Consider the following 56,233-nt stretch of genomic DNA (forward strand, 5'->3'; position numbering starts at 1 on the left):
TGGAGTGATATTGCTAATAATATATGATCCTATAGGGTCACACCTTTATCATGTTGGCATATTTTGTATATTTATTATTAATATAATTATTAATAAATAATAGAGTAAATTACACGTTTGGTCCCTGTCTTACATAATGTTTGTTTTTGTTACGCGTTTGGTCTCTGTCTTACCTAAAAAGACTATTTTCCCCTTGAGTTTTTTAATTTATTTAAATAAATACACCCCAACCTCACCCTTCACCTTACCTTACATACCCTACCATTTTTTCATATTTAAATAATAGTATTTTTATGTAAGATAGAGACCAAACTTGTAACAAAAACAAACAGTAGGGACCAAGTGCATAACAAAAACAAACAGTAGGGACCTTACGAGTTAAAAAAATAAGTTAAGGACCAAGCATGCAAATTACCCTAAAGCATAGGGATCATTCGTGTAATTTACTCTAAATAATATCAATTCTTGTATTTAATTAGGGAATAATTATTTTTTGTGAAAATAATAATCATAAAAGAGTATCACTATTTATTATTTCATATGGTATGATTTAATAAGTCATGCACAATCTTTTAAACTAGTTGGATTCATTTGTCTTTTACCTAAACACAAAGTTTATATTTTATAAACTTTGAGTTTATAAAAATTGAAGAATCTTTCTTATAATTAAAGGTATATCCAAAGATATTAAACAATGATGGAGGTTGTTTTTCAACGTCCATGCTTTGTCTCCCATGCTTCTAAATGTTATACATACTTTAGAGTATTTTAATGTAAAGCCCTTACCTTGCATTGAGTATATAAAGAATGCCTTATGCATGAGAAACTAGCACTTCTTCTTCACCTCCTTTTCTCTCCAAAACCATGGGCATGAAAGGTCTTGGAGCTCTCATTCTTTTGAAGATTATTCAAGTCTTTTGGTGGCTTAAAGTGCTTCTCTTATAGTGTTTATTTTAGTTAAGAACTTAAAGGCTTAAGAAGTACTTTATACAAGAAGGAAATAACATTCTAAGTGTCTTACTCTTGATGGTGGATACTTGTATAGAAAATCATACTCTTTGATTTTTCTATCTTCATCAACACCCCAAAACCAAGTGGGTTTAAAGGCTTCAAAGGTTATCATTCTAAAAACTCTTTGGTTGTTTTTATTTCATTCTAACCTCTATAAATGGATCCTTGATGGTTTGGATTTGTTACAAACTAAAAATAAACTAGTTATTTTTTAAGTCTTCCGTTGTCGGTTTCTGTGAAAAACGAACTAATATTTTGTATCAAGACCCAACACCAACAACTTTTGAGCACTTATGATTGTTCTATGGACCATTTAGACTTGGAAAGCTGGTGGTTTATGCATTGAATTTAAGTTATGCAAGTGTTGTTGACTTTTTAGGTCATTTTAGTACATAAAGTCTAGATCTTGATTGTTTGGGGTTGTCTTAATAGATAAAGTTGGAAACATTATTCATAAATAGCTGGATAAAGGTCATATTTGGAAGGAGTTATGACTTAACCGATTAAGTCATTTTACCTTGAAAAGTTGGCCTGAGCATGACATGTCAATCGCATGCGCAACATGCTTTTAGGGTTTTGCGATTCGTGTTCGTTTTAGCCTAAATAGCTCCACTGTTTTGTCCTGTAGTGGGCGTGGGGCACCTGTTTGACCAGATGTTGAATTTTTACTAAGTTTGACTTTGGATCAAACTTTATGGTTTAGTTATTGACTGAGGTCTTCCTTTAATTAATGTTTAGGTGGTTTGTGAGACTAACCTTCACATTTACGTCACACTATAAATATTCTTTGCTCTGTATGTGATGTGAGTTTTCCCACTATACATTACACTACAGTATGTACCTTGTGTGTTAGGATGGTGTTACGCTTTAGCGAGCTGTTAGACAGATAGACTAGTTTAGACAGTTACAGTTACATGTGTTGCTAGATTGTTGTTGAGTGCTTGTTATTATGTGTGTCTGTGTGTTTGTGTGTGTGTGTGTCTCTCTCTCTCCCTCTCTCTCTCTCTCTATATATATATATATATATATATATATAAAGAGAGAGAGAGAGAGAGATACAAACACACAGACACACACAATAACAAGCACTCAACAACAATCTAGCAACACATATAACTGTAACTGTCTTAACTAGTCTATCTGTCTAACAGCTCGCTAAAGCATAACACCATCCTACTATAATGTGGATGGAAAGTATTGTGTGGACGTAGTGATGAGTGTGGACCAAGAGTTTAAAATACAAATTCTAATAGAATACATATTTTGATTGAATACAAATTCTGACAAAATACATATTTTGATTAAATGAACATTTTGAAGACTAACAAATTTTTGAACCATGAGTTGAAAAATAACAACATTCTTGAAGAATAATCATCTATTATTAATATTATTGAAGAATCTAAGGTCTAAAAATAAACAAAAAATAGTTTTTATTGTTACATTCTATAAAAATACAATGTCATTTTTTGAATTTTTGCCACGTTCTATAAGAATACAAGCTTTATAGTAAGTCATTCTTGAAAAAAATCTTCATTCTATAAGAATACAGTCATTCATGAAAGATTCTTCATTCTCATTCTTCCTATAAGGGAATTTATTTCCTTTGACTTTAAATCTTCAACTAACGAGTAAACAAAGTTCTATATTAAAAAAACAGAAATAAGCATGGGAATAAGATTATACAAATAACATGACTATTGTATTATGATGTGCTTAAAACCAAATATGTTCAAGCAAAAGGAATCAAGATATTTAAAAATTAAAGAGACAGAAAAAGACTAAATCACATACATTAAACTTAGGATTAAAAAAAACAGAGAAATGCTTGTAGAGTTTAAGTAGAGAATAAGGGACCGACCTTGTTTGTAGATATTTTGAATTGACTATCACTATTAAATTCTCATTTGTGAATACTAAATCAACCCTTCAGAACTTAGGACTAAAAAAAGAAATATACAAATGCTTGTATCAGTTTTATATCCTACAGACTCATTCCAAATCGATTAGAGGATATCACTTACAAAAGTCGATTTCAAATAATAAACGGATTTCACAGATGTGAAGAAAAGCAAGAAAATCGATTTCAAAAAATCAATTTTTGAGAAGAAAGAAATTGATTTCAGAGATGGAAAAAAAAATCAATTTCTGAAAGTAAATTCATGTTTTGAGAAGAAAGAAATCGATATCATCGACAATCGTGGAGGAACTCACGATTCTGATGGAGGCTGAAGCATTGTTGGAGACACACATCGATTGAACGAGCCTTGGAGGATTGGTTCCCGATTCTGATTTCGATTTTGAAGTTGTTCCCTACGACTTGTAACCTTCGAACACATATCAATTGAACGAGCTCTGGAGGGTTGGTTCCTGATTCTGATTTTCAATTTTGAATCCATTCACTCCTTGACATCTTCGATGGAAGTGGGAGGCGCTTTTGTGGGTGTGGATAAAAGAGACGGTAGGGTTTTAAATAAAGTAATTTCCCTAAATTAAATGGTAGATGATTTAATTAATTATTTATTAAAATTAAAAAATACTTTACCCAAATTAATCCCTACATCCACATAATATTTGTTAATCCACATTTAAACCTACCCCTCTCTCTCTCTCTCTCTCTCTCTCTCTCTCTCTCTCTCTCTCTCTCTCTCTCTCTCTCTCTCTCTCTCTCTCTCGTTATATATATATATATATATATATATATATATATATATATATATATATATATATATATATATATATATATATATATATATATATATCTTGTGGTGAGTTGAGTACGATTTGTGTCGAATGTCAGGATCGGCCCAACTTTAAGCTGAAGGTTGGAGAGGGCGGATCACCCTTCAGCTAAGGGCTAATGTTTGTATGCTTGCATGTATTATGTGTTGTATAGTATTTTAGAGAACTTACTATAAGCAAAATTTTGCTTATAGTTGTAGATTAAATGTTTCGCTATCAACTAGCCTTTTAGTTTGCATCTAGCTTTTCAACTAAAATATCAAACATAACCCAAATAAAAACGTGATTAAAAACATATACAAAAGTCAAAACTGAACCACTTAATTTTTTGTAGTCATAATCAAGAAATGCATGTAATCTATTTAACTTTATACCCAAGCATATTTTGTAACTCTATTTCAATTTCGTTAGATCTAGTGGTAAAAAATATTTGTACCAAATATAAACAATATTTTTTATAAATAAAATTCTATATGGAATTCTGAATCATTTTAAAGGTGTAACAATATAACATATTATTTTAATGTTGTTCGTATGATACGAAAGAATAATAGAGATTGAAAGGAAACAAAACAAAACATTATAATAATATTGATAGCATAAAGGTAGCTTTCCAAAATGGACTCTAGGTGTCCAACTTACAGGGATTCCAATGTGAAAAGGATCTTTAACAAATTCAAAATTATGTGGGATTTTTTTTTCTAAATATTAAATTTCTTGTTTTTCTTGTTTAAAATGGGTACAACTATCACCCACCGGCCACCCCACTCTCTACGAAAATGAGATTAAACTTAATTTAAATAGGGTAATTTACAGGGATGCTAGTTGAGTTTAGTTGATTTTTATACTTTTATTCTAAAAATAATTTTTTGTACTTATAATTAATATATGAGAGTTTTATAACGTTTTAGTATATTTTCAAATAAATGATATATTCTTCAAATATTTATTATTTTATTAAAATACGATTAAATATTATATTATTTGGTCTTCCCAACCCCACTCACTCCCTCTGCTCCCTCTTCCCAGTTCGACGACGTTCCTTATCCTAGCTCTTTCCTACAAATCACCCTCAAAACTTAGACATGAATCCTCTTCACAACCCTCATCCGATTAGGTGGTGTTGCACCTTATAAGGATGTCACCATCAATGCATATTTTACGATGTATCTTATAGTTAGTTTTTTTCAGAATGCTTTCACCTAAAAGATAGGGGTGAGCAAACCCGGATAAAGAAATCGAGAAAACAATCAAAACCGAAGAAATGGAAACCAAAAATACCAAAACTAAAGCAAAACCGATGATTAGGGTTTAAATTTTTTAAAAACCGAAAAATCGGTTTTAGTAGTTTTCGGTTTTTATCCATAAACCGATACATCCAAACCAAGAAACCGACTTACACATGAAACCACCAAACCGACCCATCAAAATTGGCATTTACCTGATTATATATATATATATATATATATATATATATATATATATATATATATATATATATATATATATAAGACCCGTATGTTATACGGGTTTGATAAAACAAAAAATTAAATATGAAAGTTTAAATAAAAATTTATTTAAATTTGAAATTTTAGATTTGAAATTTAACTTTAAAATGAAACATATTAAATATTATATGAGTACTAATATTGTAATTTTTGATTATTTTCAATTAAGACAATTATTAATTGATGTGTAAATATGATGTGTTAATTAAGAAAAAATAATAATAATAAAATGAAAAAAAAAATTATTTATTCAAAAATACCAAAAAATGACATGTATCCAAGTTAATGAGAGAGTAACAAGTGGCAAAAATTATTTTCATTTATTAGGGAGGATATATATATATATATATATATATATATATATATATATATATATATATACACACACACACACTAAAAGATTAAAAAATATAAAATATAAAATAAAACAACCCTAAATGTTGCACACCTCAGGTTCTATTTCAAGCTTTTTCACACTCAAGATAAATCAATGGCGTTCGTTCACAAATACGGTATCTGGAAGGTCAAACATAGATGGGCTTGTGGATCACTTTGATTTTGTGGACATGGATGTGTTTTCAGTCCATGAGTTAGATGATGTGATGGCAGTTTTAGGGTACAATGATGGAGGTGTTGAAACATAAATGTGACCCTCTTAAACTTAAAGAGATCCGAAGCTACCAACCAGATCCGCAGTCAAGCTCAACACCGCAACCAACAACTGCATTCGCAATTGAAGTCATCTATCTTAGATTAGTTTTATTTGTTTTATGTCTTTACATTTCTTTGTCCAGTGTGCCTTGCATGGCAACTCCTAGATAGATTTAACTTGTAATCCTCAAGTCTCTATAAGTAGAGCTCTTTTATTCTAAATGAAATACATCTCAATCGATCATTCTATCTCTATATTGAATTATCGCACCCTCCCTCGTTCTCTCTTCTTAAAAGATCTTCATATTCTAATATTAAGATCGTTATCTATTCAAAGCAAGTCAGCTTGACTTAATCACTAACCTTGATCTCATTTCCTAACTTGGATTGTCTGCAATCCTTGTTAAGAATCAGCTTATAGTGTCTTCTTGATATAATACTTGTTGTCATTTACATTCCCTTATATTTCCGCACCTAACTATCTAACTATCTAACTCTAGCTTATTATTATTCTTGAGCTTTATGATCCACTGAGTTATACTCCTTTCCGCATTATTACTTGTTCTAACGTTTGTTTAAGTGTGTTACTCAAGTTTTTCTCTCAACAATTGGTATCAGAGCCAAAGTGGTTGCTTTTTAAACAAAAACTCTGATTTTAAAAGCCCTTATATACCAATGGAGCTCATTTCTTAAAAAAAAACAAAAAAAATCATTTTTTTTAAAACAAGCAAATATGGCACGAGAATTATCTCTAAATGTTTCCAACAGTGCTGGAGGTTCTAATAGAGCTTCGATACTGGTGGCAAACGAATATCATCACTGGTCTAAAAGAATGGAGAGGTATCTACGAAGACTTAGAGGAGATGTTTGGAGATCTGTAGAAGAAGGACCCCATGCCATATTCTTACTTCAGTTCAGAATGATGGCACTCAAGCTAGACCGGGAGGAGGTCAGCCTGCCATGAATCGTCCTACCAAAGATGATCTTGATAAAATGGAAAATGACGATTGCAACTCCCGTAGATCCAGGCTAGTCAATTTAGAGACGTTAAGTGTCAAAAATGACTTTTTGATAGAAGATTATTTAGAATGAATAATCTTAACTAAGTTGTAGTATTGTTGGATAGGGTGCGTCTAGGGGTGAAATACCTCATGATATTCAGGCCACTGCTAGGAAAAGTTCGATGTTGGGATAGGTAGAGTATGGGGGTATAATACCTCATGATAGTCAGACCACGCCTAGGCATTGTTATCTAGATAACTACTCTTGACTTAACATGTCTTGTGGTTCTTTATTTTATGAACAAAGGTTCATGGTGAAACTTATTATATTCCCCTCATTTGATGTCTTTATTGATCCTCGTTTGCTGCCATGGAATTTTCGAAGCAGCTTCGTCAGTTTGTGGTTCATATCGATTCCTTAGGCTAGATCTTGTAAGATCATTGTATAGGGTCAGTATGTGGAGATCGACGGGATGTGATATATTGTTTTAGAAATATGATTTATATGTGTTTATAATATTAGTGGTTTTGCAGGATTGAGATATACTTTATTATCACGTTGTTTGAACTAAGAGCTTTCGTACTCAGTGTTCCTTAGGTGATTGGGTTCACCACGAATATTCGAACTAAGTGTTCATTAGATATTTGAACTTAGTGTTCATCAGGGATATTTGAACTAAGTCTTCATTAAGTGTTTATGAACTAGGTGTTCATTAGGTAATATTGGAACTAAGTGTTCATTAGGTGTTCTTGAACTAGGTGTTCATTAATTATTGTGAACTGCATGGTCACCAGAGGTAATCTAAGAACCTTGGCAACACTAGACTTTGTGCCGGTACCTTAAGGCAATCCTTAGGAATGCATGGGAGAAGGGTAATCGGTTCTTAGGATAAATCTTTAAGAAATAAATTGAGATAATGGGGGTGGGTATTTGGATTGATTGTTTGATAATTAAATATAATAATTATATTATTGTGGGTTGAAAACCCTATATGCTCACCAGGCTCCCAAGCCTAACCCTCTCAGTTTTCTTTGTATTACAGGTTATGGTACAAGACCATAAATTGGTTGACATAACGAGAGATTTTGGATTATAGACCAGTAGTTATGAATAACTGTTGTAAGGTCTATTTTTGTTCTGTTTATTCTTTTGGTCTGTATTGAACATGACATCCCGAGATTTTGTTATATAACGAAAATACATTTCTTTAAAGAAATGATTTGACAAATTTTTATCATATTTTGTTTTGGGAACAAATTTCGGAACTGTTTTCTGTAAAATATTCCTCTGATTTTAAAAACAAAGCATAAACAAATCGGTATTTTCTGGCCGTGAAATTGGGGATGTCACAGTTGGTATCAGAGTATTAGTTTAAGCGAACTAGGAATTTGTAGAAAATTTTTAGACGTAAACTTTGAATGCTAAGTAATGATCTTGAGAAGTGTGTCTAGAATATGTTAGGTAGTACACCTAAATTAATAGAAGCACTCGTTTATTTTAGGAATGATGCCTAAAATGCTTTTATGTGCTAAATGTTTTGTATGATAGCTATATCAATGTTATTATTTGTTCGGATCCATGGTTTGTTGTCGACCAGATCTGGAAACCTTATGTGTGTAGGATTCTAAGCGTATGACTACGATATTAGAACTAGCATGTAAATGTTTCAGAGTTATAAGGAGATTTATATGTTTATCGTAAATAAAGCTTCCTATCTTAAATTCTCGCCTGGTACACCGAACATCTGCTTGAAGATATGCTGAGAACATGTACACTGGAATTCCAAGGTAACTGGGATGAACATTTACCCTTAGTAGAATTTTCCTACAACAATAGTTTCCACTCGAGCATAAAGATGGCACCTTATCACGCTTTATATGGACAGAAGTGTCGTACGTCGTCTTGTTGGCTTGAAGCTGGAGAAAAGAAGTTTATGGGACCTAAGATAGTCCATCAGACTGCTGAAAAGTTAAAAGTGATTAGGGAAAATATGTTAGCAGCTCAGGATGATCAAAAGAGCTATGCTGACAAAAAAAGAAAACCGATAACATTCGAAGTTGGTGATTCAGTTTTGCTTAAAGTCTCACCGTGGAAGGGACTTATAAGATTTGGTAAAAGACGAAAGTTGATTCCAAGGTTTATTGGACCATTTAAAGTTCTTCAGAGGATTGGGAATCAAGCTTACAAGCTAGAACTACCAGAAGAACTAGATGGTATTCATAACACTTTCCATGTGTGTTATTTAAGGAAGTTCACGGGAGATGTTCCCAACATAATTCCAATATCTGAGTTAAGGCTGGATGAAAGCAAGAGATTAATCGAAGAACCAGAGGCAATCTTTGACCGTAAGACTAAAAAGTTGCGATGTAAGATGGTCGATTTAGTGCTTGTGCAATGGAAACGTACGAATGGGCCAAATCTCACCTGGGAAACGGATAGTGACATGATGAGTTGCTACCCGCATTTGTTTGCTGATGTGTGATTCCGGGGACGGAATCATCCTAAGGGGGAGAGAATTGTAACGCCCGTGTTTCTGGGCTAAAATCATTAATAATGTTGTAGTAGTTTAGGTCAACCTTTGTAACTCATTTTGAAGTAATAAAGATGAATTATGTGAATATCAAGTGAATTATATGCTTAATTGCTTAATTATTATGATTTAATTAATTAATAATGAAAATAAGCATTGAAAATAAATATTAGAAAAAGCCGATATCTTTTAAGAAAGTTGTAGTGGCCGAAACAATGATTACGGAGATATAAAGAACGCCGAGATCCGAGTTATAACGAAGAAGTTATGACCTATCGAAGTTTCGCGACGGAACGAGCACGGCACCGGGAAGCGTAAAAAGTAAATTTATAATAAAGTGCTTTTTAGCCTTAACATTCTAATAAAAAGTCATAGTATTCGTTAAGCCGAGAATTTTGATAAAAAGAACGTCCAAATCTGACTTCGTATGAAGAAGTTATGATTTTTCTAAGTTTTAGCTTAGCAGTTGACAGCAAAAAAAACTTGAATTTAAAATCGAGCGATATTTAGCCGACACAACCTAAATGAGAATCAAAGGTCTCGTCAATAGTAGTACAATGGTAAAAAGACTGACGAAAACGGACGTCAGATGAAGAAGTTATGAATTTTTAACGGATTTTTCTGTCCCTGTCTGTTAAAATTAATAGTATTAAAATTAAAGTCAAAATTAGCCGACGAAGTCTAAACGAAAGTTGTAGAATATATTCCCGCCTACACATGCATATAAAGAATGTCAAAAATGGAGCTTGTATGCGAAAGTTATGAATTTTAGAAGATTTGGGTGCAATTTTCAAAAAATTCGCATGAATAGGAGCCGACCACATCACCCTTCTCGCGAATCTGCCTCGTGGCCGAAGTTGCTGCGTCCCCGAGTTGTGGCCAAGTCCGGATCTGATGCGTGTTCGCCACCTGTCTCGGTCTCGCGTAGCTCGCCTTTGTGTCTCGCCCTCGCAGCGCCACCTGCCCTCGCTGCTGCCACACGCTTCGCCCCCTCGCAGCCACGTCTCCCCTTCGTGTCCGAGCCTTGCAGCCGCTACGTGGAGCCTTCTTAGCCAACAATCTTCGGTCTCGCACCCTATAGATAGGGTGTTGCGAGATCTCCCGGGTACTTTTGGAAAATTGGCATTTTTCATCCCTAAACTTATATTTTGACTATTTTGACTTCCCCCGAAGCCCCGGTAACATTTTTAAAGCTCGAAATACGTCCCGAAGTGCCCGAAGACCCATAAAATTTTATCTTTTCCATTTTGAAACTCCAACCCTCGTAGTGCCCAGTTTCTCAATAAAACTCTCGGTTTTATCAGAAACGATCATTTTAGGAAACGAATTGCTGCCCGATTATCATCAAATCAAGTGAGTGTATAGTCACTTTCATCTTACACATAGATATGAAATATTTTCTATAAAATACGTGCTATGTGTAATTATATTGATTGGTTATTTGAGATAACTATTGAATACAATGTTTTATACAAGTTATAAACTGTATATGTATTTTATCTAAAAATATGTTGGGTAAAACATGGGTAGACGAAATAGTTGATGTGTGTTAAAATGATGAGAGGCCTCGATGTTGTTGTTGTTCCAGTCATCTAGCGGAGTGTGGATGACGACCACAGACTCTTCTAGACAGTCTAGTGCAACGCTAGCAGGCTCGCAACCTGTAGGTGTTTATGGGCTTGATGTTCACCGGTGTACTCCATCCCCCTCATGGTTGCCTTACGGACATATATGGCTAAGGAATCCCCTTATCAGTAAAGTCCATCCCGATGATAAAATACTTAGACTAGGTCCCTTTTATAAGTGTTTAGGGACGTAACGTGAGGATAACGGGAATGGGTAATCAGGGTTATTGTTGGTTTGATAAAATTAATAAATTTATTGTTGATCAATGAAATTAATAAATTTATTATTATTTGTGGGTTGAAAACCCTATATGCTCACCAGGCTCCCAAGCCTGACCCACTTAGCTTTCTGTTTTACAGTTAGTGGACCCAAAGCATAATTTGGATGATGATGAGGGATTTTTAGATTATAGGCCAGTAGTTGTAAATAACTTTTGTAAGGCTTATAATGTACTATTTATGCTTTTGATCTGTATCAAATATGACATCCCAAGTCTTTTTAATGAAATACATTTCTACGGAATTGCTTTAATAAATCTTTATCATATTTTTATTTTGGGAACAAATTCCGCAACACTTTTATGTAAAATATTACTCTGATTTTCAAACAAGCATAAACAAAACCGGTCTTTTCTGGTCGTGAAATTGGGGATGTCATAATAAGGAGTTGTGAAATGAGCATCATTGAAAAGGTTTTCAATTGATCTATTTCACAAAGCTTGGACCATAGGAAACACAGTGTGCATGCCTGGTGCATGGAACAACTATTGTTATAATTCAAGTGTCAAGTTGATTATCCGAAATATTATCCAATCAATAATGAGTAATCAATATGGTGACTAAATAAGAGGTGTTTCTATTTATACTCAGAAGTTTTGAGGCTATATAGGATTAAGTATTATATATTGTATTTCACTTTGTATGTTTTTACTTCCAAAATAACTGGGTTATCTGAACCTCCACATTCGTTCATACGTTGGAAGTAGGTATGAAGGAAGACTATCACGAATCAGTCTGTAGATTGTCAAAAGTGTTTAGACATAGCACAAGTTTGCTGCAGAGTTCATGAGTGCTTTGATAAAATTAGAGTATTGGATTAAACCCATGTTCACTTGAATCACTTCATGAATTTTATCACGAGTGATTGTGACACGATAATATTGTATATTCTTGAAACCGAGATGCGTGAGTTGTAATTACGATTCAGTTGCACATTGATAATAAGTAAATGCACCATTAACTTGGTGTTATTAAACTTGTTGTTGTGTGTGATTTGATGAGTAAATGCAATCAAGCATTTCAGTCGAAGTTTATCTATTCCTTTTACCCAAAGTGGGATAAAAGTGATATTTGTGGGCCCCTCGATGATTTAGTGATGACACCCTAAGCGGTTGGTCAAACCAAGACTGAGTTGATGTGTCCAATTGTAGTCTATTGACTATTGTCAGTCATCATAAATCGAATGTTGGGAAAAAATACATAAACAATAGAGAGAATGATTAAACCCATGTCTCATTCTATACGATATCTTGTAGAATGGAGGAATATATGATCCCTTATCTAAAGGACACGCATATCTGATAAGATCAGAGTTGACAGCGGCTTTTGAAATCTACGATTGCTGATCAGGTTCTGAAGTTATGCAAAATAGTTATTAGACTTATCCAAGTGGGAGACTATTGGATTAGTGTCTAACTCCATAACTATTTTGGTATGTACTTGACCTGATTATGAGCATGGTCCTTTTAGGTTGCCTTCACCATAGCAACTTGTAGGATGAATTAATGAGAGAAAGGTTTAATTATGATTTATTAATATATTATAAGAATAATATATTAAAGGAAAATCATATTATTTAATTAAAATTGGTCAAGAATTAATTAAGAATTAATTTTGTGACTAAAAGAGATTAATTAAATTAAAGGGACTGATATTGTAATTATAAGATAGTTACAAAGTTGGGCTTAGGATCCATTAGATGGCAATGGACGAATTCTATATGGAGGTCCATAAAGAAATCGTCGAAGGGCCTTCTGGAATGGTCCATTGGACTGCTCTAAGCAGTCAGATTAGGGTTTCCTAGTTAAAAACACTAATTACCTACATATATAAATGAACCCTATGGCTCCAAAAAAAACGTGTGGATCTGATCCTTAAGGGTTGTTAGATGTTTTTTTGGTGCCTCTTCTCTCCTCCCTCTTCATCCTTGTTATTCTTAGTGTTTGTGACTCCATTAGAGGTGCAACACTTGAGGCACTAAGCTTTCTGAAGCTAATCAAAGAAAGGAATAGATTGTTATTGCTACATAACAATCAAAGGTATTCTCTAACCCTAATTCAGTTTATAATATGTTAGATCTAGGTTTTATATCTTTGGATAATTCAATTGCATGTTCATTAGACAAACTAGATCCGAAGCATTAGGGTTTGCATGTACACCATAGGAATGATGTAGTGCTAAAAACCCATCAAACCACAACTATGCTTTCTGTCCAAAGCAGTATCCGAAGTCAGCTGGCTATGGCACCGTAAGCTAGCTCATCTTAACTTCAGGTACATCAACAATCTGGTCACCGGAGAACTCGTCTGAGGTCTTCAAATTCTCAAATTCAACAACAACATCCTCTTATCAACCTGTGAATGTGGTAAACAATCAAAAGCAAGTCATCCTTTGGTGATTGATTCCACAATCTCTAAACCATTGGAACTCGTACACATTGATCTCTGCGGTCCATCTACTGTAGCCAGTATGCACCACAAAAAATATATATAGTTATCGTTAATGACTTCACTCATTTCACTTGGCTCTTCTTCCTGAGACTCAAATCCAAAACCCCGTAGGTGCTGATAAATTTTCACAAAGTAGTCGAACTTCAAATCAAGTTACCAGTGCGCCGCATCCGAAGTGATAATGGAACCGAGTTCACTAACCATATTTTGAACAGCTTCTTGGTTTCAAAAGGCATCAGTCACGATTTCTCAGCTCCTTAAACTCCACATCAGAATGGAGTAGTAGAGCGAAGAAAACGAACTCTGGTAGAAGCAGCTAGATCTATGCTCAACTTCGCACATCTTCCTCTCTACTTCTGGGCTGAAGCAGTGGCCACAACATGCTTTTTTTAAAACCGAAGCATTGTCTAAAAGCATCTCAACAAAACTCCATATGAGGGCCTTAACAATCGCAAGCCAAATGTCAGATTCTTTCACATCTTTGGGTGTAGATGCTTTGTGATTAACAACAAGGATCATCTAAACAAATTTGCAACAAAGTCATATGAAGGCATTTCCCTTGGTTACTCAACAAACAAGGTAGCCTATAGGGTTCTCATCAGACGCACGAGACTAATAGTTGAAAGCTTTAGCGTCAAATTTGATGACTACTATTCCCGCAACACCACTCCTTCAAATGAAATGAAAGCAATCCTGGAAGGTGATATCCTACCCTCCTCGGGTCCCCTAAACATAGTTGAAACAAACTATGATGATCTTTTTGACCCCGTAGAGACTGCTCAACTCTCCGAAGTTCTTGTGTCTCCTGAAGCTCAACAATAGCATAGCGAAGTCTCTCGCCCTACTCTATCGAATGATGTGTCACTCAATACTTCCACCTTGCTGGTTGAGGGGGAAAGCTCCACTCCGGATAAAGTGACAACAATCGAGATTCCAGTACCTGAAGACGTAGCTTCGATCCCTATCCGTAGAATTACTCTTCCATCAAATGTATCCTCAAACTCAAACGATGAAGATATAGAAAACATTGACACAGAAGCTGATCAAAGAGTTATCACTCTCTCAACAATCCAGGGGGAATCTACTCATGTTCAAAGAGAACTCCCATCCGAAATCCAAGGGGAACCTCTCTCACTTGCTAAAGATAATTCTAATCCCACTTTCCCAGTCAAAGACAATTTAGTGGGCTTCTCACAAGTCCGGGGGGAACTGCCTTCTTCTGCTGCAGAGTATTTAGATATTGAAGACATTCCATTCACCACAGCTGTTGATTATCTTCAACCTCATCTACAATTAATGTCGAAGGACCACCCACCGGGTCAAATCATTGGCAACCCGTCCGTAGGTATTCGAACACGATCCTAAAGAGACTTATCTGATCATTGTCACTATGCAACATTTATGTCTTCGGTCGAGCCCGGAACCATTAAAAAATTATTAATGGAGCCTGACTGATCACTAAGATGCAAGAGGAATTAGAAGAATTTAAAAGAAGCAAAGTGTGGAAACTCGTTCCGAAGCCAAAAGGTCACACAGTTGTTGGTACCAAATAGGTGTACAAGAATAAATTGGATAAATCCAGTGTTGTCGTCCGAAACAAAGCAAGACTAGTCGCTAATGAGTATATTCAACTTGAAGGTGTTGACTATGATGAAACATATGCCCAAGTAGCCAGGATGGAGGCCATACGCATCTTCTTAGCATATGATGCTGACAAGAATATCAATGTACATCAAATATATGTAAAAAGTGTCGTCCTGAATGGTGAATTAAAAGAGGAGGTTTATCTTCAGTAACCTCCGGGCCTCGAATATCTTGAATTACCAGATCATTGTTACAAACTTGAGAAAGCAATTTATGGTCTAAAGCAAGCACCAAGAGCATGGTACGAGACTCTCTCCGAATTTCTTGTCTCATCCGGGTACAAAAGGGGAATGATTGATCCCACCTTATTTAGAAAGGAAAATGGTAATCACCTTATGCTTGTACAAATATATGTGGATGATATCATCTTCGAATCAACTAATCAGGGAATCGTGGATGAATTTGCAAAGCTCATGGCCAACAAGTTTCAAATGAGCATGAATAGAGAGATTAATTTCTTTCTAGGACTTCAAGTGAAACAAGTCCCTCAAGGGATATTCATCCATCAAGAGAAGGACACCTCTGAACTACTGAAGAAATACTCAAAGGATAACTATTCCTCTGCCAAGGTCCCTATGGCCTTCAGATATAAGATCTCTGCTAATCCTTCTGGTGAATCAGTAGATCACAAAACTTATAGAGGAATAATTGGCTCTTTAATGTACCTCACCGCAAGCAGACTAGACATTGTCTCCGTAATAGGTGTATACGCAAGATACCAAGCCGATCCAAAAGTATCTCACATGACCGCAGTTAAGCAAATTGTTAGATACTTAAAGGGCAACAAGGCTCCAGGTCTCTGGTATCTAGCAGGGAATGACTTCAGCCTTTAAGCTTTCACCGATGCAGATCATGCTGGATGTTAATTAGATAGAAAAAGAACTTTCAGTGGCTGTCACTTGGAGGAAGACTCGTCAGCTGGTCATCAAGAAAACAAAATTGTGTCTCATTGTCTACCACAAAAGTAGAATATGTGGCTGCAGCCAGCTGTTGTTCACAAGTTTTGTGGATGAAAACACAACTTATGGACTACGGATACGGAATGTGGCGGATACCGATTTCATCAAAGACCACATTCTGAAAGGTAACATTGAATTAATTTTTGTTAACACTCATTAAGAGATTGCTAATGTATTCACAAAAGCACTTGACTCTACAAAACTCAGCAGTTTCTTACAAATGTTAGGAATGATGAATCCGGACCTGTAGTTCTTTTTGAACTGATAGGTACCGCAGACCATCTCTGGTCCCCGATGCGGTCCTAACAAAATATATTTATCATACATGGTTTTAGTATACTTTTTGTATCACAGTGTACCTGGTATACTGCAACCATATATCATACTTATATTTCTAAGGTCCTTATTGTTTGTTATTTCTGACCATGTTCAAGTGTTTATCTCAGTTCCTTCTACCGCAGTCTTATAACCCTCCACCGCAATGAAAAATCTCTCATCTTTGATGTATCAATCCGCAATGACTGACCAATCCGCAGTCACATTGAATGAAATCTCAATTACTTAATTAATTCCAAAGGACGATGTGTGCTATTTAATGATTCTTCATCCAATAAGAAAAATATTCTTTGCATAGCACATCACCGTTTCACTTCTCCTTGTTCAAATGATCCTTTGTTAGACCTATTTTGGGTTTGAAACCAAATAAAACATTTTCCTAATAAAAGAAATCTTTAAGAAATCTTTTTCATTAAACTGTCGTATCCCCCTTGCCCCAAGCTATCAAATCTGTTCAAATTCCACCTTTATTCAACGGATTTTCGCCCCTCACCACACGATCCTCGAACGTGTGATAATGGGCCTGACACTTCATTAAATGCTACATTTTTGGAAAATCAAAAAAAATCTTAACCTTTTTTTAAATCGTTTTTGTGGCTGAAATAAGTTTTTTCGTGAAAAATAAAAACTCAAGGGTTTTTATCTTTAACCGCCACATATAGGGTAAAAACAATAAATTTTTGAAATCTGCCCTTATAATACCTTTTTTCTCCTATCCAAGAATGTTTTACTCTTTCTGGACCCTCTCAAACGAACTTCATCTTCCTCTCCTTCTTACACTCAATTTTTCTGCAAGTTCTACAAACTTTTTTCAAAAATGATGAAGTCTGGTATCTCAAAGAAGCAATCCAAAGCTTCAGGTTCTACTCAACCCGCTGGTTCTGACTCCGCCACAAGGAATCAATCGCCATCCATTGCCTCAAGCAATTTTAGGGAAATCTGTGAAGACCATTCCTCCTACAATGAGTCTATTCGACTCATGATCAAGTTCATCACCAATCATCCACTATTTGGACCCTTTGGTTGCTTTAATGATGTGGTTCCAATGTCAACACTCTTCAAATGTGCATTCTCGGTGTATTATCCCCTCAATAATCTGCAAGAAGTTCATCTAAACTTAATGGATGATTCTTTGGTCATCTTGACCAAAGAAAAGTTTTTATCTACAATCAATCTACTGCTTCATCCCTTTACTAAGTTCATCTCTCCCAGTGTGAAGGAAATCATCTCCTTACTTTACCAAATGGGCTACTAGAAGAAAATCAAATGAATAGGAGAGTTCAAGAAAAACCAACTCCCTGCGGTCTGGCAATTTGTCTAGAAGAACCGGCGGCACTGACAACATGGGCCTCAAACTGCTGGAGCTTGTCTAGATCATCTTCACAGGCCACGACGTCAACTATGGCCAAATCTTATAGGATGATTTCCTTTAGTACATCCCTAAGGAGACTCCGAGAGCAACTCCTATAAAGCTCATCTTTGCAAGATTTTGGTCATTGTGCATCTCAGACCTTCACCGCGATGCTAAGCTCAGCATGGGTAGTGACATCAACTTCTTCGTCACCCGCAATCTCAAAAGGTACCCTCCCTCTAAAGATCAATCTGTATTTGGAACTTTAAGACGTTTACCCATCCATATCTTGACTACCATTGGACTTGAAACAAAAGAAGTCTCTGATCACATTAAGGCTACGAAAGGTATTGACCCATACCTTTCTACCCTTCCTCTACCCAGTCAAAATATACTTTCCTCTACCGTACCCCGTGATCCTGAACATACCGCAACCCTATCTTCTACTACTCTCTCTAACCTTCCTCTAGCCCAAAGACTCAAGAATATTTCTTCAATAAAAACTTCTCGAGGTAAATCCAGAAAAACACTCCAACCAAAGAATTCGAACCAACCAAGAAACGCAAACCTAGACACTTTGTCTCTTCGGATGAAGACTCTGATCTAGTTCAAACCCCGAGTGTTAATGTTGAAGGTGAGTCTGATGAGGACTCAGTCCCCATCCTTGTTTTCAAAAAACACAAATCCAACCAAAGTTCTAGCCAAATGCGTGACCAAATTAATACTGAAGTCTCTCAAAAGACTCCAGTAATCCTTGGGGTCCCCGCAGGCCCATTCGCTTCAACCCTTCCCAGCCACTCAGACAAAATAAGTGTGTCTGCTTCATCAAAACATGGAGACTCACCCCCAGCTAAATCCCAAGAGGATTTTATTGGTTCTTCTCACCCTAAGGTCTCTAGGGCTTCCAAACTCCATTTCTTTCAGGAACAGGAGTTGCGCTCCATCCTTGATCTTGTACTCCAAGCACTTGATACACCTTCCTAACTGCAGGACAATTATCCAGTCCTTCCAAAAACTGAGTCGAGGCCAAACTTGACTACGGGTCAAGGATACCAAGGAAGCTCAGGAAATCCTACTCTGCTTACCTTACATACAGGTGGTTTAGGCATGGTGAGCACAAATGTGCAAGGATCTGTGAACCCGAGGGACACCTCGGTGCGTAATCAAGGAATTGGCGGTTATGAATCTTATGATTCCTTCACTAGGGATCATCCAACTACTGAGTCTGGTATCAAGAAATACGAAGCATTTCACAGGGCATTTCAAGCTCGAAAAGATAGGCAAATGCAACAGCTTCAACAAAAAGAAAAGGAAATCCAAATGGTGGCTAAGTACTGGGCAGATGCTACCAACAATGCGAACACCATAACCACTATTCTCAAAGTACAATAATGGATGACCGCAATGACAGAAACCATTCGCGAGGCTCAGTCTATTCCTGATGGTGCATGTCCATCCCAGCCTCCTCCTACAACTGAAGTTCATGACTCTCAAGATGATGGAACCTTAATTGAAGTCAGCTCCGGACATACATTTGGATATGATGACATTGACATGGATGAAATCAATCAACTAGCACCTTCATATGATCTGATGATGATTATTTATGAGGAAGATAAATCAAGCAGATCTCAACATTCTACTTCAAAACCTAAGGAAAATAAGAAGAATAAGAAAATGGCTGTCTCCAAGAAATAATTTCTAAATCTGCAAAGCAAGATCGATAAGATTTTAGCAGCAGTGAAATCGGATCAACCACAACCTGCAGATATTCTTGGACCGCAATCTCTAATCGACATGATAGGGTGAATGGAAGCAAGAGAAAGACTTGCCGCTGAGAGAATCTCTCTCAAGGTTGTAATGGGAATCTGGACCCTGGATACAAGCCGGAATGCGGATCGCCAACAATTCATCATTACTGAAGTGACCGCAATCAAAATTGAGCTTCAATCCGTAATTGCAAGTCATGATGCTCATTCAAAGAAGCTTGTTAAGGAAACTCACGCTTATGTGTCCGCTATTTCAGTCTTACAATCAACTATCCACAACCTCAGATGCTCCTTATCATCCAACTTCCATGGCTAGGAGATTCTCCGATTCAAAAAGGAGATTCACAGCTTGCTTTATAACACTGCAAACCCCACCAATCAGTAACTTAATGAAGCTATCAAAGCTCAATTCACCGAAGTTTGACCCAAAATACCATCATACTTTAGTTTTTTCACAAAATACCATCATAATTTCCTTTTTTCACAAAATACCCTCATACTTTCGTTTTTTCACAAAATACCATCATAATTTCCTTTTTTCACAAAATACCCTCATACTTTAGTTTTGTTTTCACAAAATACCATCATACTTTCGTTTTTTCACAAAATACCATCATACTTTCATTTTTTCATAAAATACCATCACAATTTCCTTTTTTCACAAAATACCCTCATACTTTCGTTTTTTTTTTTTCACAAAATACCTTCATACTTTCGATTTTTTCACAAAATACCATCATACTTTCATTTTTTTACATAATACCATCATAATTTCATTTTTTTACAAAATACCCTCATAATTTTGATTTTTTCACAAAATACCCTTATAATTTTGTTTTTTTTCATAAAATAGCATCATACTTTCGTTTTCTTCAAAAAATACCTTCATACTTTCGTTTTTCTCACAAAATACCCTAATACTTTCGTTTTTTTCAAAAAATACCATCATACTTCCGTTATAAACAATTAGTGGCAGCCAAATTATAGTTATAAACACACAAATCATAAACAATCAACAATTTCATTCAAAAATATTGAAATTGTTAAGAAACATTAATAGCTTCTACTTTATTCACACATCAGTTGTGTCTAAAACATGGAAAAGGTGCAGTTAACCAAAAAAAATGTCATTACGCATCTACTTTTTCTTTTGCTCACAGTAACAACACGTCTCATCATTATGTCTCTTGCAACGATTCATCCGCCCGATCCATGAAAAAAAAAATTGTTAATATAATTGTTAGAGTTGTAAATCATGAATATTAAATTAATATAATAAGAACCTTTCTTTTTAAACAACTAGTAGCGTAATGATCAAATCCTGGATAGTAAGAGCATGTTCGTTTTTTGGGGGCTTCTAAAGAAGACTTGATTCTGCTAGCAATTTTAGGATGCCCTTTTGTAGTAGTTGGACCAAGAGGATCACGGATAGATAACTGTGGAATCATATCTACATGCGAAACTCTCATACAAGAACTTCAAGATGCATTCTCCAAAGACATAGATTTTTTTTCGATTTGCTTGATCATCTAAAAGACTTATCAATAGCGTATTGACTTTTTGTATATCTGAAGGGGAGTCTCTTGCTTGTTCAATTAGTTAACTAAAATTTGAACGGACACACCATAATGTGTAGTTACTAACTACATTTTCATTATTCATTTCTTCGAGTCCGATACTAACACTACCCAGTTTGTACCTAGCATTAAGGGTCCATCGCGATAAAATATAGTGACTAGGGAGTTCTCGAACGTGCTTCTTCTTCATCACATTTAGGTTATGCTTGCATAAAATGCCATTTGTCTCATACATAGCACACCAACATTTTATGCTGACTTAATCTAAAGAACGAAAGGTAACAATCCACCAATATTTTTTATTAACGTCCAGTTGCCCAACTCTATATATGCTTTCTTCTGTAGTTTTTGTTAGAGTCGCGTGATTCAAATTGGTAATAACTTCGTTCCATTCTTTTTTGAAAGTATCAAACATCATTCTCGTATAAACATTGATCTGCTTTTGCTTCAATTGGATGCATAAAAGAAAGAACCGACCGTGATTTCATAGTCTTGAAGTCTTCATCTTCTTCGGCGGCCCTTCGAGACTCAATTGCTTTGTCATATTGTACAACAAATTCATTCAACATGGTCCTCGAGTTAACAAATCCATCAAAAAATGAATTGATACTCTCACTTCGTTCGGTTGTGGTCATACCGGCAAAGAAAATATCCTTCAAGAAGGGTTTTGCCTAATGTATAGGTTAGTTATACATGTCATTAATCCAACAACTGTTTTCCAGTTCATACTTAATACGCATATCTTCCAATGTTGCTTTAAATTTTTCAATGGTGTCACTATTTACCCATTTTTTGTGCGCTTCTTGAAAATCATTGTAATGGGAAACATATGATCGAATGTGCTCAGTTTCATGCTTCCTGATATGCCAGGAACAAAAGTGATGCCGAGTTTTTGGAAACACTTTTTTATTGCATCTCCCATGGCTTTGTCTTGATCGGTAATAATTGTCTTCGGATACTTGCCAAACATACATTTAAGGAAATGTTCAAATAACCATTCAAATGTCTCTTCATTTTCATTTTCAAGCAATGCTCCACCAAAAAGTATTGACTGTCCATGATGATTCATCCCAGTAAAGGGAGCAAAAGGCATCTTGAATTTGTTAGTCATATAAGTGACATCAAACACAACAACATCTCTGATTTTTATATAGGCATCTCTTAATTTACCGTTAGCCCAAAAGATATTATTATGATACCCGTCATCAGACAAATCCACGACAAAATACTGGTCACTATCAACTAATGTTTTATAAGTCCATATAACTCTTTTCCTCTATGCTGTTTTCGATGCTCATATAAGTCATTGACACATAGTTTTGAAGTTACATCAGCTACATTTGAGGTTTTCATTGTATTAACAACCTTCTTAATCTAAGAATGTTTCAACCCTGCTTGACCAAATTGCACCATAAGAGATTTACCTTCTATTGAACGGTGGAAATTGCTATGAGATCAATGCTTCATCACCTTCATAGGTGTCATGGACAATTCGTGATTGTGTGTGTCATTAAACGAATCCACCAACCACTTCCCATCCTCATGTCTTGTTATTGAAGCTTTTCTTGACATCCGATTCTAACATCTCTGCGAAGTTTTTTCTCATTTTCAATTGAAGCATTTTTGTCCATCCATTTGAAACCTTCTTTGTTGGATACATATATCTTTCGAAAAGGCTCATTTGTTTTAGGATTTTTAATTGTGTCATCGCTACGTATAGCAAAGCCATGCAAAAATGAATAATCATTATAAAATGTATAGGCATCATCGGGTATATCAAAAACCTTTTCCAATATCCTTTCATCATCAATATCATCTTCGTAATCAATGTTCATTCCAAAATTGTTAAGTTCTTCAGATTCATTGGTTGCTTCCACTAAATCATTTGTGTCAACATTTTCATTTATATACGGTTCTATAGTCTGATCAGCTGCTTCGGTTTCAAACATCATGGTCTGCACAAAACCACAAGTAAAAGACAATGGGAACTTGACCTTATTAATGTCATGCTAGTAACTTTTTAGAGATGGCCTAACTTTTTCATTATATCAAAAGCAATAAATTCAACTAAATTTGATCAAACAAAAGTAGCTTGGATAAAAATAGAACATATAAAGTCAAAATTCCGATGATAAACAATCTAAACTAGAAAACATATGCAAAATTAAGAGTTGAAAATGAAATCATTGGTGAATTGTGAAAAGTGTTATAGCTAACCAAACAAAAATAACATGTCACATGTGAATTGAAACTTCTTAGGATGCTGCAGCCACAATTTATGGTTTTTTTTTTTTTCTGGGAATCAAGATTTCTATGATTTTTTTCCATTTGAAATCGTTATTGTAACTCTTTGTGATTTGAAATCGATTTCTCAACTCTCTATGAATTGAAATTGTTCTTTTTTTTCTTCAGAAAATTAAATCACTAATCAAAATTACGTTGTTTTAATGATTGAGTACCTAATTTTATATACCCTTAAGGGTATATTCACTTCTCTCTCTCTCTCTCTCTATATATATATATATATATATATATATATATATATATATACATATATACACATATATATGGAGGAAAAGTGAATAAGTGACTCTTATGTACCTAAGCTTAGGTATAAAACTTTTTAAACGATGTAGTTTTAAACAGAAAAAAAAAATCCAATTTAATTTTCTCTTAGTTTTGTTTTAATAGAATACCATTGAATTAAGTTTAATTATGGAATGGAAAATATCAATTATATATATTTTTATTGCAAATAATTATTGAAGTTTTTAGAGAAAATAAAATACTAATATTTTTTAACGAATATAACTCAAGCATTTTGTCTTTCAATTGAAAACTATACCCAATGATTTTGTGAAAAGCTTGATTGAGTTATGACATGTTCTTTTTCAATCTTTTATTCAATTACTTTTCATTTAGAATTTAGTAAGGTTGATTAAATGGTCATGACTTTTAATACTTTAAGTTTGTTAGACACAATGAAGAAAAAAACATAAATTTGATCGATTTAGTAAGTCACATGATTAATGAAGAATAATAAAAGAGATATTATAATCAGTTTGCATATACATGGATCAAAACTACATTGTTGGGATGGTTCTATATATAAACGTAGGTACATGACAACCACATATTTCTTAATCCATCAAAAAAACCCGATAAACCTCTTCTCATAATCCATAAATAAAAAAAAACAATCGAAATATACATAAGGTAGGTGTTGGAGGAAGTTATGAAGCTTTTATTTTATATATATATATATATATATATAGAGAGAGAGAGAGAGAGCTAGGTTCAAATATTGATTAACATCTATTGTGCGGACATATGGACAATGCTATTCTGTGATAATGACAAAGTAAATTCATTGTTTGATAATATGAATACGTTTAATCTTACATAACTATTGTCATTATCACACATAGGGATGTTATTCGGGTCGGAACCGAACCGAACTGACCTGAACCCGAATAAACCGAAAAGCGAATAAGGGTAATTGTATGAATTGAAAACCGAACCAAATAAGCAATACAGGTTCAGTTCGGTTCGGGTATTATTCGGTTCGGTTCGGTTCGGTTCTGACCCGAATAACCCAAATAACATGTAGAAGATGATTAAGGAGCCAAATAACCTGAATAAACCGAATAACATTTACAAATAACATTTACAATGTGATTATAAATATTGTATGTTGTATGACTTGAATGGAGTTTGATCATAGTAGAAATTAGAAAACAACGATGATGAGACGATTATTTTTTCCAGACGCAAGGGGCGACTTTTTTTTCTTATCATGAATGGACTTTGAAGTTTGAACTTTGAACCGGTGATGATCGATCAATGAGTCCAGGTTATCGTAAGTCGCAAGGGCAGGAGCCGCAACTGTCGATCAAAGAGTAATGTCGCAAGGATGAGAAAAACCTCAATCGATCAAAGAGTAATGTCGTCGAATCGTCGATTTGGTGTAATATGAATGATCGAATTCGATTGCCTTGATTTTTTTGGTGTATTATGTGAGTTTTGTTGGGTAACGATCGATAGAAAAGAATATCGAATAAGCAATCTTGTTAGGAAAAAAATGTGACTTTTCATATTCGGTTCGGTCCTTTTGGACCGAATAAGCCCTTATTCGGGTAACCCGAACCGAATAACCTGAAAACCGAAAAAGCCATATATAGATACCCGAAAACCGAATCGAATTGCTTATTCGGGTCTAATTTGGTTCGGTCCGGTTTGGTTTTCAGTTCGGTTCGGGTTTTCGGACCAAATTCTCATCCCTAATCATACATTCTCACTAATTAAACCGTCTATAAAATTATTATAAACTTTTTATTATTATTCTCATTCTGTCAGAATGTTGTCAGGATGTTTGTTGAGTTGTATTATGTAAGAATGAAAATGATTGAAAAACGATGTGTGAGAACAAAAATGAATAATAATTATTGAAAATTTATTGAAATGATGATATTTATGTGATGTTGAATGTATTCGCATTAATAAACAACTTATTTTCGTAGTGATTCTCATAGAATAATATTGTCCACACGTCCGTACAATAATTGTCCATCCACAGTATAACCTAGCCCTATATATATATATATATATATATATATATATATATATATATATATATATATATATATATATATATATATATATATATATATATATATATATATATATATATATATATATATATATATATATATAACCCTATCTTAAATATGTGGATGCTTATTCAACAATCGTATTTTTGTCCATTGTCTTATATACAAGACAAAAAACTAAGTGTCTATTTGGTTTCTTGGAATTCATTCGAAATTCATCTTATTTAATAAATAAAAACGGTGTTGCTTTGTTTATGTAAATAAATTTAGTATTTTTGGAAAATGTAAATTAAAATGTATTTTTTAATTAATATATAAAATCATGTTTTAACTAATGGATAATGTCGGGAAATAACAATCAATACTATTCAATTTGCTCTTTAGATCAACTACTTTTATTGGTAGGTCTAATTTTTTTTTTTTATTCTTATTATAGTATTGGAATGAATTTTCGATCATGTAATTTTTTCGTATTGGATAACATAGTGGATGCCGTATTAACGACAAGCAAACAAAAGTAAACAAATCTATCCTACTGAAAGTCATATTAGACATTTGAGATAACCATCGTCCAGTATTTAACCAAAACGGATTCAGAAATGAAGACCATGTAGTCGATTTAGCAGGAAATAGAGAACTAAAAACTAGACTGAATACTTCAGTTTCGGTTCCAATCGGTTTTGGTTCAGTTCTACAAGTAAATGTGCTCTTTAGGGATGTGTTCAATTCTGGACTCAACAAAGAACCGATAATTGATTAAATGGGAAATAAAAAAAAATCAAGAACCAGACCGAATACCTTGATTCTAGTTCTATTTTTTCTCGGCCCAATCCAATTCCCGTGAGTCAAATGATTTCCTCTAGCGGACATCACACATTTAATACCAATTTATTCGGTTTAAATAAACTCAAGTAATAAATTTTTTTATTCTTATATTGAATACAATTAAAAAAATAAATAACCCAAAATATAAATAAAATACTATGTTAATTCTAACGTTTCAAAAAATAATAAATTAAGTACTAAATTGTCCTCATGTGATATTAACCTTTTAGTTTATTACGAAAAATATAAAAAACATAAACATGCATAAATAAATAAAAAATTATATATAGGTTTACCTAATTCATGACAATTTAGTTATATATTAAAAAAAAATATCTTATCCCTAAACGTTTTAGCATTCAATTCAACTTTAGAAAAGAGTTGATAATGAAACTTTCATGTCTCCATCTTTACCCAAAAAGATTGGTGTTTCGGCGTCCACACGCACCTCCAAAACATATCCGGGTTGGCGTGGCAAATGTATTACCAATCATGCTATATCTTGTGGGTCAATTTTTATATTATGACCGTTTGTGTCGGTTGCTACCAAAATAAAATTCCATTTTTTTTTTTTGGCTAATATACTTTAATTTGTTTTATGTAATATATAATAAAAAATTATGGAAGTTTTGTTTTATTGATACTTATTTGATTTTAGACAACCAAATACTTAAAGATGTAATTATGAATTTTAACTTATGAGGAGAAAGTTTTAATTGTTTTCAAAATGGTTAATTAACAAAACACTAATTTAAGTTACCAATGATATTTAAGAATATTTCTTTCCAAACATCGAAGTATTAAAGATTATATTTTTATTATTAATACATGTCTATTTAATGTCCAAAAAGTATAAAAGTTCTATGTTTCCTGATTTGATGATTCATGTCGAGTTTATTAATATAAATGTTACTCACATACCAAAAAGCTGGAATAGCTCAGTTGGTTAGAGCGTGTGGCTGTTAACCACAAGGTCGGAGGTTCAAGCCCTCCTTCTAGCGTTTTATTTTTACATTTTTTGAACAATTCCTTATCTTGTTATCTTTAAATTTATAAATGGAAGTTTTATATGAATTTATTTATTTGTTTATTATTTTTTATTTTGTAAAAATAATGAATATTACTAATGTCAGGGTATATAATAATGAACTAAAAGGCTTGTATACTTTAGTTTTGTTTCTTTTTTCTCATTTTTTAGAATGCTTTATTACATGATGAACAACATGTCCTAAGAGCTCCCTCCATTTACCATCAAATTTCCACAAAATTTTCTGGTTTAAAGAAAATATTATGTTATGCTATTTTAATCGGTATACATCAGACTATTGTATGTCAAATTAATATAATGATTTAAAACAAGTGATAACCTAAAACACTATGTGGCTGTAGCAATTTTAAAACTAATTATAAATATCTAATCTTTTGATACCTAATAATTAATAAACAAAACTACAAAAAAAAACGAAGTGATTCGTACATAAGTAGTAGTAGTGATATTAGATTATTAGCAATCTATTTTTTTTTTATCTGATTAAAAGATTAATGACTTTTGTAAAAACGATTACTTAATGATTCCCGAGTAAAATCAGTTATCAATTTGTCCAAGATAATAAAATTAGTTATCTATATTTTAGAACATACTTTATTAATCAGATCATAATTTCAAAACTCCACCCCACCACCACAAAATAAGAACAATATTCTCATTATTGAATTTGTTACAAGAATTCAAGTCAAAAGTAGACTTATTATATTCTATATGCAAATTATATCGTCCATCAAAACCCAAAAATACCATAATTTTTTATATAAAGTTGTATAATATATTGATATATTGATATTCGATTTTCCTATCCACTCTTTCCCATAATTTTCATGATAATTTCCAAGAATAATCTGGAAGATTTTCAGTCTTTCTCACGAACAAGCAACTGCATACGTCAGCAAAAAAGGGAAAGAAAGAAACAATCAGAGCATATAATAAAATTGCCGCAAACAGAACCACCACAACCATAATTTATAATCTCTTCCACATAATACCCTAAACAAATATTCTTGGAATCTTCTTCTTTTGTCCAATTAATTGCCCTTTTCTGATTCTTTAATTACCCCATCTCTCGTAACAAAGTTTTTAATCAATCTTTTCCGTTGATCCAATAAATTTCCTTTTTCTGATTCTCTTTTTTCTTTCTCTGTGTGTGTGTTTCAGTGGTTGTGTGTGTGTGAGAGAGAAAATCTGCTTAGAAACTGGAATCAGTTCATCCATAAATATGTGCGTACAAGACGTAGAAAAGGTGTGCGAAGAAATAGACAATCTGGGTCTCTCAACAGATCATAATACAGCTCAATTTGCTTCTGATCAGATCACTCTTTCCAATTCGTTTCCGGTAAGGGAATACATAAAGATCATTACTTTCTTAACTTTTTTTTGTTTGAAGTTGGAAATTACCTTTGAATTTGACCAAATTACTTCGATTTCTTCAGTATTCCTTCTTGTTCTGCATATATTTGATAATTTGAGCTGCGTTTTGTCGATTTTCGATTATCGTTTTCTGGTTTTCCTGTTATTCTGTTTTTGTAACAGTTTGTACTGATATTCAAATTAGGTTGGTTGTTAATACTTTTCCTTTCACTAATTGAAGCTTGATTTGGTTTCGTTTGGGTTTGATTTGGAAGTTCGATCCTTGTTTGTTTGTGAGTTTCTATAGAAACAGTAGGTATTCGGTTTTGATTGCAATAGCTTCGAGAAAAGTACCTTTTTTGGATGAACTTTGTTAAAATTTCGGTGGTTGTTTAGGATTGGTTAGGGCTAATTTGGTAAAAAGGGAATGATTTCCTTCATATTTTAATGTTTCGAGTAAAATTTCTAAGCATATGTTTGATTCAATTTGGGATTATGGGAGTTTGATTCTTGAATTTGTTTGTTTATATTTGCTTTTGTTTTTAACTTGTCACTTTATAATGCCCTAATAAGAAAAATAAATAAATAAATAAATAGAAGTATAATTTTGTAATAGAAAGGAATGAAAGTAGGATACTATAATACACAAATAAATGAAATGTATTGCTATGTCTTTTAGAATCCTTAACAAAGACAGGAAGATTCAAGTTCAACAAAATTGCCACTTTTGGGTTTTCTGTTTGTTGTGATTATGATTTTTGATTGTGGTAGTTGCTTCTTTGTGGAGTGAAGATCACATGTTAAATTACGTAAATACCCTTTTTTCTAGATTCAACACTAGGACTCCTTGCTCCATCTGTTGCAAAATTAAGTATGGTAGGAGTTAGTGTAATCAAAATAATGTGTTGATTCTTTTTTGACTTAATGAGACATGACTTAATCCAGGCAGCTATATATAAGTGTTTATTTTTTTAACTTAATGAAGATAAATCGACTTAAGACAAAAAGTGTTTGGATTGAATAAGACAAAAAGTGCTTATTGACTTAAATAAGCAATTTTTGATAAGTTGTTTCTATCTAACTTATATAAAAGTGTTTGTTATACATGGAAACCAAATTTCCCTTTATCATTGGTTTAACCCTAAAAAGCCCTATGGATTGTAGCTTCACTTTTTTCTTTTTTCTTGACAAGTGATGCACATACCAATTTACCCTTTTACCCCTATCTTTTTTGGTCAATTTACAACTTATCATCTTATTATGTTTTCGTATCACATAAGCTTATCCAAACACTAGTTTCTAACACTATTTCAAGACTACATAAGCTGATAAGCACTTTTTTTTTTTGTAAAAACATGAACTGTTTCTAATAAACAATCACAAACACACCTTGAATTATTTTTCTCCGAAAAGCAAATAAGTTAAAAGCTAAAGGGCAACCCTGGAAATAATGTCAAAAAAATGTTGCCTTTTCTCAATACAATGTTCGAATACAGTTCTTTTTTTAATGCTTTCCTGTTTTTATCCACATTTTGATGCTATTCAGACTTTAATTTATTACAATCTTGAAACTCTATAAAACTAATAAAAGTGATGATTAATTTTATTAATATTTTAAAATTTTCATTAGATGGAGAGCATTTGTGAGGATACAGTTGTTGCAGAGGAGAAACAGAGTAATTTCACCCCAATGCTTCGGTCTGGAGAGTGGTCTGATATTGGACATAGACCCTACATGGAAGATACTCACATATGCATTCAAGACTTAGCTAAAAACTTCAATAACAAACTTCAAAATGAAGAAACCGTTTCATTTTATGGGGTAAGTTTTTTTTTTTTTATTCTAATTTTCATAAACAAGAAGTTCATATCCCTAGTGGGCCCCTATGTTTGGTGACTGGACAGTGTGGGCCAGCTCAGGGGTTGTTGAAAGAATTAACTTTTTTATAGAAAAGACGTTGAAAAATAATACTTGGTTTTTTTTGCGGGGGAAAATAGGTGTTTGATGGACATGGAGGAAAAGGTGCATCACATTTTGTACGTGATAATTTGCCAAGAATTATCGTTGATGATGCTAATTTTCCATTAGAACTTGAGAAAGTGGTCACAAGGTCATTTATGGAGACAGATGCTGCTTTTGCGAGGTCATGTGCTCTTGAATCTGCTCTTTCTTCGGGCACAACTGCACTTACTGCTATGATATTTGGGAGGTTAGTTGATTGTGTTCTTTTTTTATTTTATTTATTTTATTTTATTTTATTCTCTTTGATATTTTGTTTCTGTTTGAGTGAATTTTTTGTGCTTCTTAAGGCTTCGATGGTTATTAAGTGTGGTTTATACTTAGTTCATCCTAGAAAGTTTGACTATTTGACCAAGTGGCTAAAATATATTTTAAAAATGACGAAATAGAGGAATCTTGTTGACCTAGGTTGATATCTTGAGTTCTGTGTAACGATGACAACCGGTAAATAAGATGCTGCATTTTTTTAGGCCAAATACCAAAAAAGTCACAAGTTTTACACACGAAGTTGGAAAAAGCCCTAATTGTTCTTTGGTTGGTAAAAAGCTTAAGTTTTTAGAAAACCTTTCATTTTTAACCTTTTATCCGGTCATTAACCGGTCATCCCTATTTTTTTTTAACAAAATGGAAGGTTTTCTGAAAATTTATGTTTTTTACCAAAACAAAAAGTTAGGGCTTTTGCCAACAAAACGTGTAAAACTTGAGACTTTTTTGTATAAAATACCAAAAAAATCCCAAGTTTTACACACTTTGTTGGCAAAAGCTCTAACTTTTTGTTTTGGTAAAAACCATAAGTTTTCAGAAAACCTTTCATTTTTTAAAAATGAAAGGTCATCTGAAAACTTATGGTTTTTACCAACCAAAAAAAAAAGTTAGGGCTTTCGCCAACTTCGTATGTAAAACTTGGGACTTTTTTGGTATATGCCCCATTTTACCTAATGGTTAACGGGGACAACATTATTCAGATAAGCTATATATCTAGAGGGAATGACTTAACATAAAAATTAAGAGAAATAAGGATTTTCCTTTATATCCTAACCTTTTACAAATTTACCCCCGGTGTATTTTCTCCTTCGATTTCCACACACGTCTCTAATTTTCTCATATATATATATATATATATATATATATATATATATATATATATATATATATATATATATATATATATATATATATATATATATATTTTAAACATCAATATTGGTAAATGATGTATGTTGTGTTCATAAAGTTTGTTTCTTTTTTGAACCGAACTATCTAAACGAGACTAAATGACCATTTTACCCTTACTCAGGTCTCTCCTTGTGGCCAATGCGGGAGACTGTCGAGCAGTCCTCTCTCGACACGGACTAGCTTTCGAGATGTCAAAAGACCACCGACCGTGCTACGAAAAAGAACGTGTCCGGATCGAATCCCTAGGCGGCTTCGTTGAAGATGGCTACTTAAACGGTCAATTAGCCGTGACTCGAGCCATCGGTAACTGGCACATCAAAGGGCTCAAGGAAACCGGGACCCACATGGGCCCACTAATATCCGAACCCGAACTCAAACTCATAACCCTAACGAAAGAAGACGAGTTTTTGATAATTGGAAGTGATGGGATTTGGGATGTGTTTAGGAACCAAAACGCGGTGGATTTTGTCAGGCGGCGGTTGCAGGAGCATAATGATGTGAAGCGGTGTTGTAAGGAGATGGTGGAGGAGGCGATGAAGAGAGGGGCGATGGATAATTTGACGGTGGTGGTTGTGTGTTTTCAGGTGGAACCGCCGCCACATGTGGTGGTGCAGAGGGGGAGAGTCAGGCGGAGTATTTCGGCTGAAGGGTTGTTGAATCTTAAGTTTCATCTTGAAGGATGATGAAGAGATTGATTTTTTGTTGTAACGTTTTTGAAACGATTTGGAGATGATGATGTTGATGATGATGATGAAAAGTTTGAGTAATTGTTGTAAATACATTCATGTGACGGAGGGAAATAAATTATTAGAGGATACTTGTTGTGTCTTTAGAGGAGGGGAAACGATATGTACGTAAATACATAAAATGTTGATTTGACATTTGTAAATTTATCTGTGGTTTCGTAGTCTTTATAAGTTTTATGTGCTTGTATAGGGTTATTTTGTAAATATTGTTTTGAATGTTTTCTTTTAACTTTGCTAAAAAAAATCCTAAAACATCACGCAGTAAAAAGTTTATAATTATCAATAGTTCTGTAGGACGTTCAAAAAATACATTTTTCATTTTAGCATAAAAAAAACATCGTATTTGAAGAGAGGTGTAGGTGTCACCGACTTGATCATTTATCAATTCAAGCCGGAAATCATCGTGGACAAGATCGAACAATAAATAATGCATGTTTAATTTGAGGGAGCTTTGCGTTGTCGAAGAAGTTCGGCTTTATAATCAAATTCTAATTTTTCATCAATCAATGGATGCCACGGCAGACAGTGACCAAGGTAAATGTGTACAACAAACAATTTCAATAGTATTTTTTGAATTAAACTAGAAGATAATTGCTAATTGGTGTACAAAATTAAAAAATTATTTGTAAGTCGTGTAAAAAAAAGTTCGCTGGTAAATTGTATATAAAAACAAAACCTAGTTAAAGTCCATTAGCCTCCTAAATCATTATCCTTGTTTTCTTCTCTTCCGATGCCTTCCTTTTTCTCCTTCTTCGTCACTAATTCCTCAAATATCACTTATGTGTCATTCACCTTCGTATCTTTCTCTACTCCCATATTTTTAATAACCAGCCTATCAGGAAATAAAAATACAACATAACTTCAATCTAAAATCAAAATAAATTAATAAAAAAGTTAGCTACACCACTTTCAGAAAAAATGGTTATCAAAGAAAATTAATAAGGTAGCTTATAAGCTTTGCCTAGGGCTGCTATGAATGTTTGAAATGTTACATAAAGGGGTGTCTATCAATCACTCTAATCATAGATGAGGGAAGACTGGGCAACAATCAGATTAAAGGATGAGGAATTATAAAGAGAAAATAAGCCGAGGGCACAAAAAATTTGCTACTATTATATATCATATAACTTGTCTGGTTGGTTGCTACTAGTATATATCACATAGCTTGTCTGGTTGGTTGGTACAAAGAAATTAGTGAAATAATTATTTTAGTTTACTAAAGAATTCTATAGAAATAACTTTTTTTTTATAATGTGATAATAACTTTTGACTAATAATAAATAGCTAATACCATGGTTCGGTTAATAGCATGTTGGTTGGGTTTTCGTCGTGCAGATTTTACAGCCCTATTCATTTATATAATGAATATATAGGTTAGTGTAGGTTAAGGGATTTAAGTAGCAAATTGATTTGAATTTATAAACAAATATTGGTATTTCATGCCAAAAAAGAATGATTAAAAGTACATACGTAGAGTCAATCGGAATACGGGTCGTCTCTGTAAGCATACGGCTCCATATATGATGTTTTAGAGTCGTTCTGATGAGATTTTCTCCATCCATGTAAGTCTATGACAATGTGATATAAATATCAATCAGTATTTGCAGCTTAAACTTGACGAAAAGCATCAGCTCAATGTGGGACTTACCTTTACGTGGAAGGGTATCACCAACTAACATATTTAACCAATCAGGGGTGGTTGACTTGAAGTAATCACGACGACAAAGATAATAGACTCCTGTAGTGAGCTCAAATTCAGATAGATCTCCTCCAATAACTTCTTCCTCTTTCTTGTAATTTTTGTAGTATTTGGGCTCTTCTTCACAATCATCTATGAACACAAGGCTAGCACCACAGCTGCTTACCATCCATCCATCCCCCACAATGATGGACACATTGATTTCATCACCAGCATCTAAAACGTTCCCAATGGGCCAATAGCTTAACCACACAGCATCTTTTCCATCTTGCGGATCGGCATAGATCACAGGGTTATAGATCCAAGTAAGGCCCTTTGTTGTATTGCTGACTTTGGCGAACAAAGCCCGTGTGTATTTGTCCTTGTATGAGGCAGAAAAAGATATGCCTGATCGTCTGTATGAGGAGGTTATGTCTAACCCTCGGATCTTGCATTTTTCTGGACAAGAAGGCACACAAAAGGATAAGGATGCAGACGATGACATATACTCAGACGTTGGCATGCTTTGATAGTTTATGCCTGGAAGATATGTGCTCAGTATACCATATTCATACAACACCTGGTCAAACACATTGCAGAAATACCGAATTATTCATAAATAAATTAGTTTTTCGGTGGTAAAAGGATGTGTTTTTTTTGTGCTTATTCATGCATGCGGGAGAGATACCTGTATATGCCAACCATATATATCCCAACCATATCTAACGACACCATCATCTATGAGGGTCAACCCATGATGTTGATATGCTTTGATCCATTTCATATGTCCCAAATCTGCTTCATCAAGTCTTTCTAACGGCACCAATTTGAAAAAGCCTTGAATTTCACACAAGTTTTTACAATCTATATATTCAAATTTCCGCAATCTGAACCCAGCGGATTCGAATGTTATTATCTCCAGTGAAGAACACCAAGATGTACACAACTCTTCTAGCATACTTGGGAGACATAGGAGGGACTTTATATTTGGACAACTACTCACATCGAGTACACGAAGCATTTTAAGATTGGTAAGGGGCGTTAATGGATTACTGCAGCGATAGAGAAACAGAAGCTTTAACGAGTCTGGAAAAGGGGCGAACAACCATTCTGGCATTCTTCCAGCAACTTTCCAAGGCTGATTACACCCTCCAAAGTCCAATAGAGAAAGCTTCTTAAGACCTCTGATGGTTTCCAAAACATGAGTCAGACTAAGACGGAAACAATACGAGAGAATCAAAGTCTCGAGATTAGGAAGTCGGGAAAGATGGCGTATACTGAAAAGATTTAAGGACCATTTAAGATTTAGGATCTTCAGCGAATAAAGAACCTATTCCAAGAATACAAACATTGTATGTTAACACATAAACTGTTAGAAAGTTGGGAAGCTAAAAGGTCAAGTGACAAACAAGATAGCAAATTCCTACCATGGGCGGTTCAAACTTTTCCAACCATCCATAGCTCATATGTATAGCCACCAAGCTGCTCCCAAATAAGCCGGATGGTATTTCTTGTAATCGAAAATTAGTCCAGTACAACCATCTTAATTCTGAAAAATTGTTGTAGGACCCGCTGAGTTCCACATGTTTTAGCTTGAGCAATTTCAGTTTGCCCATTTTTGCATGTGTAGCTGTATAAAGGGATGATGACTGCAAATTTAGCATTAAGTTAACTAATTAGTACATACCTCATGTATGACATAAACTGCACTGAAATATGAGTACCACACTAATTCACATCTTTGGCTTACATTTGATGTCATCCTTTCATCGAGCTTTTGCATGTCGAGTGCTAGACCTTCAATTGTTTTAGAACCCTAATGAAAGATATGAAATAAGAGAAGGAAAATTAACATAGGAGGCTGTGAAAGGGAAAGGAAGTTTAAAGATACACATAATTAAGAAACATCATACCATTCCGTTTCTCAACAAACGGTAAGATTCATCATTTTGTGAGACTCTACTACGTTTTGCAGGATCTTTGTTCTCTTGAAGGACTATGTTTCTTGCCATCTCTTGAAGCAATTGATGCACCATCATTTTTTTAGTTGGTGAGATGGTAAGAAGGCATCTGTTAATGAGGGTCCTGATCCCAGCCTTTGCATGCCAGTCAGGCTCCAATATCTTTGCCACATAACCCTCATATTCACCAACAAAGAAAAAAACAATGTGCAGAAACAACTCTTTGTTGCTGGCATGTGGTAGTGAGTCAAAGCTCTTTTGTAGTATACCTTGAATTTTACAATCAAGATCTCCTTTTAATGAATTCAGTGAGTTCAATGTACTTCTCCAAACCCCAATCATGCTATTTTTTTCCCTTGGCTCTTCAGCATCAGAAAATAGAGAAGAACCCAATACTTTAAGAGCTAGTGGATTCCCACCACAATATTGTGCTAACTGTAATGCGAGATCCTTGAAACCTTCCATAGGAATTTTGGATCCAAATGCATGGCAACTTAAAAGATCTAATGATTCATGATCATTCAACAATTCGGATTTTTGCACCTCGCACCTCCAAGATATGGATCTGAACCATGCACGTATATCTAAAAGCCTAGTTGTTATTATGATCTTGCTTTGGGTACGAGAAGCCCTTGTTCCAAGTAAAGCGTCTAATTGGTCATGTTCATCAATATCATCAAGAATAATAAGCGCCCTTTTCACTTGTAAGGCTTCCTCAACCTTCCTTGTCCCCACAGATACACTAGATATACTTGCAATATTCTTTCCCCCTAGAATGTCTGTGAGAAGTTGTTTCTGTAGCCCAAGCAAACCATCATACTGTTTAGAGTGCTTTCCGATCTCTTCAAGGTAACTGCTGCTTTCAAAATTTTGCCTGTTTGAGTTATAAATTAATTGGGCTAGAGTTGTCTTGCCACTGCCTCCCATGCCACAGATTGCTAAAACATTAGCACCAGATTGCTCATTTTTCAACCAGGTATTGATACCTACAGCTCGAGTGTCCATTCCAATTAGATGAGCTGGAGTACTTACTAGTTTCATATCTAGTTTACAGTTAACTGTATCAACAATTTCCGCGATAAATTCTGTTTCAGACCTGCGAGAAAAGAACAAAGAAAATGAGCACATTAGAATACCTGCTATGTTATAAGTTTTTTGTTTTAGTTTCACTTCTCACTCCCTATTTCACATCATTGAATATATGCATATTATATTCTATATTTATAGTAAACCATTAGTAAAGAATAGAATGGCATAATGTCTATACATAAATAACTGAACACCTATTTTTCCAATCAAGTAAAATTGCAATCTTCACTATAAAGAAAGTTCAATTATCATGCCAAATGTTTCCGGAGACAAGGAGCAAAGCAAATGAAGTAAACCAACTCCTTAGACTACTATGGAAAAGGCCATAGAATACACACAGGTAAACCTCTAATCATCTGGTTCTGCTCTTGGCATAAATTTAAAGCTATAAAGGGCAAAAGAAAATTCCATAACTTATCTTTTCAAGAAGCATACCTGAATTTGATCATCTGCTTGGCACAAATTACGATTCCATGTCATATTAACACTCAGTTGAATTAATCAAAAAGAGTTTCCAAAGGATTAAACAATAAACACGAATACAGAAAGCATACCCCGAAAAAACCATGCCGGTCAAATCAGCAACCTCTGCAAGAGCTGCCTTCCATCGATTGACATTATACTCTGTCCATTTTGACCCTTCTACTCCTTCTACATTGATCGCGAAACTTTGTCTTTGGTTCCTGACATCTGAGGGATCGACATGGTAAAAAACCGGTAAAACAAAATGATTAAAGCTCCGCCTTTGCTCAAGGATCAACACAAGCTCGTCAAGGCACCATCTTGAATTCGCATACTTCTCTGACAATACAACTATAGAAGCCCTAGATTCTTTGATTGCTCTCTCGATTTCCGGCTTCAGTTCTAGACCTCTGTCGATATTATCATTATCCCTAAAAGTGCGAACTCCTGCTCGCTTTAAAGCTGCATAGAGATGATCTGTAAATGAATTACGAGTATCTTCACCTCTAAAGCTTAAAAAAACGTCATGGCAGCTGGTATGATTTAGCAGAGAAGAAGAAGATGAAGCAGACGCCATTGAAATTAGTAAGATAAGAGGTTGTCAATCAAAGGGGAATATAAAGGCATCAAAGTCAACATCTCCTGTTTCCGGAGAATTACAGTGGTGTTTCGTGAAGTTGGATTGTCGTTTTGGCACATTACCTTTTCCACGCCTTTGTTTCAACTACATTAAAAATTAATTAGTCATTGTTTAAGATTTTATTTTTCTTGAAGTTTGAACTTTACCAAAAAATTTAAGAGCATTGGCCGTAGACAACAAGGCGCAACATCACCTCACATGCCACATAAACAAGTGGTGTTATAATACCAAGTGGGGAAATGGGCAACAAGATGCAACACCAAAGAAAAAAAAAGAAATAAGAAAAAAAAAACAAAAAGTTGGTGTTCCCCCGTTTCAATTCGTCACAACGCCAACAAGATTTGCCATGACAAGATGCAACAAGTTGGGGGGCGGTGTTCCCCGTGTCATAACACCGTTGAGGGGTGCGACCTCACCCCCCGTTGCTTCTTGTTGGACCCATACCGCATAGTCTAATATTTTAAATGTTCTCGTAATAATGTATTGGGAAATTAAGTAATCTACTTTTTTTTTTGGGCTTTTAAACATATAATCGGTTTCTTTTTTTAATATTCCTTTTTGTTTTAAATTGACTGTTCCAAAATCCACTTCATATTATATGGATCTAGCCAGACTCATTCAACACGTTCCAAAATACCTATTTCGACATGTTCTCAAGGAAAAAGTATAAAACCTTTATTTCGGATTTTATACCGAAATATATTTACATTTCGGAGTAAAGAAGCAAAGAAGATATGACGTATCATTCCGATGATTTGATAGTTTTACGGGTAAGTATTTCATTCCCACAATTTTAGTTGTTTATTTATACGATTAGGTATAAAATAGTTACTCTAGAACACGAAGAATGCTTTCGGAATACGAAGTAAATCATAATCATATATTCAATTTTTAGCTAATTTAGTATTATTACCAACCCAAAACTAGTTTAAATACTCTTTTAGGCTATTATGCATCAAAATTTTTGATTTTTAAAATAAAAAATATGTTTCCATCAAACACAAGTCACCAAAAACATTGTTTCACAACCATATCAAATCCTTAATGCGAGTCTTGTTGGAAAAAAATAGATGTTGGGTTCCATTAAAACATGCTAAGGTATAAAGTTGCCAACTTTATGTCTTAGAACCACCATAATGGTCGAGATCTAAAAGTTGGGTCGAGTGGATGTAAGGATTAAGCATCAAATGGCTTAAGGTGGTAAGCAGCTCGGTACGTTGAGTGTACCAAGGGGTACACAGTGCGTACCGGCATTTGGATGAGTGCGTCGAGCGTACGCCCCTCAATAGGCTTTTGGACTTCATTTGGGCTTTGGACCTTTGGGCCGTAGTTTGGGTTTTGGCCTGTTTAGGGCAGGTGAGCCTCGTAATTCTGTTAGTGGGCCTTAAGATGTATGAGTTGGGCCTTAGAGCCTATTATTGTGTTTTGGGCCAAGCTTGGTTAGGCCCATTATAGGAAAGGTAAATGGGCCTTTATCTTAGGAGTTTGGACTTGGGGCTTAGGCCCACGATTATGGTTTATAACTTATATCCGATTAGGGTAATTTGTGTATGTTTAGTGTGGGATCTTTCGGTTCGGTAGCCGAGCAGTTAGTTATTATCAATGAATTAAGGTGAGTTTTCTCACTGTATCGATGGGTCGAAGACACTAAGGCCGACCCATTATTTTTGATATATGGTGTTAGTTATAGTTGAGATATGTATATGAAAGACTAAGATTTGGCCCCTGACAAATGTATGAAAGACCATGATCTGGCCCTAGCAACTATATGAAAGACCAGGATCTGGCCCTGGCAACTGGCCCTGGAAACTGTATGTAAGACCGGGATTTAGCCCTGGCAACTGTATGTAAGATCGGGATTTAGCCCACGACAGGAAATTGCTTGTAAGACTATCGTTTGGCCTATAGCACTATCTTATTTATGTTTGGTATGTGGTACTCTAGGGGAACTCACTAAGCTTTTGCTTACGGTTTGTAATTGTGGTTTCAGGTACTTCCGGTACTAAGGGGATGTTGGATTAGTGTCTAAGTCCATTACTGTTTTGGTATGTACTTGACCCGGTGGTGCATGGTCCTTTTGGGTTGCCTTCACCAAAGCAACTTGATTGGAGAAATATATAGAGAGGGAGGATAATATGATTTATTAATATGTTATAAGAATAATATATTAAAGGAGAAATCATATTTGTTTAATTAATATTGGTCAATAATTAATTAAGAATTAATTTTGTGATCAAATGTAATTAATTAAACTAGAGGGGCTGAATTGTAGTTATGTGATAGTTACAAAATAAGGTAAGGGTTATCTTATTATTAGGTTGGACGAATTTAAGGTGATAAAGCCTTAGAATTCGAATATGATAAGGATTCAAGGATTATCTTATGGGTTGCTTGGTGGATAAGCAACTAGATAAGCATAATGACTGAAACCCTATCTCTACACCTATAAAAGGACCCCAAGGCTCATGAATTCGGGTAAGCCTTCCCAAGAGGTCCTAGAGACGAATTCTTATACCTCTCCTCTCTCCTTATACCTTCTCTATTTGCTCTTGGTGTTTGTGAACCATTAGAGGAGTAACACTTGTGACTCTAAGCCTTCCAAAGTCAATTCAAGGTGGAATTGGGATTGTTATTGCTACATAACAATCAAGGTAACATCTTAAACCTAATTATATGTTAATATCGATTTCCATATGCTAGAATTAGGGTTTATAGTCTTGGATTCATAGCATGTACAATAGTGAAACCTAGATCCAAGCTTTAGGGTTTGTATGAGCACATAGGATGTCTTTTGACCAAAACCCATCAGTGGTATCAGAGACTAGCTTGGTTTCAATTGTATTGATGCATTATATATCTAAAAAATTTTATTTTTGATGTTTTGGAGGCTGGACTCGCCGAGTCCAGGCTTGACTCGACGAGTCAAGTCGTCAGATGGAGGTTTTCTCGGGTTTTCTTGCTGTTTTTGCTTATGGATAGTTACCTTATCATGTTAGATCAATATTAATCCAATTATATGATATATTTGACTATATTTTTTATCTAAATGAAGATATTTATCAATTAATATGATAATTGTTTCCTTATAAGATGATTGATTAATTATTTTGAGCAAATTGATAAATTGTTTTGCAAGAAATCATTATATAAATCAAATATGGATAATTATGTGATTAAATGTTAATTTGAATTATTTGTTATTTGATCCTTGTTGTTATGAAAAGTTTCATATTTTGCCCTTTTAGGTTTTATTGTTTAAATTTGAACCCAATAGTTTTGTAGTTTTGAAATTTAAATAGCTGAAACCCTAATGTTTTGAAAAATGTTTCAAAACTTGCCCTCAAGTTTTGGAATTTAAAAGTTGATTAAAAGTTAATTAGGAATGTTAAATTCTAAAACCCTAGTAATGTTTTGAAAAGTTCAAATAGACCCTTATGGTTTTATTAATTAATTAAGGTGTATAATTAAAAGAGATTTAATAAATCCATAAAAGTTTAGGTTAACCAATTAATTGAATTAAAAGCGTAATTGTTAAAGTTAACCACATAGTATTTTAAAAGTTATAAAATACACCCTATACTATATATAACATTAAAAGTCTAACATTATATATATGTATAACTAAAAGTCAGTCTTACCGTTAGTAGGCCTCATTCACGAAGCTGGTCTATAAGGGGTGTTTAAGGAAATTGCCTATAAAATGGCGATTGAATGGGTATCCACTCTTACCCACCGCACTCTTGACTAGTGGAGGGTCGTTAGCCGAACGGGTAGGATAGGACGAAACCTTCCATTATAAGTATAATGAAATACAAAAGTAACTAAATGTTTTTCAAATTCCCAATCTTAGTTACTTAGGCAAAAGTGAATTGATGCAATTCCATGAAATTACACTTTGTGCCCTTGCGAAGACGTTAGTGGAGCGTGTGTGGTTTACCAGCACACTAAATGGTTCTAAGCAAAGGTAGCAAAGGGTGACTCAATGTTTGTCATAGTTCGCTGGAGTGTGTGTGGTTTACCGGCACATCGAATAGGTGATTGTAACATGTGAGGGCACCATGTAGTTTGCATGGTTATTCACACCCGCTTTGTGATCCTCGGCATCCCAGTCACAAACAAGAGGGGCATATCGAGATTTAAACATGCCATTGAAATGTTCAATGAATCTCAAAGAATCTAGGAGTTTTCATAGATTTAAAACTTAAATTTAATTTTCGTTTTTCATGATGGAAATTAGTGAATCGTCATTCACTTACCTTCAAATATTCTGCAACTAGATTACGACATCCCTTTTCTAGGTTGTAGCATATTGTGTTGGGTCCTAGCCTTGGAATTTCATTTGGGTGATTTACCAAGGACTCAATCAATCAACTAACTAGAATTCGTTTTTCTCCCGTTTTGTAGATGTCAAAGTTCGACAACTATGGTCTTCCCGAATCCCGTGGAACAAGTATTCCACATGAAGATGATATTCCACGATTCGATCGAGGAATAAGAAATCATGCTTCACTTCCTCCTCCTCCTCCAATTATTCTCCCTAACCCACAAGATTGTAAAATTGAAAGGTTCAATATCACTCAAGCCCTTTTGGCAAGTAAACATAAAGAAGGAAAGTCGGTGTGTGCACACTAACTAGGGATGAAATCACACATTGATAGGTTAAGAATGATGTGATTCGTTGTCGGTGAAGAGATGGCTGTTGATTGGGTTCTTCAGTCACTTCCCAACTCGTATAGTGAGTTCGTAAGAGAGTACTATATGATGAACCACGACGTGCCCCTTATAGATCTCACCTATATGCTTATTGCTGCTGAATCAACAATGGTTTGGCGCAATAGAAAAGCAAAGATGATTGGTGAATCTGCCTTCAAGACCTCTATGGATATAGACAATGGCAATGAAAGACATGCAATGATCGAAAAGGTTGATCATAAGAGAAAGGCGATGTCTAAAGTAGTTCCATGTGTTGTTCCAAAAGAGTCAATTTGCTTTTATTGCCAAGAGAAGGGGCATTGGAGACGAAGTTGCCCTAGTTACCTAAGAGATCTATCAGATGGGACAGTCAGAACGTATGGCTCTACTTTAGGTAAGAATCCACTATCTAACTCCATTAAGTTCCTATTCATTGATTCTTAATACATGATGTAATAAGATTGCATTTGAGTGTTTTGTAGGATCGGTGAAAAGAAAGGAAGCTTGTTGAGAAAGCAAGATGAATCTAATCACAAGAGATGGATCTCGATCGCATGGACTTGAAGATTAGATTTTGAGCTTAGAAAGTTATGATAGAGTTGTTAGAAATTTTCTTTTGTACATAGTTTTCAATGGATTTTGCATTGTAAGGACAAATTTTTCCGCTGCTTTTATAAATAAAATAAATTTTGTTTGACTTATTTATTTATTTATTTATTTACTTCCTTGCAATGAAATCGTTATGAAAATTGATGTTTGAATATTTCTACAACGAATGGATATGATTCTTGTTTATGTTATTTATGGAAATGTCAAGAATTTACCAAATAGGGAGAGTTTCTCATCGCCCAAAGTTTCAATTGGATAGAAATTTGGAATCACGCAACTTGGTTGCATGATGAATGAGAAATTTCATATTTGGAAATTAGACAAATTCGTTGACAATGTGTCAAGTGAAGGACTAGGAGATCGAGTACACAAAGTTGTGTATTGATCAAGTTCACCATAAGAGTAACAAAGATATTCGTCATGATTTACTAAAGGTTTAGGAAATATCATTATACTTACAAGATTAAGTGTAATTGTGAATTGATTAAAAAGGTTTGAATCAATAGCAAAACGAATAAGAAGAATCAAGTAGGCAGAAGGATAAAAGTTTTTCCATTCTAAGAAGAAGGGAGAGTAGCTTTTATGCTTTATGATAGGTCTTAATGATTAAGAACCATATCTCAATTGATCCTCTAAGTGAGTCTTAGTACAATTGTATGTTTAAGAAGAGGAATCAAGAATTGAAGAAATGGTTAAATCAAGAAGTCTATCATACTTCGTTCCAAAACAAGTCTTAAATTTAAGATTGTGACAATGAGTGAAAAGTATTAAAGGTTTATAACATTCATCAAATGTGGAAAGTTGTGATGTCTTGAATAAGACAAAGACCAACTAGGATCAATTTATGAAGTGTTTTGATAAAAGCTACACTAACTCTTGAATATTTGTTTGTAAAGAAATGGTTATTGACAAAAGAATCTTATATGTCAAGGAGTCAGTGGGAGTCTTAATGGTCTTGAAAGGTTTCAAGAACAAATCAAATAAACCTTATTGATCATCACTAGCACACGAGTTGAGGTTAACAACCTATCGTGTTGACAATATTTTGATTCGATGCCATTCCAATTGAGTTAATTATGCATGTGAGTCCTATGAGTTCTCATTTTGAACGCATAAAAGGCAAGGCACCTTAATCAATGAAAGGTACATTGATAGGAAAAGGTGAGCTACTTAACTACTTGGAAGACGTGGTGGGCAGCTGTGCTACCATAAGACAAGAAATTAAGATTAAGAAAGTTCGGTCCATATGAGTTTGAATTTGTCGTAAACTTTGGTTTTAACAAATTCACATGGATAGGAACAAATACACCGCTTTAAATCTAAGTGTCATAAGATTTCCTCCTTCATGAAAATGATTGTGAGGAAATGCTTTCACTAAGAAAGATTTTAAGAAAATAGTGATTGTAAAATTGCATTCTCGAATTCGATTATGGTTACGGTATCCCTTTCCATGATTCGAATTGTGAGGTTTGGCAATTAGTCTTAATCGTTTAGACACACATATAAACTATCTAAGGAAAAGGTATATAAGTTCAAGAAGCATTGATAAAAGATTATCAAAGCACTAAGTATTAAAAACATGAACTTAAGAAATTCAATAAGTATTGTTTTTCTAGAAGTTAAGATGTTTATGAATACATGTCGAAGCTAGTGGGAGCATAAGTGTTATGTTTTATAGTAATCATCATGATAGTGGGAGCATAAAAGTTATGATTGTATGATTATTATGGAAAGTATTGCAAGTTGGAAATATTAATTATAGAAAACAAGAGTTATACCTTGCAAAGTCGTAAGGGTTGTAAAGTTGTTTTGCTATAATTAAGGGAGAGAATATTATGCTTCATTTCAAATCTAAAGGATTAGGTTGAGAAATGTTAATAAATTTAGTCAAAGGTACATAGTGTGTTCTTAAAATTTCGATTATGATTACGGCATTCCTCTTCACAATTCGAATTTTGAGAACATAGCAAATAAAACATTGTGCGTCGTGTTCCATACGCTTCGGGTATAGGATCGATTGCAAATTCTTTAATGTTTGACCATTCTAAAATTTTCCAAATGTCTAGCGCATTTAGAGGGAAAAGGGACTAGAATTGGTTTTGACTAAAATAATTAAACAACTAACAAAGGACAATCCAAAGTTTGACGAGGATTGGTCGCTTGTGAGTAGTTGGAAGCATGGTATTAATGGACCATATTGACATGATGATGAATAGAAAAGATTCTATTAAGAATGAGTTGTCATATGGAAAATGTGGAAATGTTTCCATATTGGATGGACCATATCAACCTTATTATGAATAGAAAAGATTCTATTAAGAATAAGTTGTCATATGGAACATATGGAAGCGTGTCCATATTGGGAAGTAAATATTGAAAATCTATGTCTAGATTAGAAACTTTTATGCAAAAGGATGTTCAAAGGAATGTACTTTGAGTGAGAGACATCATATCTGAGGAATTGTCTTGTAACAATTTCCGTTAGAGAACTTTGTAATATCATTGGCAATAGTCTTTGTGACTTTGGTGCAGTGACATTACGAAAGGATCGTTGCATAAAGTGTTAGAATCTAGCATATTCTATAAGTAACAAGAATTTGATATTCTTACACTTATGAAAAAGGATTTGGAGTTGTGAAATGAGAATGATTGGAAATGTGTTCAATTTGTCTACTTCACAAAAGTAAGAACCATAGGTAAACATTGTGTGCATGCTAGGAGCATGGGACAAGTGTAATAATTCAAGTAAGAAGTTGATTACCCGAAATGACAAATAATGAGTAATCGGTATGGTGATAAATAAAAGGTGTTTTATTTTTACTCAAAGGTTTGAGGCCATATGGGATTAGTATTATTCTTGTGTTTCACCTTGCATGTTTTGACTTCCAGAATAATTGAGTTTATTAAGAATAATCGAATTATTCGAACGGGCCACAGTCGTTCATATGTTGGAAGTAGATATGAATGAAGACTGTCGTGAATTGATGTGTGGATTGTCTAAAAGGCATTAGACATAAGCAAATGTTTGCTGCAACATTCATGAGTGCTTACGAATATGATTTGAGCATTGGATTAAACCCACGCTCACTTGGATCGCTCCATGAATTGTATCACGAGTGATTAGTGAGACGATAACATCTTATATTCTTGAAACCGAGATGTGTGAGTTGTATCTTGCGAATCGGTTGCACATTGATAATATGTAAACGCACTAGTAACTTGGTGTTATAAAACATATTATTGTGTGTAATTCTGTGAGTAAGTGCAAGCGAGCATTGTATCAAAGTTTATCCGTTCCTTTTATCCCAAGTAGGATAAAAGCGATATCTTTGGGCCCCTCGATGGTTTAGTGATGACATACGTAAATGCTCGGCCGGGCTAGGGCTAATTTGATTTGTTCAATTAGTCTGTCATCATAAATCATAAATCGAGAAGTAGTACAAAGAGAATGATTCGAAATCATATCTCATATGATATCTAGAATGGAGGAATATATGATCCCTTATCTAAGGACACGCGTATCTGATATGATTAGAGTTCACAGCGGCTTTGGAAAGCTACGATTGCAGATCGGATTTGAAGTCATACGTAGAATAGTTATTAGACTTATCCAAGTGGGAGACTGTTGGATTAGTGTCTAAGTCCATTACTATTTTGGTATGTACTTGACCCGGTGGTGCATGATCCTTTTGGGTTGCCTTCACCAAAGCAACTTGATTGGAGAAATATATAGAGAGAGAGGATAATATGATTTATTAATATGTTATAAGAATAATATATTAAAGGAGAAATCATATTTGTTTAATTAATATTGGTCAATAATTAATTAAGAATTAATTTTGTGATCAAATGTAATTAATTAAACTAGAGGGGCTGAATTGTAGTTATGTGATAGTTACAAAATAAGGTAAGGGTTATCTTATTATTAGGTTGGACGAATTTAAGGTGATAAAGCCTTAGAATTCGAATATGATAAGGATTCAAGGATTATCTTATGGGTTGCTTGGTGGATAAGCAACTAGATAAGCATAATGACTGAAACCCTATCTCTACACCTATAAAAGGACCCCAAGGCTCATGAATTCGGGTAAGCCTTCCCAAGAGGTCCTAGAGACGAATTCTTATACCTCTCCTCTCTCCTTATACCTTCTCTATTTGCTCTTGGTGTTTGTGAACCATTAGAGGAGTAACACTTGTGACTCTAAGCCTTCCAAAGTCAATTCAAGGTGGAATTGGGATTGTTATTGCTACATAACAATCAAGGTAACATCTTAAACCTAATTATATGTTAATATCGACTTCCATATGCTAGAATTAGGGTTTATAGTCTTGGATTCATAGCATGTACAATAGAGAAACCTAGATCCAAGCTTTAGGGTTTGTATGAGCACATAGGATGTCTTTTGACCAAAACCCATCAGGGGAAAGGTCCGGCTTGATGGCTTAACATTCACTCCTCATTATTTTATGCATTTTCGATATTGTACTCTGATAATTTGACATTAGCGTTATGTGGTGGTTTTTGGAACAATGTGATGGTTGTAACTCATGTTCTTTTTAAATGAAATTTTTTATCCGGGTTTTTTGGTTGTTACACTTTTCTAGAAGGCTTCCTAACATCCGTAAGCTTCATAAAAACCCTTTCTCTATGGACACGCATGTCTAATGCATGCATGTATTTAACTTTAGTGAGGTCAAAATGATGAAAATGAGGTCAAAAACTCATACATGGAACCAAAACTCAACCAAACCTCAGATCTGGATCATTAGACCATAAAGAGACCTCAAGAATCCATAAAGTTGCCAAGTTTATGGAATCCATCCACTCAAACTATCCCAAACATGGAGAAGAGTTCATAAAATCCTAGATCTAGAAGAATAGCCCACAAAGATTTGAACTTGATGACTTATAATGGTAAAAAAATATGTGCAATAAAGTGGTGGGGGAACTTGATTGATGGATGTTTTCTCAAAGGACACATTCTTATCCTTCAATATCACCAAAAACCACCAAAAAGCTTTAAGAACTCAAAAATGGAGGCTAGGGTTTGCTTTGGTCAAAAGGGAGGTGATGGAGGACGAGTGTGAGCAAACCCTAGCCATCACATCCTTTAAATAGGGTTTAAAGCCCAAAAAATTAGGGGTTTGCATGCTGGCCACCACCATTTTGTGGCTAATACCATGCCATGTCGTGGTGCCTAAATGAAAGGCGCACTTCCATCGGGTGAAGCAACATCATGGTAACTTCACCACCACATTGTGGCTACCAAAAACCTCATATTTTTAAGTCTTAAATGCCAAAAAAATAAGAGCAATTATACCTGGAACTTGGTGTTACAGTTTATACCTATATGTGCCTCTATCCACAAACTCATAGTGGGTATCAACTATCAGGGTATCAAACCCAATGATGTAACCCCCTTAAGACTTTTAAAAACACCATTGTAAATAGCGCAAACGTGCCATAACAGCTAGCGGTAAAGCGGATTGTAGAGTGTTCTCATGTTGGTTCCTAGAGATGTTGCTCACTGGGAAATCTTTGAGGATAAAGGGATCAATCAAAACCAGGGCCATCTCATTTCGCAAGTGAATTGCATAAATTGTATTGGGTATGAAGAAAAAGTAGTGTTCCATTTGAACATTTTAGTACTAGTTAAAACATATTTATGTTTATGTAATTATTACTTTCGCTTTTTCTTTTTTTATAATACAAAAGTTATTTTTCATAAACCATATGAAAACATGATGTGTGTAGAACTCAACTAGTTTTAAACCTACTTTTTAATAACAATAAACACACAAAGGCAGTGGACCTATCAATTATGGTAAAGTTAAATAAGTGGGGTATCGAACACAGCGAATGGTAAATTAAAACTAAAAACTAATTTTGATCTAAATTAATTAATAAGTAGGGGTTTTCTCTAGTTTTTCAAGACTATAAACTTACTACTATTACTTAATCTAAAATCTAGTGAAGCAAAGAACTAACTAGATTCAATAATGGGAAGGAACTTCTGTTTAGTTCAACTCAATTGATCCTATGGTTGATTTTATGGTAATAGTGAAATGGATTAACTCAATTGTTGGCTACCGACTCAAGTGATTAATTTCGCATTCGCTACACTAACCCTTAGTGAATAAACTAACTCAAAGAGTGGTCAATTGTCTAATTTAATTAAATTCACTAGATTAATTATTCGGATTAATTTAGACTTGCAATTGTCAACTAATTTGGCCCTTTAGTTAACTTCTTGTTGATGGTCATCATACAAGCTCACACATGAATTTATTTAATTTTCTTATTAATTCTAGTTTCATGTTCATTAATACTAGACATATGATAAAGTGGTCACATAAACATATGAGGTTGGTAATCAAAAGATGTTCATACTATTTAATAACCTTCCTATTAACAGAAAATTAATTATCATTCACACACAAGGTTCTTTAGCAAGCTAAAATAACAAAAATCACCAACATTAAATTAATCCTACCAATAATCAAACCATAGTATCAATTTTGTATCCCCAAACAGAAGTTTAAGAGTTTTAGCTCATGATTAAGGTGAGTAACAGCAAACAAACGAATTCTAGGTGTTTAACCATAATGGAAAACAAAAGATTAAGTAGAATGATGAAAATTGCCTTAAATCTCCTTCGTAATTGGATTCTAGGTTGTATCTTCGTTCTCTAGGGTTTCTCTGGCTCTTCAATCGTAGCTGATCTCTCCAGAAGGGTTCCAGAATCTCCTCTTGTCGATCTGAGGAGTTTTATTTATATTCGAACCGACTCGTCGAGTCAGGCTCTGACTCGCCGAGTCCATCTCTTAATCCCCGTATGTGATAAGCCTCTGAGTCTCCAAGTCCTTATCTTCTCAAATATTCGCTTGGACTCGCCGAGTAGTCGACCCTACTCGCCGATTAGGGGTTGTTTTTAGTGATTTTCTTCTTTGATCAATTCCCGAACTTCTAACCGCTTCTCCTGCTTCATTTTGCTTCCGAGCTTCACTTTTGGACTGAAAACAAAATTCAAACACTTTTAAGTACTTTTTGTCCATGAAATGCAATAAATTAGCTAATAAATGATAAAAATGTATACTTATTATGAGGCTAAATATGCAAATATCAAAATACCCCACACTTGACTTTTGCTTGCCCCCAAGCAAAACTGAATTAGAATCACATATAACAACTCCAATCTAACCCATCCATTATGCCAAGACCGCAACGCATGCAATTGTGTCTAAAATTGTCCTAAATACCCCTCCCCCATACTCTAAATACTCACAATCCTCATAAACATTTGCCCACTTATCCCGAACAATGCTCATTTTATGCATCCCTCTGAATCCATCCCCAGAAAACCTCTTAACCTCAAGGTATTTTTGTTTGAGCAACCCAAGCATACATAATCTAGATAATTACAATTCATGATACCACACTAAAGCTTGGAATTCTTCATTTCTTGACATTTGATCTTTGATCTATTTGAATTCACATTCTTCTTTGATTTATTTGGTATCTTCAGTTTTTTGGAATTTTTGATCTTCTAATTTCATATTTGACTTTGATGCTCCAAAAATTCTTCAAACTTTTCTTGTAATTTCTCTCTCTTTTCTATTTTTACATGTATCTCACTTTTTTTTCACTCAAAACCTACATGCTTAAGCAGGGGCGCTCAACTTCAACCCTTATTGGCTAAAGATAACAATTTTCCTGGATACATTTCAGGTACACGATGCTAAAAATATTGCATTCCTCGGGCTAAGCAAGGTCGTGTTTTTGTCCCATAATTTCACTAGAATAAGGGAGGCCACAAATGCATTGTAACATATATAGGCTCAACTAAACATTTGGGTCTTCATGCAATTATCAACATAATTCTAAACATGGAATCCTAATTATTATTTTTTACCTAAATTTTCTAAATTAAATCCCTAGTAATATTCTTGGTATGAAAAAATTTTAAAATTAACACAAATTAAGATTTTAGATTTACTAAAATGTGACCAACCCCCTATCCCACACTTATTTTATGCAATGCCCTCATTGCATATCATGCAAAAAATAAAAATGCCAACTAAAGTAGGAATTGGAACAAACTCCCCTGGGGTAGCAGTCGATAGGTTGATAACTCTCCTTTTCAGCTCCTTCTTCGATTGACTTTAGACATGGTAACAGTTCATCCATGTCTTGGGCATCAAATCTCGTGTGGGCAGCTCCAAATAAGCAGGAAAAATAGTGTGAATTCTTCAAGAATCGATAGCAAAGAATATATGTCAAGTGGTATACTCAATAGCATCAAATTAGCAGTCCTTTTGGTATAAAAACAAGTGACTCGTCGAGCCATATGAACGACTCGTCGAGTATAGTCGCGGAAATCTTCGAAAGTTTGAAAATATAAAGCAACTCGTCGAGTCAGTTTATTGCACTCGGCGAGTTGACCGCTGGGTGAAAAAATGGCACTCTGTGTGTTCCAGCTTTTGATAAATCTTCAAAATCTCTCATAACTTCCAGACTCATTCGCTCATGTTCCTTAGGACCGGAATCGACACCTTGACTCTAAACTCTTCCCTTTCTTGACTCTATTTCATTCTTAATAACTCTCTTTTCTTTACAACTCTAAACCCTTCTTTGCAAGCATTCCTAATCCAAATCAAATAAAAACAATAAAAAGAAATCGTTCAAACGGCAAAAATAAAAAAACTAATCCTCCTCCTCATCATCTCCATGCGCAACTCCACTCCTACCAGCTCCACTCCTTCTTGCATTGATCACCTCATCCCAAGATGGAATATATGGTAAATTACCCCCATCAATATGCGGAATATGGAAGTGGTCAAAAAGTCGCACGTGTGATTCATTGCTAAAGTTGATGCCACGCGCCATTTGATCTTGCAACCGCCTCATTTCAACATTGTACCAATCTATTGGTACTTCATCATTATCTACCGGAATTACCGGCGGTTCCTCCTCCACATCTCGCTCTCACCTCGATCAAACCCTCCTTCCCGGTGCCTCGGGACCAACCACCGGATCATCATGCGGGATAGCATAATGACCACCGCCATAATCTTCAATAATTCTGACCCTCCGGAAAAGAATGGGATTAAATGGAGGGGTATGGATCACCATCATAAAATTCCATGCACCACGGGTCATCAACCCAAATGAGTTGGCTAACCGGGTGACGAACATGCCACCATTAATTCTAGAAGTTTTTCGATCCTTGACCGCACCCTCCGACAAATAAGACGCCAAACACCACGGAATGTTGCAAAAGGTGTCTGGTGTGATGATGCTCCAAAGGTAAAAGACGTCAAGGTTAGAAACCTTGTCGTCATCCTTCCGTTGATTTATGGTGGTGGAGATAAGGCGATGAATAAGATAGTGCGTAGGCGACCTAATGCTTCCCTCTTGGGCCGACTTCAAAATGTATAACTTTTTGGCGATTGTGTTCCACCAACCCGTACTCGTAACACCATCGGGAAACACCATGTGACAATGCTCCAAGAAGGCACGAAAGATAGCAGTCGAGACCAAGGTTCAGTCGTAAATTCCCAAACCATAGGCAAGATCAATAACGGAGCATTAATGGAATTCGCCCCCAAGGCAGAAACTGAAACTCGTCGGGTGATAACAATCATCTCCTCCATGAAAAGATACCGTGGAGAAAAATTCTAGGCAAAGCTCCAAATACACCGGCTCTTGAATTCTAAAGACCCGGCTCCACCTATCACAAACCATCGTCTCCTCCTCGTAAGTAAACTCCTTTAAAAGATAAGGAGCCAACTCCTCTTCATACTACACACTTCGCAACCAATCTCAATCAATCCTGTTAGGTACATAAACTTCCTTCTTCCTTATATCGGCCAGCTTCTTCTTCCACCTAGTCATTGTTGAAGCCGATTCGATTTGAGGAAAATTCAACCAAGGAAAGTCTCCTTGACGTCGAATTGAGCTTTGTCCTCTGTTGAACATTGTCCCTACAAAACAAAGAACACAAAACCCAGAAAACACAGAAAATCATCAAAATAGACCACACCTGGGTCCCCGACTGGACTCGTCGAGTCCATGAACGACTCGACGAGTCGCATGAATTGTGCGAGTCAGTCGACGAGTCTGTCAAAATTCAACCATTAAATACCAAAATTTCGCTAAGGCTTTTGTTCAGGGACATGTCTAACATGTATTAGGGCAAGAATAACCATCCAAAACAACATAATTGATGTAAAAGCAAAACCATAAAAATTCACTATAATTCAAAATCGGGTATTATATGAAATTGCTACCCCAAATCATCTAAAAACCATGCCTTTAATAGAATTTAGGAAGAAATTAAGTACCTTTTGTGATGGAAATTGATAATCTTGAAGAAAAGATGAAGAAGTGGATGAATGCTTGAGAGAGAGCAAAAGTAGAGGCGCACGCCGAGTGAAGGGGGGGGGGGGGGGGGGGGGAAGAAACTGATTTCATTAGGGTTAAAAACCCTAATTACCAGTTGTAAAAATAATTTTTTTTCTGTAAATAAAAGGGACTCGTCGAGTCATGGTCAGACTCGGCGAGTCTGATCGCGATTTTAACCTTTTCCGAAATCTGAATGGACTCGTCAAGTCATGGTCAGACTCGGCGAGTCTCTTACAAATAATTCAAAAAATTATATAATTTTGCCATTTATTTAGAAAATAAAATTTATTCCACCCCACACTTAGTCCATACGCATTCTCAAGCAGACATGTCCGACAATTTGGAAGATTAAAATCCTAAAAACGAAAATTAAACAAAACTAAAAAGATAAAAGAAAGCAAACTCTAAATAACGGGTTGCCTCCCGCCAAGCGCTTCTTTTTAAGGAGTTGTTAGCTGGACTCCTTCCCATCTACGTCTCGTCATCTTCCAGCATCGGGAATACACGCCTAATCTTTTGTGGTTTGTACTTCATCTTGTAAGCATGAATCTTCTTTTTGTAGGCCCGTTTTAATTCCTCTCTCTTCTTTCTTACAACATCATCCTCAGCTGCTTGAAATTCCCTTCTCCTCTTATTCTTCTTCACCCCATTCTTTTGCACCTTCTCTTGCATTTCCTTTTCCTTAAACTTTATTACTTCATATTTTGTGAAAGCTCGTGCTCTAGGTTTGGTAACGAATGGGTGATCAGCATCAACTCTCCTACCCCTTTCTTTCTCCTCTTTTCCAGTGCTTTCCTCATCTTCAAGCGGAATTGCATCAAGACATGCTATATGAACATGTTGAGCTTCAATATCCACTTCTCCTTCTGTTGTTTGTTCTTCTAAAGAATGAGGAAAAATATCCTAATCTAGCACATGCAGAGAACTAGCAACGAGCAGATCTAATTCGTCCAAGTTATTGACAATCTCGACTGGACTCGTCGAGTCTTGGAAAGCGACTCGGTGAGTCTGATCGTTTTTCACAATTTCCACTGTGTTTTCCGAGTTGGCTCCGTTCAGCAGCTTTTCTATCTCTTCCAAGTCTGTGTCAAAATCTCCATTACCACTAGAAGGTAGCAAAAACTTGTTTGGATCTTCATGTTTCAAAAGAGCAAGTTCTTTTTGTAGTATCTCATCATCAAAATCGATAAATGAGATCCCTTCTTTTCCTTCCTCTCATTGCTTGATCTCTGGTAAAGCTCTAAATATTGCTGACTCGTCGCCTACCCTCAACGTTAGTGTAGACTCACATACATCAATTAATGCACCTGCGGTGTTTAAAAATGACCTCCCCAAAATAATCGGAAATTCGGGGTCTTCTTCCATATCAAGCACCACAAAGTCTACTGGAAATATGAACTTGTCAACTTTAATGAGAAGATCCTCACAAACACCTCTTGGATGAATTGTTGTCTTGTCGGCCAAATGGATCTTCATGTTTACCGG

The 56,233-nt window shown here is 34.8% G+C and overlaps 2 protein-coding genes and 1 non-coding gene across 4 annotated transcripts; 2 read left to right on the forward strand and 1 right to left on the reverse strand.

Annotated features, from left to right (window-relative positions):
• Positions 1–27,796: 27,796 nt before the first annotated feature.
• Positions 27,797–27,870, forward strand: TRNAN-GUU (transfer RNA asparagine (anticodon GUU)). Its single transcript has one exon. It is a non-coding gene; the product is annotated as a tRNA-Asn (tRNA).
• Positions 27,871–28,752: 882 nt separating this feature from the next.
• On the forward strand, positions 28,753–33,376 carry LOC145004842 (putative protein phosphatase 2C 27). The gene is made up of 5 exons (XM_078963848.1): positions 28,753–28,988; positions 29,079–29,256; positions 30,901–31,092; positions 31,269–31,480; positions 32,588–33,376. Exons 2-5 carry the CDS (start codon positions 29,140–29,142, stop codon positions 33,147–33,149), a joined length of 1,083 nt encoding a protein of 360 aa, XP_078819974.1. The 5' UTR covers positions 28,753–28,988; positions 29,079–29,139; the 3' UTR covers positions 33,150–33,376.
• A 379-nt stretch (positions 33,377–33,755) lies between these two features.
• LOC145004657 (disease resistance protein RPV1-like) lies at positions 33,756–39,063 on the reverse strand. Of its 2 annotated transcripts, XR_013662420.1 has the most exons (9): positions 38,495–39,063; positions 36,804–37,947; positions 36,641–36,706; positions 36,318–36,539; positions 35,579–36,220; positions 34,861–35,470; positions 34,683–34,780; positions 34,504–34,558; positions 33,756–34,044 (listed from the first exon to the last, which is right to left on the reverse strand). XR_013662420.1 is itself a non-coding variant. In XM_078963620.1 (8 exons), the coding sequence occupies exons 1-7, from the start codon at positions 38,977–38,979 to the stop codon at positions 34,689–34,691; spliced, it is 3,261 nt and encodes a 1,086-aa protein (XP_078819746.1). In that variant the 5' UTR covers positions 38,980–39,063; the 3' UTR covers positions 33,756–34,044; positions 34,683–34,688. The 2 variants fall into 2 exon arrangements, 1 of the variants encoding a protein (XP_078819746.1); XM_078963620.1 differs by lacking the exon at positions 34,504–34,558.
• Between the last annotated feature and the right edge of the window lie 17,170 nt (positions 39,064–56,233).

Source organism: Lactuca saligna, chromosome 7 (genome assembly GCF_052625555.1).
Source record: "Lactuca saligna cultivar CGN05327 chromosome 7, ASM5262555v1, whole genome shotgun sequence".
Taxonomy (NCBI): domain Eukaryota; kingdom Viridiplantae; phylum Streptophyta; class Magnoliopsida; order Asterales; family Asteraceae; genus Lactuca; species Lactuca saligna.

Bases quoted from the DNA above. Each gene is read 5' to 3' on its own strand.
- LOC145004842 (XM_078963848.1), top strand. From the start codon at position 29,140: ATGTGCGTACAAGACGTAGAAAAGGTGTGCGAAGAAATAGACAATCTG. The intron at 31,093-31,268 runs GTAAGTTTTTTT...GGGGGAAAATAG, and splicing joins AAACCGTTTCATTTTATGGG to GTGTTTGATGGACATGGAGG. The intron at 31,481-32,587 runs GTTAGTTGATTG...ACCCTTACTCAG, and splicing joins ACTGCTATGATATTTGGGAG to GTCTCTCCTTGTGGCCAATG.
- LOC145004657 (XM_078963620.1), bottom strand. From the start codon at position 38,979: ATGGCGTCTGCTTCATCTTCTTCTTCTCTGCTAAATCATACCAGCTGC. The intron at 36,221-36,317 runs GTAGGAATTTGC...TTCTTGGAATAG, and splicing joins AAAAGTTTGAACCGCCCATG to GTTCTTTATTCGCTGAAGAT. The intron at 34,781-34,860 runs GTAAGTCCCACA...ACATTGTCATAG, and splicing joins TGATACCCTTCCACGTAAAG to ACTTACATGGATGGAGAAAA.